The sequence below is a fragment of the Ceratotherium simum genome, chromosome 19 (assembly GCF_057802395.1).
Source record: "Ceratotherium simum simum isolate JZ-2026a chromosome 19, ASM5780239v1, whole genome shotgun sequence".
Taxonomy (NCBI): domain Eukaryota; kingdom Metazoa; phylum Chordata; class Mammalia; order Perissodactyla; family Rhinocerotidae; genus Ceratotherium; species Ceratotherium simum.
In genome coordinates, this window is record NC_141918.1 from 51,973,990 (window position 1) to 52,046,078 (window position 72,089).

Consider the following 72,089-nt stretch of genomic DNA (forward strand, 5'->3'; position numbering starts at 1 on the left):
CATGAACCATGTCTGGGCAGTTGTTAAGCAGAGACGTCACGTGTTCTGCCACAGAAGTGGTTCAGTGTAACAGTCTCAGCCTCCTGTTGGTGTAAATTTTGCTAAGTGTATTTCCTTGCCAAGAAGTCAAGCTGCTCAAATCTTACGGTGGACTGAAGAGGTCTGGGGTCACTTGTTGTAAGTGAATCATGAAAATACACAAACAACTTTTTTTTTTTCTTTCCAGGAAAGGATGCCTGATGATGTTCTTTACCATGAAATGAGGAATTTTCATCATATTTAAATGAACTAAAAATGTCATTTAACTCATAACTTATCCAAACGACTCTCTTCATCCCATTCTGAAATTTAATCTTTATTGCAGCAACCTGGTCATGTGTGAAAAACACAGCCAATTTTGCCTTTCAAAAAATAAATGCCAAATAAGTTACCCCTGTGAATCACTCTTGACTATTAAGGTGGACAAGGACTTTTTTTCTTTATACAGGTTTTGTCTTTTATTATGACATTCTTTTTTCTACAAGAAGAAACAAAAATTACACCAACTAGAAAAACTATTCTGCGCTTTCCCTGCTAAACCACAGACTAATTCTATGCAACAAGAAGCCTTCAAAAGTCATTTCTTTTTTCATTATAAATTTGTGTAAAGAACATTGGTATTTAAAACACTACTTTTTGTGTACAAAATTTTACCATTTTTAACAAAAGCGGTGAAGACTTTGCAGGACCCAGGGGCAACCTTTTCAAGGTGCAGTGTTCTCAGCCCCCGATACCGACGCTGCTGCTGGGCATCCAGTGTGTTCAGTGGGCCTGACTCCAGGGCTGTGTCCACGGTCTCCTGTCCCAGACCAAGTTCCACCTGTGCCCACATCTATATTTTTTCAGAGTTGATCCTGCCTACTAAAAGGCAAACCGTATTATGTTGAAACGGCACCAGTTCTTCTTTTACCATCAACCACTGTGCAAAATGAAAACATTTTCATAATATTTAATGAGCAGAACAACAGCCAAACACCCTCATGCCACGATGTCATTCAATTTAAGCAAAGAGTCTGGTTAATCTCAATTGGTGTCATTCAAGCATGTCTTTGGAGCACACACTGAAATGAACAATATAGAATAAGAAGATAAGGAACAATAAGATAAGGAATCTTCTTCAGTTTACGACTCTGTGTGACTCAAACAGGTTCAGATATGTTGTCAGTCATGAAAACAACTCTAATTTTATTTTTCATGGTGTGAACGTCATCTTTCAAAGCAAGATTCTAAAACTAACCTAAAGGAAAACTTAGAATTTTTAAAATTTGGCTATTATACTGTTTTCCATTTTATTTTTTCTAATAAAAACTACTCTGTGTTTCAAATATTTTGTGTAAATTTTTCCCTCAAAATTAATGTTTCTTAAAAGAATGCAAGCCACAAGCCACTAAAGTTCCTGGTTTTTTTTAACCATTCTTTTTTTTTTTTTTTTGGCTGGGAAAGAATCACCCTGAGCTAACATCTGTTGCCGATCTTCCTTTCTCTTTTTTTTTCCTTCTTGAAAGCCCCAGTACATAGTTGTGTATTCTAGTTGTAAGTCCTTCTAATTCTTCTACGTGAGCCACCACCACAGCATGGCTACTAACAGACAAGTGGTGTGCTTTTGTACCCGGGAACCGAACCCGGGCCACTGAAGCAGAGCGTGCCAAACTTTAACTGCTAGGCCATCAGGGCTGGCTCTAAAGTTCCTGTTTTTAATCATTAACCTATGTCCCAGTTAAAATAATTTATACAATATTACATTTTAAATCAAGTTGCTAAAATCATGCCCCCAAAATTAAGTGCCTTTACTGTTATTGGGAACTTACCGTGAAATAAATCGAAGTAAATGCATTTGCCTGTATGAAAATAAACATTTTATCAAGTACAACTGTGGTGAAAAATTGAACTGATTTGTGGAAGTGACTGGGACTTTTATATAGCCATATGCCACTGTTTATCACATGAAACAGCACGCTTCTCTGTACACCTACAAAGAAAGAACATGTCCGAGCAGGCCTGATGGGCTCCCACTGACTTCGGGACGGCTAGTATCTGTGTGAATTCTCCTCTCTGCATCACTCATCGTGTTCACTAAAGCAAGCCAATTCTGGTCACGCACAGTCTCTAATCACTCACTCTCAAAAAAGTTTTCCAGTCCCTTTTGCGGAAAAAACTGAGTTTTGCTGACATGCAAAGCAGCTTCTGCGTATTAGTGGCAATGCCTTTTAAGACCTCCAGAAGAAAAACTCGGAGTCAACTGGTACTCCGGAAAGATGCAGAATGGCTGCCTGGGGTTACATCTCCTCTCCTGAGAGTTCCGGTGGCACAGCAGCCAAAGGGCGAGGTGTCAAGCGTCGGTCTCACGGAAGCAGAGTCCTCACGAAACAGAACTATCCAGACACTTTTGAAATCATCTTTATTTTGGTTGCAAAGACACAATTTACTTAGTTACTTAATATTTTATTTGTTCCCATTTGAAGACTCACAGCTTGCCATGTAAAACATTGCCTTTACTATCAAACAGCTATATAAGAACATTATAAAATACAAACTATAAACTAAGATAGTCCTCTTTACAGTTTTCAGATTAGTGCGTTAAAACAACAGTGATTTAAAAAGGCAAGTGAGTTAATTGGCAAACATCCAATTCCTTTTCCAATGAAGGATGCTACAAAATGGTATGCAAGGTAAAACGCTAAATTTTAAGGGTTAGGTGCTCAAAAACAACAATTGTGGGAAAGTTACTTGTCAAAAGTAATTTTGACCCAAGGATACAAAAGTAACCATGATTCTACAGGACATAAAGGAAGGTAATTAATTTTCCATGATAATACTGTGGAAATACACAGCGAATAACAAGTCGGGATCTTTAGAATTCTAAGACAGTAAGTATTGATTTGTCACACTCTTCCCCCAAGTTACTTTTGACATTTATAGTGACTACACATTCCCCAGCAAATGTCAGACTTACATAGAGCCTATGTAGAAACAATCTACCCTTAGTATTCTACTAGGCAATCTACAGTAAATGCTTCATATATACACATTGGGAGTATGAGATACACTAGGAAATGATTCATTGATTTCATGCAGAGTAAACAAAGGTCTTAAGACAAAACCAACCATAAAAGTTAAATAGACAATTTGTGCTGCTATGAACCAGAAAAAAAAGCACCACAAACAGATATGTTAATTTTTTCAAAATATTGAGACTATTTCCTCTGCTGGCCCAAATCAAAATTAAATTTGAGATTTTTAATTGAGGTTAATACAAATCTGGGTGCATGTTACACTGTGAGAGAAAGATGCACACAGAACGCACACACCTTGAGATTTACTAATTCCAAAAACTAAGTCAACTGGATAAATAAATTATACATGAAAGGCATATACAATGTGGGCAACGGCCTAACAGTTACGAGATTGAAAAGTATGGAAGTTATGCCAGCAGTGATATTTAGAAAAACTTTCTATATTAGAAAATATCAGATTTAATCCAGAGGAAACTTCCCCCCAAATAAAAATAACAAAATATGGGAACCATCCTTTATGCAATACCTTTTAAAAAAACAAACAAAAACAAACACAACATGATTACAGGAATCTTCCTACATAATTTAGATAATGTAGTGCGATAGTGTGCTCCTTCATAATTTTAGCGGCTCGCTCCCCATATGATGAGACTGATAATTACAACTCCGATGACAAGGACAAAAATGATGATGCACAGGGTTTTTCTGGATTTGCGCTGTAGATGCAAAAACCAAAAACATGTTTACAGATGGAGAGGAGCATCTCCATAGCAGCTAAAAATCATTCGGTTCAATCAACGGTAATTTATTGCCCTCAAAATTTTGGCTGTATTTTTTTGCTTCTCAAAAATCTCTTCAACGTACATATGACACTATTCTTTCAAAAAATATTCTTGAATTAATAGTATAATTCAGGGAGTAATTATTCAACTTTTGTTGGTAATTTTTCTGGGTGTGTGTTTGGGCTTCAAAAAGAAGACACAGAGAAATAAAAGTTACCGACTTAAGCAATAAACCGAGGTTATCTATGTATGAAAACAAAGAACAGCTTAAAAGTGTACATATTTTAAAACTTTTATCAAAAAGCTGCTCTTTAAAATGAGTTATGTGAAAGTATCAGCAAGTGTAAATGTTCGGCACTTTTTCCTAAATTTATTAGTTTCCAAAATCATTCCCATTCTTTAATATTAATGGAAATTGCATTCAAAATCTCAATACACAAATGAAAAAGTGCTAAAAAATTATAATACAGTCATTTAAAATACTAAGGCTAAGAGTTCTGTTCCATTCTTCATTCCGAGCCCAGTTGCAGATTTCTCTATTTCTTTAATGGCTTGTGTATCTCACAGCAACAGGCAGGAATCCTTTTTCTTACAAAGTAGAAAAATTTGTCAATTTACTTTGTGTCAACTGGCAGTACCACAAAATTTACAAAAAGATGTTTCTGACTCTGAAAACCACGAACACTTTCAGTATTCCACGTATTCATCTAATACTCCTTATATATTAAACGCGACTTCTCTAGAGTTTCCACATGTCATGCCTACAGGTTTTCCCCAGACCCTGCCTGGCTACCACTTGTTCCCACGTGCAGTGTACTTTTATGAACATCGTGGCTCTTCCACAGTTCCCCTGTTGACCAGGGCACCCTCCCTCGCGGCGGGCAGTGAGGTCCCGGGGTGCCACAGTGAAAGGCACCCATGACCTTCCTTTATGCTCAGGGTTCACCCATCCTATTTAGAAGCACCGTATTTTGCAGAGGCATGAGTTTAACATCAAGGCTTCCAAGGAGGACAACTGGAAAGCCTCTCTCTTCCCAACACTAGCGTGGCCTGGCCCTCTCCTCACCCCTCAGGGCCTGTGGAATCAAGAATGGGCGCAGCTCCAGCTCTGGAGGGGCAGCTTGGGAAGATGTGTCCCTTTCCCCAGGGTGGCCGTAGGCTTGCCCTTCCACAAGGAGGAGGAAAAGTAAAACTTGGGGATATGTCTACATCCCTCCAAAATCCAAAACCAAGACGAAATAACATGTAAGCCACTCACTGATGAATCCTGCTACACACTAAGCTTGAGCAGTTATAACTGGTGGCCTTTACCGATTACTGTGTGCGCGTGTGCGTGTACGTGTGCAACTATTCGTGAATGAAACCCACAGTGCCTCACACAGTGACGTTTACTCTGCTGAGGTGCGTATCAGAACCTCACGCACAAAGAAGGTACACACGAGTCACTCCATCGGTGAAGACAAGCGGCTGTAACGCAGCACTCTACACAGCTTCACTGTTCTCTCTGCATCACAGGATACGCCGTGACTCGTCCAGTGAAAAAAACGGCATTGAAACAAACTACAGGGAACTTCCAAGGTTAGTTGGAAGTTCTACCATCTACCATCGCTTCCTTGCATTCATCGTCAGCTCCCCTGCCCCTCTACATTACTCATACTCACACAACAAAATCCTAACCTGTAACCATGTAGCTGAACGTGGATGTAAAAACGTGAAAAGCAACTGAAAACATCTAAGATGATGACAATATCTTAGATATTTTATAAGAAGGTGACAAGGTCTGAGAAAATAATTATGAACAACAACAACAAAAATGGAGTTTTAAAAGGGAAATTAAATCAAAGACTAGGGTGGTATTTAGGGGCTCCCAAAGAGCTCGGCCTTATCCTTGTTGAGTATCAAAGCACATGTCATAAGACACATTAATAGTTCGTGGTCCTATTGCTCGTAGCGTACTTAACACACACTTTACACCTGACACACACATGTGAACTCCCTCTATTAACCTGATTCACTTAAGAAATCAATTCACTCCTGGTGAAGGGCCTGCTGAACCCAGACACGAGAGCTCCTCAAGGACCCTGCAAGCTAACACCATCTCCACAGGACCTAAAGACACCTCTCTAGGACGAGGACCTCTGCCTCTTCAGTCCAGAGTGTCACTGGCAAAAATAAAGAAAAGAGAGAAGGGAACAGCGAGAAACGGGGGGAGAGGCTGCCCCAGAGGTTTCTGGGTTGGGATGTCACAGAGACAGCAGGGGCTGCAGGGAAGCCTGGAGTTCTCCACCGCTCCGCTCCTGACTCTGAACACGCAACTTCCCATCCCTGGGGACACGATTCTGGTTCAACCCCGAGAAGAAACAGGCTACACCCAGTTGTAAACTGACTGGCATACTTTCGACCTGGCTTCCACGCGATTTTAAAATTCAACATCTCCAGCCACCTTAAAGCTGGTTACACACACAGACACACAGTTAAAAGTCTAAGTTATAGGACAATCGATTACAGTCGATATTACCTGATAGTCCGCCGCCCTGGACAGCTGCTGGTTCGCTTGTTGAACGTGCACCTCTGCGTTTTCCACGTTGGCTTCTATGCTGTCTTTAAAATAAAACACACGCACGCACACACACACACACACGGGAAACTGTTAAACTTGTGTTGATGCTCCAGCAATAGAGCTGCATGGATTACTAGGTTTCACTCAAGATAAGATTAAACATGTTCCCTCTTCAAAGGTTAATACTAGTGGTGGATGGACAAAATTGAATTTTTTTTAAGATAGCTATAATTCTTCCCTATACTATTTCTCAGGTGATCTAAACAAGACACAGAAATTCGAAAAAAAGAAATGTGATCATCTTCATTACAAAACAAGTCCAGTTCCACCTGGTAACCCCTGAACAGCAGTCACCTGGTTTGCCTTCTCTGACGGCCAACTCAGTACTAGGCATCGGAATGTTACTGAGAGTAAATATAGAGACCCGAGAACCTCACTTGCTCTGTGGCCATCGTCAACCTACTTCTGTGCTGAGACCTAGCCATCCCTGAGGACGCACGTGGCCTTCTCAAGTGACAGTTTTCCTTCCCACCCTCCTCTGGCCTGGAGGTGGAGCAGGTGCCGCTTTGCAGCCCGAGAGACCCCTGTCTCTTCCTCCTCCCTACCAACTCTCAGTTTGAAAGCTCATGCTATCGAACTCATCCAACCCTCCTTGGGGCAGACATCTACAGATCTCACCGTCTCTTCTCAGTCCTTGAATATTTTAGCCCGACTCACTGATGTTCTCTTCAGTGCTTGTATCAAACATATTGGCGATTTCAATCTCCAATTGCTGACCTTCTAATACTCTGCTCTCTAAATCCCTCAAACACACATTTTTCAAACTTTGCCTGGTACCCTTTCTCAGCTGCCTGCCTCCATGATCACACCCCCTACCCGTCATGACCAGTAACTGCAGCTTCTCCACAATCTCAGTTTCAGTCTCACCTGCTATCCTTACAGTTCACTCGTTCTAAGACCCGACTTCACCGATCCCCACTTTCCCACTGTCCCTCACACACTTCATGTTCTCTCTTCCCTCCTTCGACCGTATCCACCAACTGCACGCAACAAGACCTGTGCTCTGCCTTCTCTGCTGTTGTCAGGAAGGAACTGTCCATGCTCCCAGCAGGAGCCTACCATTCCATTTGTGTACTTTCTCCCATTCCTTGCCACTTAACTCAAGGACCTCAGCCCAGCGGTTTTCCCCTTTCTTACTTACCATTAGCATTTCTTTCCCTCATGAATCATTCCTATCCATCTATACCTCCTATCTTAAAAACAAACCAAACCCCCTCTCATTTATTCCACATCCACGGCAGCTGTGCCCTCATGCTCTGGTCCACTTTCTAGCCTGACTCCTTCCAAGAGCTGTCAGTACTTGCTACCTCCAGTCGCTCTCCTCCCATTCTCTCTGCAGTCGACTTTCTCATGCTTTCCCCTCACTATTTCACCAACACAGCTCTCATCCAAGGTCACCTATGCCCTGCACATGGTTAAATTCAGCAGGTAATTCTTGATCCTGAGTTTACAACCTACAGCAGCATTTGAACGGCTGACCAGCCGTTGCCCATGAGGCACTTTCTCCACCTCATTCCAAAACAACACCTTCACTTGGTTTTCCTCGTCGTCACTGGCTACTCTCTCTTAGTCTCTTTTGTTGGTTCCTCCACAACTCTCTGGGCTCTAAAGCAGGAAGAAGCAAACTTGTTCAACAGAGGGCCAGATGATAAATATTTTAAGTTTTGTGGTTCATATGACTTCTGCCATATATACTCAACCACACCTCTACTGTACGAAAGCTGCCAGAGTTAACACACAAACGAATGGATGTAGTTTGCTGACCACACTCTAAAATTCACAGGACCCAGGATGAAGTTCTCAGACCCCTTCCTTTCTCTGTCTACACATTTTTCCTAGGTGACTTCACCTAATCCCAGGGCTTTAAACACCATCTATGTGCAGATGATCCCCAGATGTATACCCCAGCCCAGACGTCTCCCTTGAACGCCACATTCACCTTACCAATGCCTATCAAACCTTCACTTGGGTGTCAACTGGCCCCTCAGACTTAACATAGCCAGAAGTTAACGACTTACACCTGTCCAAACCTGCTCCGGTTACAGATTTCTCTGTCTCAGAAAAGGGCAACACCACCATTTTGTGGGCCAGGCCAAAACCTCAGAGTCATCCTTGAATTACTCTCTCAGACCCACATCCAGCTACTCAGGAGATCTTTTTGGCTCCACATTTAGAAAATATCCAGAATTCCATCACTTCTCACTTCGCTGCTTCCATCCTGATCCAAGGCAACACAACTGCTCACCTGGATTCTTTCAGCAGCCTCTCAAGTGGTCTCTCTGCTTTTGGCCTTGCCCTTGACAGTCTTTTCTCAACCTAGCAGCCAGAGTGAGCCTTTTAAAACCTAAGTCAGACTATAACACTGCTCTGCTCAAATCCTCCCATGGCTTCCCATCTATTAATAATAATAGAAGTCCTTACAACGGCTCAGGATCCTACACGATGCCAGCCCCCGTGACTTCTGACACCATCTCCATCTTCCTCTCTCTCGCGTCACTGACCAACGGTGTCAGGCGTGCTTCTGCCTGAAGGCCTTGGCGCCTGCTCCTCCTCTGCCCGGAACACTTTCTCTTACTTGCTCCCTTACTTCCAAGAAGTCTTCACTCAAATGTCACCCATGAGTAAGGCCTCACTGCCTGCCCTACATAAAGCGGCAACATTCTCCACCACCAGCAGTCCCAGCCCCCTGCCCCGGCCTTATCTTCCCCATTGCTTATCACCATTTACCTACTTTTCTCTCTCTTTTTTTAAAATGTCTCTCTCCTCCAATTAGATTACAAGATCCACAAAGGCAGAGTGTCTCTTATCTGTTGTTTAATTACAGCTGAATCCCCAATGCCTAGATTTGTGCCCAGATATAGCAGGTACTCAATAAATATTTGTTGGATGAATGAATGGTTTTTGAAATTTTACCCTGTGACCTACTGGGGCTAGAGAGGAGGGTAAGAATGGACAAATTATAGTTATATTAAGCTATAGGTCCAAGTATATCAACTGAACCAAATTCAGAAAATATATTAAATGTATCTTTAGACATACCCACAGGTATCTTCATATTTCAAAATTATCAACATGATCAGGATCCTAATCAACGCTGACAATTACACCTTAAATGAACTACTATTACATTTAAAACTTAAGGAGAGTCTTAGTCACTGATTTTAAGAATTCTTTTAAGAAAGTCTTAGCATCTAAATTAATCTACTAAATTAATCTACCAAAAAGGTATTAGAATGAGTGATCAGGCAAATGGCTACCTATTCCCTCTAAACTAAAAGACAAGATAACATGCACAATTATAAATAGCACAAGTTTCCCAAAAAGTCCTGGGTGTGATGAGAATTAAATTGGGATAAGACTGAAATCAGAAGTCCTGGAAATAGCTAGAATGACGTTACATGATGCCTTCCATGATCTCAGCAGCAGTAGGCCCTGATTAAATTTGTGGCTTCTGAAATAAATGAAGCTGGTCCTTTCAACCATTAGGACCCAAAAACGAGATCTGCTTTAGACAATGCCAAGGGTGATGCTTTGTCTGTTGTAGAGACTGTGTTTCTGATTCCAGAGGGACCGAAAGAGAGAGAGGGAGCAGTTACTCTTGCTGGATAAGTTACCACAGGTGAATCGCATGCAGCTCGCTCCCACCTCATGAAATCTAATCAGTAGGTCTTACCTATCATGTCTCCTTGCTCATGAATCATCATTCCCAAATCTTTAAATATTTCATTAATATCCATAATATCAGCCTAAGAGAAAAAGGCACATATTACTATAATTAGAAATTCAGTGCCCAATCCACAAAAGGGGAAAATAAAAAAAACCCAAATCACCATTCACCCATAGGCAAGCAGGCATCTAGACTTCACACAAATGTTGGAAACACCAGGAAACTATTTTACATGAGCAATCCCCAGTAACTACACCGTGAATACAGTAACCAGTTCTCTAAAATAAGTCTGTGACATTAAAAGTATCAGGCAAGGCAGGATGGGAATGAAGGATCTATAATAGAGAAGGGTTGTGGGTCACTGAGTTTATGTCACTCAATTTGATTAGTTTGTTATCACAAGCAGTATTTCCTGATAAGAGTGTAAGATATTCTTGTTATGATATATTTCTAGTAAAAATTTATACATCAATTTGACAATTTAAAAGAATAAAATATTAGGTATAAATTTAAAGTCCCACATTAATAAATTTGAATATGCAATGGAATACTGATGAATAAAGAAGTTATAAATTTACTTTTCTTCAATATATGCTAACTATTATTTTGCCTGATTAAAAAGTAAAGTTTAAATATTTTATCCAGGAGGGGTGGGGCAATTTATATACTCATCCTGTGCCTTAGGTTCCCCATCTGTAAAATGGCAATGATTATGGCATAGTTAACCAGTTCATGGAGGTTTTATAAGTGAACGAGAATATTAACATAAAGAATTTATCACATAGTGCTTGGCACATGGAAGCCCTCAATAAATTGTAGCTGTTGTTAGCTATTATCAGTTCACCTTTGAGGGAAATAGGTAGGTTCCATAGGAAGAAAGGGTTACTAAATTGTTTAGATCTCTTTGATGTCATAAACATACTAGAGAGAAATAAGACACATTTAAAGCCCTTACAGAATAAGGCTTCTGTAAATAATACAGAAGCCTTATTCACGCAGGTGTGATGTGTATCATGTGCCATGGGAGCCATCCAGACTCTCTGACCAGTTATTTATCTATTTATCTCTAGACTGATATTTTCTCAATGCTAGGTGACCTGGGAACAAAAAAACAAAGTTGGAGTGGAAGGAAGTTTGTTCTCTCACTGTAGCACAAATTCTAAGATTATTATTATTACTTTATTTTTATTTTTATTTTTTTTTGCTGAGGAAGATTGGCCCTGAGCTAACATCTGTGCCTATCTTCCTCTACTTTATATGTGACGCTGCCACAGCATGGCTCGACAAGTGGTGCATCAGTGCACGCCTGGGATCTGAACCTACGAACCCCGGGCCACTAAAGCGGAGCACGTGCACTTAACTGCTTGCGCCACTGGGCCAGCCCCAGATTATTATTTTTTAAGGAAGGGAATTATTCTAATTTATATGAGAAATGCCACCAAATTGATATATTTATTTTGTTTTCTTTCTCGACCCCTCTCCCAGCATTATCTAAGCATCTCAAGGACAAATGCACTAAGCACAGGGCAGCAGTCCAACTTTGCAATGTAAAGCTTACTTCAAGTTGCCTGATAGACGACTCTCTCTCGTGAATAAGGCGGAGGTCATCTTCCGTAATTTCTTCGTCCTGCACCTGCACTTGGGGTTGAGTTTGGCTAATAAAAAGAAAAGAATACGGAAAAAAGAAAGACTGTTACTAAAACAATGAGACTTCCTTCTTATTTAAGAAGTACTTACTAAGCAGAATATTTTTTCTTCGAAGTCAGACAATTGCTCACTTAAATTCTCAGAATATAACAAATATTAATCAAATTGTATTCATGCTTCATTTCACTGATATTATTTTTCAGAGTTAATTAATTATTGGAAGCTATATTTGGCAGCTGACTATTTCTTTTCAGTTGACTTAAACCTCACAACATGGGGGAATAATCTATATCAAATAACAATTAAGTCAATAATATTTATTTGAATAAATAATTATCAAGTATTATTGCAATATTGGAATATTTTTGTATACTTATACATTTTATAATAAATAATTATTTTGAAAAATTTTCAAATTTATTATTTGTTTTCTATTTATAAACAACTTAGGACAGTTATGATATAATAGACTGAAAGCTTTAATTCTGTCCCAGGGACAATAATGTATAAAATGTATTCGAAAAATTCTCTTTTGATCTGTATAATGTGTTATACTTCTTACCTTTCCCAGGACACAAGGTTCTTTTCTTTTGAGCTCTCCTCAGGAAAACCACCCTGAATAATTTAGTAATAGAACGGATTGAGAAGGGGCAAAGAAAAACACACCACACTCACATTTTCCCTCATTATAATCTAACCTGATTTATATGCACTCGAGTGTATGTGTAGAGAAAGCGAGACACGTTCTTGTTGTAAGATTTTAGGTCAACTACTTCAAGTAATAACAACATTATATCCCAAGCCGACAAGGAAGGAATTCATTAAATATTCTCAAGGGCCAAATAATACATATTATTTGAGCAAACGTAACATAGTCTTGGAACTTCTACATTAAGGAACAACTTGTGATAGTTTCTAAGGGAATTTAAAATTAGATTAAGTCAAAATTCCACTCTAAACTACCCTTTTGTTGATTTTCTCCAGGTGTACCTTCATTTTCAGTATTCATACGTTACATTCACAATGTTCGTTTCCATCACTGTCATGCAAGCAGGAGTAAAGTGCTCTCTCCACTAGCATGGACACAAAGAAACAGCCTCAAGTTGAAGCAAACCTGGGAATACCACTTAGGATTTGACCCTCAATCTCTCCTGACAAAACGTTCCCATATTTTTATATAATCTATAATCTTTTGTCCCAGGACATGGACAAAATCATCACAGTGACACATAACTATCATCCTTCTTAAAAACTGAGCGCTTGAAAATAACTATTCAAATACTGATTTCCAAGATATTCACAGGTCTTGGTGACTTAAAAAACAGGCCAATGCCGTCTTTTCAGGGATCCTTAGAGAGTATCGTGTTTTTTTACTTTTTAGTAATCTCTTTTAAATACTTACAGATACTCTGGAACTGGCTCTTACTCGAGCAACAAACTCTTTCTCTTTCTCAGCTGCTTGCCTCTGAACTTTCTGAAAGTTTGTCAGCGATGTCGTGAATTCAGCCACTAAGCGATCCTTCTGTATTTTCCTTTGACGCTAGAGGAAAAGGGGGGAAAACCTACTAGAATCAAGCTGTGAAGTTCTATAGAATTTGCAAAAGCTGTTTCACCACTAGCTAGCTCTTTATTTAACTTTGAAATTTTCACTCACTCTCCAATTACAGGGCCTTACTGATTAACTCTCAATAACATTTCGACAATATGTTCAAATACTGTGTATATTTACCTTGAGGCAAGAGGCCCATAAGGCTGGATTTCTCACCTCAAATTTTCATCCTAAAAAGTGGGCCATGATTTTGAGGTTATTTTAAAGTAGCTCTTATTTTTTTTTTTTTAGTAAAATAAAACCTTATGCTCTTACCTAAGTAATAACTTCCGCTAAGTAAGCACAGAAAGAAATATGTGCCCCTAGGGACCCTCACATCTTGAATGGGTGTGCCCATTGCATGAAGTCAGCACTAGAAAGCCAGGAAACAATTACTCAGGAAGTACTTTCTCAGCACTGACTTAATTACGGGTCGGGGCATTTGTATGGAAATAATTTTTGCTTTACTGAACCACAGGATACTACCTGGGCAATTAAGTACAGTTCTGTGTTCTGTGAACTAATCTGAAATACAGTTTTTCCCCCTAAGCTCCTTTCTAGCATAACAGTTCAAAGATCCTACAGTGCATTTGCTTTCTCTCTCATTCAGTACATCCGCAATGAGTCTTAAAGCTTGATACCTGTTCACTGGGGGTGGTGGGCAGGGATCCGAATTCTTTAATGTACTTGTCTGTTTCTTTGGCAAGCTGGTTAGTATACTGCTGCTTCTGTTGCCTGAAGTGAGAAAATATGCATTAAGCCGAAGAACTAAGATATTTCTTTAAGCTATGACTCTGTCACTTGACTCAACCCTGATAAATAGTTTTATAAAAATCACTGTTTTACAGACTGGCTCCAAATTTTCTCTATGAAAATAAAATTTTCATGTTCTATTTTTTGATAAATTTTGAGCAAATATTATATGGAAGGTCCTTTACTCACACAAGGGGGTAACCAAGCTTGGAGAAATAAATATCAGCAGCCATTTAGACAGGAAGATGACTCAAACCAACGCGAGCTTGTCAGATGTCTGATGTCTGGCATATTGGGGGCGTGGGAGCCTTTTACCTGCATCCCACAACTGGGGGGTCAGCTGTGTAAGTAAAGAAGATTTGCTGCCTTAAACTGTGCCCAGTTCCCAGGTCTTTAGGGTACATCCAGCCTCTCATATTTCTCTACCTGCGCATTTATAGCCTATAGATACTTAAAAAAAAAAAAAAAAAAAGAGGGGAAAAGATAATAAGTGATAGTACAAATTTACTATTATTTAACTTTGCTGTGGAAAAAATAATAGCATTTCTCTGTAAAGGGAACAGAACACAATAAAAGAGGTCAGTTATATAAGTATCTACATCTATCTTGCTAGCTGGCTCATAAAGTAAAAAGTAAGATTTCTAACTAAAAAATTTGCCACTAAAAAGAGGCTTGTATTGGTGTGATGTTTTACAAGTTACAATATCAGTACCTCTCATATATACTATCTCTCATTTTAAACATGTATTGGTCACACTAGGATCCTTTAAAATAATGAGATACTATATAAGAGCATGTTTAAGTATAGATATGTGTTTCACTGAAAAGAATTATAACCTACTTAAATCTATTTACCAAGTCCTCTATCTTTAACATGCCTCTTTAAATCTTTAGAAAAAGTAATATAATTAAAATTCTAAAAAGAAGACTTTAATGATGTCTATATATTCAGAATCTCCACTATTAACCTTAGTAAAATATTGTAACTATTAAGAATTATGTGTTTCTATTCCATTTTAATTTATTTTAATAAATCATGGTTTATTATTTAGATTTGGGGCATTTTTACCACCCTGACATCTATCCACTGCAGAAAAATACAATATAAATTAGAGATAATGGTAAATTCTTCAAATGGTACTTCATAAAACATATGAATTACCATTACCTATCTTTTAATTTCTTCCTCTTTGCAATTTTTCCTTCTATAGCTAATGCTGTTTGGCACATCACTTATTCCATACACATTACTTGGAATTTATGGCTGTAACTGAGATTTCAGAGTCAGGTTCAGATGATGTTGGGCAAATCATCAAGCCCCCAGCAGACATGTTTTTCTTATGAGCAAAATGGAAACAGTTCTTTGGATCTATCTATCTCACTCCAATGTTGTCAGGTTCAGATGAGAAAATGTGTAAAAACACTCTGTAAAATCTAACACCACAAAGTATTATTGCTGTTCTTCTAGCAATTTACTAATTTACTGAAACACGTATTACATAACTTCATTATAACGTTTTTTTTAAACAGAGGCTAATGCTTCTGAAATTCAAGGATGTAGGTAGGAGCTTTGCGGGGGACAGTTCACCCTGGATATGTATTGAATCTCAACCAAATAAAAATCTGGTCACTATAGGGCTTGTTGGCTATGGGAAGTAAATCACACAAATAGAGAAGGTTAGCGAACCATCTTTCAGAAGCCATCAAAAACAACCTATTTAAGAAGTATAAGAAAGCAACTAAAGAAGCTCTGCTTTGATGGAGTAAGCCAGATCTATTTTATTTTAAAATAAAGAAAAACCTCTGCCTTAGACTCTGGATGGGGAAAAACCCACACAAAAGCTTGGTACAAATAAGGCAGCAGAAACATAACATTAATTTTCCATTGTTTTCTCTGGTAAACATAACACTGCACACCATCAAAGGAACATAACAATAGGTGTTTTTTCTCTTTCTGTCTTTCTTCTTTTTAACTAAATACTTACAGCTGTTGCCTCAATTCAGGTGAATCCTGAGGTGTCCCAAGCTGATTCAGAGTCCTCTGTATTTCCGCAGCTATTAGGATGGAAAATAAATATACAATTGTTACAAATATTAGGGCAACAGAAATAAGTTAGAAATTAATACAAGCAATTGGGCAGTTACAAAAAGACAGATAAACAAAGAGAGAGAGAGGAAACATTACTTGAGAAAAAAGAAATTGTTTATTTAAATCTAATTAGTGACAATGGATTAATTTTCAAGAGGAAATTGTGTGGGGACGTTAAATGAGAAACTGCACCTACGATCCAGAAATACTCTCTTCTTCTGTTTCCCATGAGAACACTTGGTACATTGGCACATGGACTTTCACTTAATTCTACTGGCATAAGAACTGTGAGGAAAATAATTGTAACAATGGCATAATTCACAGGAATATAAAGTGAATAAATTACAGTTAATAAATGAGGGAGGAACAACAGAATTAGAAAAAAATCGTTTTTCAATTATCTATGTAATAAGTGATTCTAGCAAGGATCATCAAAGGATGGTAAAACCACAGGACATTCACATGACCTCAGATGATCACCCTACACGTGACAACTGTAAAAGAGCGAACTTTATCACAGATAAATGTGTTGCTTAAAACAAATGACCAGATTGAGCTCTACCTGTGGTACAGACCAGCATCGTGAGCCTCCTGACGTGATTCGATAAGAAAGGCACAAGGTGAGCCAGGTGTTCTTCTGGCCAAATTATCTAACCTGAACCCGATCCTGAGAAAGAAGTCTGACCAACCTAGATTGTGGGATAATACAAAACAACTGGCATGGACTTTTAAAATGTCAATGTAACAAAAGGAAAAAGAAACAAAGGCATGGGAGCCTTCTGAATTAAAGAACTAAAAAACTCCCAAAACCAAACAAAACACCCAAAAGGCAATGCATGATTTTTTTGACTAGATTCTGAATCAGAAAAAAGAAAACGCTATAAAAAAAAAATTGTGGGGACAACTGGAGAAACTTGAATCTGAATTTGGAGAGAGAGATATTAAACAAAAGTTGAAAAATGTCAACAATTGGTGAACCCTGGTGCAGGATATAAAAAGTTCACTGTACTATACTTTCACTTTTCTGTAGGTTTAAAACATTTAAAATGAAAAGCCAGGGGTTTGAAATTCATGCTAAGCTCATGATCCAGAAGTCAATGACCACTGCAATAAAAAGGCTCTTCACAATAGGGGAGGTCCTATAGGTGTATGCATGTGTGTACACAAATAAAACGTCCAGTAGAAATAAGCTGAAGATCCATCTCAAAGTAAAGAAGCTTCACATTTCTACGAACTAGAGAAAAATGATCCAACCCACCCCTTCTTTTCATTTAAAATAAGTCGTTTATTTATATAGCTTAAATGCTTTTAAATAGTCATTATTTATTCATGGGATCAAGAGGATGATTGTATTCCAAAACACAGGATAACTTCTGTTCACGGAGGATGATATAACGAACACTGCTTTCAAGTAAAAGCTGAAAAATATAAACACTGGAGAAGAATCGTACAGCATATAGCAACTGTTAACCATTCTGTTGGTTTGAAAGAATTTCTTTTTGCTTTTTTTTTGGTAGTAGATTTTTCTTTAGGAGGGCATAGAAATTTTGTTTGCTGTTTTCAACTTATGGCTGCTTGCAATTAGTTATATATTTCCTTCTCAACCTCAGCAGATTTTCTTGGACTACCTTATAGGGGTTTAGAGCTTTTATTTTCAAAAAACGTATACTGATAAGACAAACTGTAGTGTAGCCCTCTACAGGACAGAGGCAGGCATTTATCTCATCTCAGGAGGGTTCTTGTCATAAGAAGTCATATTAAGAGAGGAAAAAATAGACTGTTCAATAAATGACACCAGGAAAACTAACCCTTTGGGGGTTAAAGTAGAGAATCTATCTTACCTCATATAGCAAAATCAATCCATAATAAATTATTAATTTAAATATTAAAAATTGAAATCATTAAACTGCTACATAAAACTATACAAATGTATTTATTACATGATATTTATGATCTTGGAGTGAGGTATAAAATATTATCTAAGTATGATACAAAACTCAAAACCATGGAGAAAAATATGACAACTGACAAAACAAAAAATTTTTAATGTTGTATGAAAAATATGTATCTATGTTACAAATACATATAAATAACGTGTGTGGGAGAAGATATCTGCAGCGTATGATGAGCAAGGGGGTTAATATCCCTAATATAGAAAAAAACTCCTACAAATTGGTAATAGAAAAATAGTCCAATGAAAAATGGACAAAAGATATCTTGAAATTTACAACAAGCAAATAAACATATGAGAAATGCAACTTCATTGATAATCAACTTTTCACATATCAGATTGGTAAAAATCACGAAAAACAAGCAGGTAAGAATACAAGTACATCAAAAATTTTAAAAAAACAAAAAGTGGAGACATATATAAGAAAGAAGGAGCAATATCCACATGGATAAAGGACTAGAAATAACTGAGACAAGGTCAGACAAGCCAGTACAAAAATAGACCAAGAAGAGAAACTTTAACAACATTCACTGAAAAAATTAATAGTAAAAAAAGATTGGAAAGTATATATCAATCCCGGAAAGGATAAATAATGTATGAACGCTATATAAAATTGCTCAGCTATTAAAAAGAATTCAGTGGAACTGCTTCTGAGAAGCCCAGTGGGAGCCTAAATCCACCAACTAGTTATTTCCCTATTTTTTTTTAACAGACACACTCAGCAACCCCAGTTTTCATCCTTTCTCCCTGAGAAAGGGCTCTTATCGGAAGGAAGAGACAACTGGAAGCCCCTGGGGGCTCTGCACACTAACAGAGCAATAAACCAAGAGCGACAGCTATTCCCGTTGCATTGCTCAGAAATGCCACCAAAGACCTGGTAAGCTGAGAGTGGGGATGCCTCTCCCATTCCCAGTTAAGTGGCCTGGCTGGAGGCTGCAGAAGGCAAATAGTCAGGATGGCCGGCAGAGGCTTATTCAGACGGTGACGCCAACCGCAATGCTCCTCAGAACGTGATCTGTTCACTAGAACAGATCATCGCAATCTCTGGCAGCTTGTACAAACCTGCTGACATGTAAATACTTTTTGCTCTCTCCTAAAAAACAGAGAACATGAGGAGGAGTTTGCTTTCAATTGGATGGGACAGCGGCGAGCCTTCATAGTCTTCTCCCAGGGTTATATACACTCTTCATCTCTGTACTACAAGTTAGTTTTCAATGATACTGATCATCTCCTCCTTTAGGACACTACCCTAGTCCAACACACTGCTTACATCTTTGTTTAGGATCTGAAGAGTAAGAAGCAATATGTACTCTTAGGTGTCTTGCAAGGATTAAGTATGCCAGCAGGTAGAAGATGAATTCCATGAAAATACAGGGCCCTACTTCCTCAGTGAAGAATCATGTTCCATTAATCTGTATGGATTGTTGACACACTCCCGCAAAGGAAATGACAAATTGCCTTTCTTTGCCATCTCGAACACAAATGGGGTACAGTGCCTGGTGAAACTTTTATGCTGCTCCAACCCATTTTACTGAATGCCCCAAAAGGTTGCCAGCTCTGGCTTCAATTCCCCAAAAGAAAAGGCTATCCAGCTACTTCAAGCAGCTCTACAACTTGGCTTTTATGACCTGGTTGATCTAATGGTAACTCAAGTGCCTGTGTAATATCAGGACGCTGGATGAAACTAGTGGCGAGTCCCAACAGGAAAAACTCATAGGAGTCCCTTAGAATCTTGGAACAAAATCATGCTCTCTTTAGCAAACCAATGTTATCCTTTTGGGGAATAGTTCTGGTCTTGCTACTGAGCCCTGGATAAAAAGTAAATAATGGCATACTAGGTAACCAGGTGACCTGAGCTGCCCACTGTGAATTAGGCATCATGTTATCTTGTTGGTGTATCTCTTTCTACATTTTGTTCTATGTATGTCAGTCAGCCTGCCCCTCAGCCTAACTCCTCCAGCACTTGTTCAATGGGATAATAAACCAGCAATTGTTGTAGGAATAAAAGCTATACATAGGGTCACCAACATAGACCTAACCTTTCTCAGACTAACATGTTTACCGGCAATGCCACGTAGCAATCAAAAGTGAATACAGTCACGTGTTGCATAATGACATTTCAGTCAATGATGGGCCACATATACAATGGTGGTCCCATCAGATTAGTACCACATAGCCTACTTGTGTAGGCTACACCACCTAGGTTTGTGTAAATACACTCTATGATGTTCGCACAAGGACAAAATTGCCTAACAAAGCATTTCTCAGAACGTATCCCCTTCGTTAAGCAATTCATGACTATGTGATATGGCACCATCCTTGGGGGTATCAGCCAGCCACCCAGTGGCAAGCTAACTGTACTCCCTCCATCTTGGTGGAGGCAGAATTTCATGTTCACTGAAACAGCAGGACTATTGATTTTGTTATGCTTCCTCTCCTCCCCTCCCTGCTTGGTTCTACCAGCTTCCTAACCCATGTATTAGTCACAATCACGGTATTCCACACACCAGTGCTTCTGATCAAGATATTCACTTTACAGAGAAAAAAATTAATAGGTCTTCCAAGGACAACGTGATTCACTGGTCTGCCAGAACTCCATTATCTAGAAGCTGCTGCACTGGTAGAATGTTTAATGGCCTCCTGAAGACCCAATTATGGTCACCTGGGAGACAATATCTTGGGAAGCGGAAGTGCTGGGTCTTTATGCTCTCAAAGAACAACCACTCCAGGGTGCCATTTCACCCACAGCCAGAAAGAAAACTCAGATTTGCGAACTAAGGGGTGAAAGTGAAGAGAAATATTTCACATTTACACCTAATCACCCATCTGCAAATTTTCTTCCATCCCTTGAGGTGATTTAGAGACAATATCCAAGTTAGCACTACAACCGTGTCTCCACCTGAGCAGAAGCTGAGGCTACCTCTGGCCATCTGGGGCCAGGACAGGATCATGTCGACAGAGGTGAGTCTTGGGGGGAAGTAAGGGTATGCCCACACACAGAGAGAGGGCGCATGTGAACAAAGCTCAGCAGATTAGCCGGAGGGCACTAGCTGATACTGCCATCTTCAGTCATAACACTGAGCAACATACAGCATGTGGCAGGAGCAACAAGGCCCCAGGTTTGAAAGTTGGGGTGACTCCAAACAGCCGAGGTGTTGAGAGAAGGCAGAAGGAACAAGGAGCGGCTACTAAAGGAGAAGAGTATTAACACAGACTCAGCCTTGTTTCCAGCCGCAGAGCGGCGAGGAGGGCACCGGTGGAGATTTTCCTCCTTGCTTCGGGATGTATGTATTTAGACATTTTAGCTCTTGTCTCCTTCCCTATCCACACTCTCCACTGCTTTAGACAGGGTGTGTTGTTCGTGGTTACACTTACACGTTGGTCCACAGGCTAAGCACACTGTGATTCAGCCTTGTAGACACAGAGGAGGGCTGGGCTGGAAGTCACCCGAGAGCCCCGGCACTGCGTGCAGGAACTGAACCAGCCTTGGTTTCGCCCCTTCTGTGGAAATGGGAGAGGAGCTCAGGTCGTGTGGGCGACAGCAGCACTGTTAGACGGGGGCTTTATTTCTTTTCTAAGCTTAAGTATGAAAAAAAGGTAAATATGTTCATTATAGGAAACAAAGGGATGAACTATAATGGATGTTTATGTTTGGCCACCTGATACCCAAAATTCTGATTACATCGGGATCTTTTGGGTTATAATATCACGACCACTGGGAAGTATCATCACAGAACCAGTCTTAGGAGAAAAAGCTGGTTGTTAAAGTAACAAAACTATTCTAAGAGTCTTTGAGCTTTGCTTACTCCGACTATGAGTAACACAGGTGATTAATAATGAGTCCCAGCAACAATCACATCAAGAAAGGCCAGACTCTTCAACAAGCTGGTTGCAATCAAAAGCTAGATTTACTTAGTGCTCTTTAGGTTTTATAAATACTTAATTTCCTTATAAGTCAAATGCTTTAGCTGACAACCTTTTCACTCTGAAAACAATTATTTTAATAATACCGTATTTCATAACATGAAGTTTCTTAGGAATGCAACCACTATGTTATCAGCTAATAGACTGCATTTAATTAATGAGTGCTAGATGGGGCTTTTCATGAGTATGAATGTCAGTAAGACAAGGCCCCCTTTACGGAAGCAGCATATAATCTAGAAAACAAACAAAAAAAAAGTACATCATATAAACCCAAAGAGGAAGCAGTAGCAATAAATGCTATGAAAATGCTTCAAACAAGGACCTGTAACAAAGGTATTCTATTGGAAGACAACACAAAAAGCTTTAGTGGAGGTGGCATTTGTATTGGTTTCAAAGCGTAAGAAACAGGACACTTTACTTTGGAGATTCAAACCTCTACTACCATACTCAGACATAAACGGAAATGATCAGATCACCTACTGGTTTCCTCGACCAGAAGGTAAACTCTGTAAAGGCGAGGACGAGGTCTTAGGCATTCTTGTTTCTCTAGAACCAATCATAATGTTGACACTCAATGAATATTTTTAAAACTGAACCACAAAAGAGCATTAGAAAGATCAAATCTTATATAAGAAGTGGTATGTACTTCTTTTTTTTTTTCTTGTGAGGAAGATCGGCCCTGAGCTAACATCTGCCAATCCTCCTCTTTTTGCCAAGGAAGACTGGCCCTGGGCTAACATCTGTGAGCATCTTCCTCCACTTTATATGGCACGCCGCCACAGCATGGCTTGCCAAGCGGTGCGTCAGTGCGCGCCTGGGATCCAAACTGGTGAACCCCGGGCCGCTGCAGCGGAGCGCGCGCACTTAAGGTATGTACTTCTAAGACATAAGGTATATATCAGAGGAGGGTCAAGAAAGACAGGTATGCTCATTTACTATTCATTCATCCACAAACATTTACAGGGCATCCACTATGGACCAGGCACAGCGGAGCGGTTTTGGACATCAATGCTGATTGGTTTGTGTTCCTTTAATTTGTATAGCTCTAAACTTGAGGATCAATTAAAGGTATCATCTGATCAGGTGATAAAGGGCCTATGGAAACATACATTTGAAATTACCGAACCAAATTTAGGAGAAATATTAAATGGCATTAGTTCAATCCTATTTTATAAATGAAATTGAGAACTAGGCAGAATAACTGACTTGTCTAAGAAACTGTAACTATTTACTAGACAAGCTGGGATTAGAATGTAGATTTCTTGGTTTTCAAACAGTATTTTTCAGTGTGCTAAAAGGGCTGAAAGCAAAAGACCTTTGAAAAGATTATTTCATAATTCAGGTGCACAATAGCTGCCAAAGCAAACAAAGGAAAAATAAGTGTGTGCTAATTTGACCCAGGAATTCAAAGAAGCTGAGCTGGGACACTTAGGTGCTTCAAGCCGTGCTCACAGTAAGTTTCATGGCCCACCAGTGATCACAAGGATCCTTCTTTCTGGCTTAAATTGATCAGGAAATAAATGCCTGTCTTGTCATCAGGTCTCATGAACTGGCAAGACTCCAGAGACATCATTTTACACATGACTAGCTTTAACCTCTTACATCAGAGGTCAGCAGATAGTGGCCGGCCGCCGACACCCTGGTTTTGCACAGCCCTCCAGCTAAGAATGGTTGTTACATTTATAAAGAATTAACAAAAAACAAAACAACATCATCAAAAAAGAAGGATATGCAAGAGACCATATGTGGCCTGCAAAACCTAAAATATTTACTATTTGGCCCTTTACAGAACAAGTTGACCGATTCCTCTCCTAAATTAGTAAAAACTACCAAAACTTTGTATTTACAAACTCAATTCAGCCTGTTACTTGAGTTACTAAGTACTCATTATGTTACTAAGTCTATCTTGTACAAAACTTAACAATGTTGCAAATCTTCCACTGAATGTGCAGGTGTACTGAGTTGAATTTCTGTAATTTTCAGAAAGAATACGTTATCACTACATCAGAGGTGCTGGCTTGTGTACGTTATTATTTTCAACTGCTCCTTTTCTCACATTAATTTAAAAACAGAACTGCAGTTACTTGTTCATTGTATTGGATGAACATCTTTGTAGAGTAAATGCCGTATTGTTGGTGGTCTAGCGGTTAAGATCCGGTGCTCTCACCGCTGTGGCCCAGGTTCGTTTTCCGGTCAGGGAACCACACCACCCATCTATCGGTTGTCATACTGTGGCGGCTGCTTGTTGCTGTGATGCTGAGAGCTCTGCCACCAGGATTTCAAATACCAGCAGGGTCACCCATGGTGGACAGGTTTCAGCAGAGCTTCCAGACTAACACAGACTAGGAAGAAGGACCTGGCCACCCAGCACTGTCTGATACAGCAACGGAAGGGGAGAGGATGGCGCAGAAAGACCGGGCCAGGTTCCCTCTGCTGTCCACAGGGTTGCTGGGAATCGGAATCCACTCAACAGCACTACCGACAAACTGCTGCATTGTCACTACTCTGCTATTTTATTACTCTCCAGTTTGGGGCTATGTTCTAGTCCTTTTTCTTCTGGAAGATATGAATACTAGGATAGTGGTTTCATAAGATCTTTTGGCATACCCAAGTTGACCATGTTCAAAAATGTTTAAGAAAAATTGGTTTAGAGAGAGGGAGACAAAAAAAACGTTTTTAGACAGATGACAAACAGGATGGTGATATGGAAAAACTGATAATCATTCCTAGTTTCTCCCAAGTCAGTTTTATAGAGTTTCATTTCATTATCTGGCCTAGGGTATTGTGAATTTATAGGACAGTCATATCCAATTTTAATTGGCATATGTCCAGCTTTAAAGAAAAAAAAAAACCTCATGAAACATGAAAATTAAGGAATGAATTCTTTACATAACCATAAACAGTTTCCTGAAGAAAAATTCACCTCATACACGGAAGTATGCACCTTTACAAGAATATAATGAACAAATTACTTTTTATCTACATTTGGAACTATCTGTACCATTACTTCTAGAGAGGTGACTTTAAAGAATATATGACATTTTCCATAACATAAAGAGAACGTTATTTCCTACACATCCAAAAAAGGTGCGTTATTATTTCTTCAAAACCAGCACCGTCCCCTTTCTGGCTCTTCATGATCAAAAATCCATTCTGTTCCACGTGGGTCTGCTGCCATCTAGTGGATTACTTACAAAACAATGCTTCACAGCAAGGAATATTTTTTCATCCTAAACTGTAGGCAGCAGCCGGTATCTATCAGGGGCGATGCAATGTTACAACCTGTTAGAGCTCACTGAGGACAGAGAGGATGCTGTCTGACCAGTGAGGGTGGCTGGGCTGTGGGGGGCACCCTGGACCACGAAGCACCTTCAAAGAAGTGTCTCCAAATAACAGAGAACAGAATACAGCTACCTTCTCTTTTAGCACAAAACATGTCTGTTGTTCAACCCAAAATAACTCAGAGTTGTAACAGCCAATCATAGGGAAAAAAATCAGTTAGAAAATCCCTGGACAAGGGATTCTGAGGTTCTGACTCAGTCTCACCCACACCACACTGAGGAAGAAGCAGAGTCTACTGCTGACCAGCGAGCAGCCCTGGAGCCAGACGGCCTGAATGGAAGCCTGACCTCATTTCTTCCTGGCGGCTGACCTTGGGCAAGTCACCTCATCTCTCCAGGCAGTAACCGCCTCAACAGTCAAATGGTGAGGGAATCCCCTCCTTCCCCTCATCATGAACTTCAACTGAAAACAGCGCATGTAGGCACCTTGTAGTGGACACAGGAAGAGCTCAATAAACGAGAGCTAACAGTACAAAGTGGTTCACGGTTTTCTCCTGCAAGTCAGAAAGGAACAATGAGAATATTCTTATTCTTATACCTTAACTGACCAATGTGAACCGTGCCTTAGGGGAGTACTAAAACTTAATAATCTTGATAAGTTACGAGAGTTGCAGAGATAATGATAAATATCAATTGACACAGGACAGTGATATCCCACAATTAAGAGGGAAGAGTCACCCGGGGGGCACACCAACGTACCGCTTCTCCGCCCATGCTGGGTCCGTGTCCCACATACAGCAACTAGAAGGATGTGCAACTATGACACACAACTATCTACTGGGGGGGTTTGGGGAAAAAAAAAGGAGGAGGATTGGCAATAGATGTTAGCTCAGAGCTGGTCTTCCTCAGCAAAAAAAAAAGAGGAGGATTAGCACGGATGTTAGCTCAGGGCTGATCTCTCTCACAAAAAAAGAGGGAAGAGTCAGTTACGACCTGACAGTGACGAACACAAGGGACAGAACTGAAACTGAACTGGAAAAAAACACAACTAAAAATTAAAAGAAACAAACTCTGTTTTAGACTCAACCCTCTCCTCATCTATCAAACCCTCTGTCTGTTTCAAATGGTGGTTTGGAGGACTACATACACGAAAACATTTTGGAAATGGCAGAGATCTCTACAGAACACAAGATGCTGTCTCTGGTAAGCTGACTAGAATTAGAGTTAGGATCATTAGGTCCATTACAGAGTACAAGCTGCACGGGATAACATATCACGAGAAAATATCTGTATCAGCCACAACACAAAAAGGGTCTAAGAAAAAAATCAAGTGAATTGGTCTATTTCATATATCGAGAAAAACCAACAAAAGCGTATTATAATTCTGAAAAGCACAACACAAGCAGAAAAACTCCCGAGAGAATCTGAAAGAAAGCTACTAAAATAATTGTGGGCTTTTTTCCAATACGCCGTCTATCTCATGCTCTGTCTTGTGACGCGAAGAGGGAGCTTATCTTCTTTGTGGGTAAAAGGACCGCTGTGAACCGTGGCGAGGAGAATGGCTGGGAGAAGGCGAAAGACCTTCTAAAGCAGGAGTCCCGAGCAGCTTGCTGCGGGGCCTGTGCCTCCCGGGCCCCGCCCACGGTTGGCGGCCCTCTCCTTCCCAGCACTGATCACCTGCAGGGACATCCCGCCTCCATGAAGCAACCTCAAGTGTGGAACACATTTAATCTCAAATTTCTCACTGGTTTTCTTCCCAGACACTTCAAAGGTAGAAAGGCATACAGGTTAACAAAGTGGAAATTCAGGGCATTTTAAAGCTACTGTAGATTAATAGAGGCTTAAATCTGAAGGCGTGGTTCTTAAAAATAAAGAAAGTACAAAAACAAGTCATTTGAAAACTGCACGTAAACAATACTTTGGATTTGTAAGACAGCCAGAACATGGCAAGCTTTCTCTTAGCAAAGATATTCAGTCCTAACATTTATCAACAGGACCTGCTGTTTACCTGCTCTGAGAGTCTAGAATCAGAAGGAACAAACGCCCAGGAGGACGTGGCCCCTTGAGGAGGTGAAGCAAACAGCAAAGACAGGTGAGGACCTGCCTGCGGGGAAGGCTTCCTCCTTCCAGGCCTCTACCCTTCCTGATCCCTCCTTGGCCCAATTCCTTGCAGAGCTTCTTTCCTGTCAGCCACTGGATGGCCCAATAATCCTCCTTCTGCTCCAGAGGCAGCTGAGTTGGAGCCATCAGGAAGCTCACCTTCAGTTTACATGGCAGGGGTTCCCATAGCTCAGTCCTAATTCCTGATCAGTTCTATCTGCCAAGACATTGCGACTCAGATGTTGCTAAAACCCTGAAAATGGAGTTCTGCTTCCTACGGGAACCTGCTAGAAGTTTGTTTCTGAATCTTCCCTCTTCTTCCTGCCTCAAGCCATAGAGAACAAAGAGGGAAGAGAAAAGAAAACCCAGAAAAAAGTTATATTTTCAGAGAAATTAAGACCAAAAACACTCAAAAATATGTACATGTGGCCAAAAGCGACAGAAAAGAGCAGCTCCCGAGTGGAAAGCCACATGGGTGGGGTGGGGAATAAGAGGGATGGCAGGGGGGAACAGGGAGGAAGAGCTCCAAGATGTCACCAGCCAATACCCACTTCCAGAAGATGACTGCACCCTGAGTGGGACCAGGAGCAGGGCTGAGAAGGAATTGGGCACTCTGCTGGGGGAGGCTGGGACCACACTCAGGGGCCCAGAGGCTGCTGATCTCTGAAAGTACCACCTTCCTCTAAGAGGAGATGGACGCCTTAGACAGAGGTGGCTGTGCATCTGGGGGCCAGTGGAGTGACAGGCGGACATCAGGATGGAGGGAGAAGCCCTTCTATACCAGGCGAGGTTCTCAGAGGCAGATGGAGAAAGAAACAGTGCCTCCTCAGGGCAGGACAGAGAGAAAGGAGCCCTCTCTCCTCACAGCAATCTCCTGCCAGGAAAATCAAACTCATTCCACTGAATAGCAAAAAAGGAACAGATACAGCAACCACACAAAAGACTATAAAGAATTGTGGAAAAGAACAGCAAACTCCCTACAAAGAAAACGCAGCAGGAAAAAAATGTTGACACAAAGCAGATAAGGTGAAAATTATAACCCAAAAGAGAGCCACAAAATTTTTTTAAAACTCCATGAGGCAACTGCAGTTTTAAAGGAAGATCACAAAAGAACTCATTGATGAGACGGTCAGACAATAGGCACTGGTGACGCAGAAACGGGAGGAGCTCAGGAAGGAAAGAGCAAGACAAACTCAGAAACGAAGACTGAACGACAAGGAGCACAAGAGAGATGAGACACACAGAAGGCAGGAGCCCCACCATCAGGACCACAGCTGCAGTCACTTGGGGTTGCTCAGGCTACACCCCTCACTTTCCAATGGCTTTAGCTCCCGGCTCACTGTCGCTTCCGACTCCTGCCTCAATTCTTGGTGATTTCAATACACATCGATGATCCTTCCACCATCCTGGCCTCAGCTCTTTGCACACCTCTCCCCAGATGATCTTGTCTTCTATCCTACCTTAGTCACGAACTCCAAGATCATACTAAATGCCTTCTCATCACCAGTAACTGTAACTCCTCCATAATCCCAGTTTCATATACACCACTTACAAATTCCCACCCCCTGTAGGTCCAGCTTGCCCTCACCCTGACTCCAGCAGCCTCTGCCCCACCAGGACCTACCACCTGTGGTCCCACCACTTTGCCACTCCTCTCACATCACCACCCCTTCCCCCATGTCTTCACTTGCCTCCTGACCCAGCGTGAACATCAGAGGTAGTTATGTTGTTCACTCTCCTGCATGTACCATCCCTTCCTTTAAATACTTGATTAACTATCACCTCCTCAGTAAGGCCCATCCTGGCTCCCCGGGTACCCCATTTATAAATGCAATCCCCTCTCCAGGATACCAGATCCCCACTGGTATGTTGTCATTGTTGCTTTCCATAACATTTAACATCTTCCAATACCCCATATAATGTACTTATTTATATTATGTTTGTCTTCTCTCACTAAAGGTTTACTCCATAAAGGCAGGTGTTTTGTTTATTTTATTCACTGACATATCTCCAGCAGCCAGACAGTGCCTAGCACATCACACGTGCTTAATAAATACTCATGGAATGAACACATGCACAGAGATGCACAAGTAATGCCCTGATATAATACAAACCATGACTCAAATGCACAGCATTATGTGAATCTGATTGTCCTGGGTTCAGATACCAGCCTCCCCATTTAGCTTAATAACTGCTTTAAGAAAAAAACCCCATCTGGAATAAGTATAAAAGGAAATCAAAATATTATCAAAAATATTAATCAAATATATTGCTCAGTAATTGGTAAAAAACAAAAAAAAAGAGTCAAAGAGATGAGGACAAGAATTGTCAAAACCATGACAGGAAACCAAAACTAAACAGCCCAGCTGTTTAGTTTTGGTTTCCTTATATATAAGTTCTGCTGTCCAGCTCGCACATCAGCACCGAGCAACTAAAATGTGCAGACAGGCAGCATCACGGGGAGGCTGAGTGGCCGTTACACAGCTAACCATGAACTTTACTTTAATGAAAGAGAAGCTACTCTGTAATTCAGTTACTAAGTGTATTAAATATATTTATAGTGGAAAAAATCTAGTAATAATTATAATAATTTTTAAATAAATAGAGTGTGGAAACAGATATGAGAATTTTATCACATAGTCAGCATCACAAATGTAGAACTCAGAAGGATTCATTTGTGGAAGCAGCATAAATGTAAGTTCTCCAACTTTTAAACAAGTAATCTTAGGATAAAATGTCCACTAACAGAGGCCTGGTTAAATGACGTACGGCACATTCATGTAAGGGAAAACTATGCAGCCAATATAGAAGAGAGAAAAAGCAAGCAGCAAAAAAATATGTAGAGTATGATCTCATTTTCATAAAAAAAAAGAAAGAATATAATTAATGTGTAAATACTTCTGTAGCTGTTTAGATTTATTATTAAACAAGAGTATGCAAATTGACTTCAAAGCTGTTTTCCTTCGGTTGCCAGTGAGGAGAAACACTCTAACAGGCAAGCAATTTTGGTAGAAAAGCACTGAAATTCAACTGATGTCACATTATCAGTCTTGGCTTACCTTTATAACGATTATCAGTAATGGCTTCAAATAGAAGCAAATGTTATAGCGAATGCATGTTTAATACAGGTATTTCTATATTCAACTATTCTGATTAATGTGTTATTTAGCAAATGGAAACATCCTTTGGAATGCTGAGTTTTTCATTAAAGTCCCAAAAGTTAGTATCTCTTCTCATTCTATATCATGTGATCAATAACAACTTCCAAAGCACAGTGATGCACATTACTTTTTGAAATACACTAAGTTACAACAAAGTGTAGAATCTCGGGGTTTAAAAGCAAACTTCAGCGTTATCTGGGTTTCCCATAACTTTAAATCCCAGGACAACACGCCAGGGAATGCGGACTGTACTGGTCCATTAGGGCTGCCATAACCAAACACCACAGATGGCGTGGCTTAACAATAGAATTTTATTTTCTCACAGTTGTGGATGGAGGCTGCAAGTCTCAGGTCGAGCTGCCAGCAGGGCTGGTTTCTCCTGAGGCCTCTCTCCTTGGCTTGGCCTCCTTCTCGCTGTGTCCCCACATGGCCTTTTCTCTGTGCCTGTGTCTCCTGGTGTCTCCTCCTTTTCTTATATAGACACCAGTCATAGAGGATTAGGACCCCACCCTTACAGCCTCTTTTAACCTTAATTACCTCTATAAAGGGCCCATCCCCAAATACAGTCACATTGAGAGTTAGGGCTTCAACATATGAATTTCGCAGGGGGTAGGGCACAATTCAGTCCATAACAAGCACCTTCACAGAGTTTACGTGAGGGGAAAGTGAAAAAAAGTATTCATGAATGAATTACCATACCTGTTGAGTATGTTCAATCTAAGCTCAAACATCTCTATAAATGAGTAACTTGTACCAGTCCACAGCATCCTCAGAGAGCCACGCTGGAAGGACCACTCATGACCATTCTAACTTCCTTCTACTGTCGCTTATTGTACTCCTTAACTCCACACAGAATGAAGGGAGACCTTCTTCCAACTGACAACCCTTCAACTAGAGGAAGCAGCAATCCTAGCTCCCCGCTAGGTGAAGTGTCCCCAGTAGTTTCAAAATGCCGAATGCATCAATGTATCGTAGTTTGATTTCTTTACCCTTCTCACTCCATCATTCACATTTAATAACTGTTTCTTTTTAAGGACCAAGCTTACAGGAAGGTAATGCGCCTTTCCTTTAAGACTTCTCTGTACCCTTGTTTCTTCTTCATTAAGGTAATTTTACATGCCAGTCAGGATATCTGAGGGCTTCCCACCTTATTAAACTGTCTTCCTTCCTTCCAGTGTCACATCTTGGAATCACAAAATTCCCTTTTCTGAAATTTTCTGTTCTAACCTTTGTCAAAAAACAAATCCTTAACAGCTTCTGTATGCAAAGCCCTTGAGGAACATAATTATGCATAAAGACTGATCCCCTGCCGTAGAAGAGATTATAGAGCGGGTAAGGGAAAAAAATGTTGGCACTTAGAAAAAAACAGAAAGACTAAAAGATGAAATACAAAAAAACCCCACAAGCCAGCATCTTATTACCAAGTGAGTGAGAGGAGATCGCGGCCATGAGGTCAAAGGAGAGGAAAGAAATGAACATTTACCCAACGGCTCCTACATTCGAGGCACACTTATCCCTACCTTTTGAAAATAGTGAAATGTAGTTTAGACACACTGAGTAACCTGCTTGAGGTCATTCATTTCAATTTTACTGACGGCTGACTCATTAGTACAGACAGAGCTGTGAACAAGACATATTAAGCCCTTTCTCTCAGGGAGCCGACATTTTAGTAGGGAATGAAAAAAATAAGTAATTTTAGTAGTTTAACTTACTGATAAAAGGCATTATAAAAACAAAACAGGTTAACGAGAAAAAGAATGACTGGAGGAAGCAAAGTGATGGGTCAGAGAAGACATCTCTAAGGAAATGACCTTTGGGCTGAGACTTGAACACCCACAAGGAGTCAATCATGTGAAGATCTGGAAGCTCTCTGAAGCAGAGGAAGAGAAAGTGCAAAGGCCCTGAGGTAAGAATGAACTCAACTGTTCAAGAAGCAGAAAGAAGGCCAATGTGGCTGGAATGCTGCAGCTACAAGGGGGAGAGTGGCAGGAGATGGCAAATGGGGGCAGGGATCAGATCCTAGAGGATGCTGTGGGGCATGGTAGGGATCTGCATTGGACTCTAAGTGCCACCAGAAGTCACTGTAGAGTTTCAAGCTGTGGGATGACGTGATCTGATTTATAGTTTTCAAAGTTCACTTGGCTACTGTGTGGAGAACAGGCTGTGGATAGGCAGGGATGGAAGCAGGGGGAACAATGTGGAGGCTGCAGCCAGGCAAAGACGAAATATGGTGGCTGGACCTGGGTGGTGAAAGCAGAGATGGAGAGAAATGGACAAATACGGCAGGTAGAACCAAGAGGACTTGGACTTAGACTGACTATGGGGGTGAAGACTCATAGTGCTAGGGCTTGGGGTTGGAACCAAAGGTAAGAAAGTCCATGTTCAGGGCAGAGGCAGGGGGATGGTTCACACACAGGAGGAGCATGTGATAAAGCTCCCTGAGGCACCCTGGAGCCTATCTTCTGGTTTTAGTTCATAAAACAAACAAAAAGAGTTCACTCACACTCAGTGATAAACAGCACTCATGGTTGGTCATGCAGGAAAAGTCACCAGAGAGGAGAAAAAGCTGTCGCTCTCTGCTCAAGCCCCCCCAGATAAGACATTCACTTCCACACCCCTCTCCATCCTATGTCAATACCTCAGGCAGGAAGAAAATCGCAACAGTGAAACCGAAGCTCCTGAAGTCTTTCTCTTCAAGGGGAAAAAACCCAACCAAATATTCTCAGACAGGTGATGTCACAAGTAGATACATGAAACGGCATTTTAGAAGAGAGAAAACACATTTGCAACTCCTTTTTCTCTATAAACTGCCTTCCCATCCACCAATGCCCATCCAAAGACCACCTCAGAAAAAAGAGAAACATCCCCAATTCCTGGGTTAATACACAGTTCCAGTAACTTCATTACCTTCTCAGCACTGCAGCTGTTTTCAAGACAAGCGTGCCCTGGCACCAAAAAAGAGACCTGGGCGAAATGAGCTTCCCTTTAGTGCAGTCATCCGTTCAGATGCAAAAACAAGCGTCCCCTCCATCAAACTCGCAGTAAAGGAACCGTATTCGTTTTCAGAAGTCACAAAGGGGCTCACCCTTTCACACAGACTTCACTTCATCTCAAAGTCCCAGGAACCTCATGGGGACAGGAGCCAAGCACTGCTCCTTCTTAATGAACGAGAAGTACACACACAAAATGAGAAGCTAATTACAACACGGAGAAACCAATAATATTTTTTTCAACTCTAAACGAGCCTGTGTTGAATTAACAGCTTTAATCTACAGGAGATAAATGATAAAAAATGAAACACTGAAGATTCAACATAAACACTTTCAGTTACCTTCTCTTAACCTTTATAACGTGGGCTTAAAAGTTCACACGTTTTGTGCCTCCTTAGAAAGTTCTGCCTTCCCAAATCTTCTGGGAAACACACACACATAAGCCCACGTGATAAATTACGCATATTTTAGCAGATACCTTCTGCACTCATAAATCCAGATGAGTATATCTTATGTTACCAATGGATCTATTTTGTTCATTTTCCAAAGGCTAACTTTTAGCCTCTATCTTCCTCTTTCAGATAATCCTTTAAAAAAAATTCAAATGCCAGAATTCTCATTAGCACTGGTGGTAAGACTCACTATAATATGTCCATATGGGAAAATTTTACCTCAAGGACTATGTTTCATGGTCAGGTGTTGTCACTTCTATTTATCAATTTTCTTCAATTCATAACTTAGTTTTTAGTTAATTCTGACATGATTCACACCACAATCCCTTGTGACTGCAACTCGCCCATCTCCTGATGATTAGGAATAATGCATGTCTCAGTGGAACCCTAGCTGGTCTTGTGAATGACTGTTTCTACTACGAGATTTTAAAGTACGCATTGCGGGTCCAGATATGGCAATTGGTCTCTTAACAAAGAGAATAACCCTGTGTATGTTAGAAGATCTTTCAGGATTCTTTAAAATTTGGGTTAGAATTATATAGCCTGTTAAAGTTAGAAAAGACTATAATCCAGCCCACAGGAAATATATATAAGAAAATCATATCCTGGAAAGTGAAATAGCTTACTCAAGGTCACACTGCCATTTGGATCTGATTTTGGGAAATGTGCATGCACACATATACAGCTTGCCTAACTAGAAACTTTTCCTATTGTCTCACTGATTTTCCCAACTTAGCGACATTCTGAAAAGTCTGATTCTAATCAGGGAATTACAATAGAAATCTCAACGAGATACAACTCTGGCTAAAATGGGTAAAATTTAAAAGACTGTAAATGCCAAATATTGGCAAGGATTTGGAGCAATAAACTGACAGACTGGCTGGTGGAAGGACAACCCAGTACAACTACTTTAGGTAACTGTTTGGCTGTATTTACACCACAGCTGGGCATACACATATCCTGTGACGCAGGAACCCAATTCCCAGGTGCACACGTGCAACAAAAGAATGTATAAGAATGTTCAGAGAAGTGTTGTTCATAATAAAAAAAAAAAGCAAAAAAATGGAAACACTCCAAGTGTCTACCAACAGGAGAAAAAATAGACTGTGGTATGTTTGAATATGGAATAGTATTCAGTAATGAAAATAAATGACCTGAGCTAATGCACCAACATGGATGAATTGCACAAACATAATGGGAGAAAGAAGTTCAACATAACACATATTCCTTAATCTTATTAAAGGTAAAAAAACTAGAAAAATTAACCAGGACACTGGTTATCTTTGGAGAGCATGGAGGGGATATAAGCATGAGAAGGTCTTCAGGGGACTGGTGATGTTCTTCTCCTTGACATGTGTCGTGTTGTAACAGATTATTCATTGAGTGATACACTAATAATTGCTGTACTACTCAAGATATATATTATACTTCTATTTTTTTTAAAGTTTAAAAAAACCTCAATCTTTAATTATGTGATGCATTTCAATATATTTATTCTGCTTCTTTCAAAAACATGAGTTGTGTGTCCCGAATACATTCTTCTATATGGTTTGTGTCCGTGCAAGGAGGAATGGCCCCTGTGAATATCCTACTCTGGTTTACCTTGCATAAAAGGTTCAGCTTTTTGAACCCACAAAGGCTTGCTTACCCTTGTGCTATACATCACAGACAGGAGTTTGTCTCAAAGAAAATACAGACAGATGATAAAAGGTAAATGGGTGGATATCTCATTTCCAGATACTGCTAATAAAAATGTTACTTTTGAACGTCTCGATCCAAAGCTTGAGAACTAAATCTGAGCATCTCTGATGCATTATGATCTTCTAGAGCTGGGATAACAAGTGGTTTTATTTGCACGCTAACTCTAGTCTACTGGGAATGACTGCCTGGAGCACTGGGTTGAGAAAGACTTGATGCCATGGTAAGGACAGCGACAGAGAATCCCGTCAGCGCCACGGGCAAAGGATGGGGCATTGGAGGCACAAATAACTTGCTGACTCTGTTACAGAGTCAACAGACACTTTCTCCCATAGCATAAAAATATGTTCTTAATCATTTTAAATGCTCCACCAAGAAATTCCTAATAAAGTCCAATTTGTTATACCTGTTTATTATTTATTCTTAAAAGGTTATATTATTTTAATATAATTCTATGTCTAAGTATTTACAACAAATATTTTATATTTAATATAAATTATATTATTGCAATATGGTTTAAATACTTCACTAGTAAAGCAAATCAATAAGACTACAGACTATTTTAAACAAAAAGGAGTTTAATGGGGAAAAAAAATACACATTTAAAAACATTTTGTTTCATCTATCCTATTTTTTGCAAAATAGAGCTACCAGAGTATACTATTTAAAAAAGCCTCAAAATTCTACCCTACTAAATGTTATTCTTAGGTTCCTCCAAGAACCAAAAGTCTTTTTGGTTGCTATTTTCTTTTTTGGTATAAACTAAACCACCCGACTCAATATTTTACAAGTTTTCACTGATCTTAATCAAACCTGATATGAAAATGAGCTTTCCCCACCGCAGTGCTCAGGAAGACTTGAGTATAGCTGAACAGATACACACCTTCTGACTACAAGGGTAATACCTTACAGCACCTTCTCTTTAGATGTCTTCTGTAAAACTAGGTCATTTGTACTGACACAAATTCAAAAGATGTAAATGTAGTGTGAAGAGAAGCACCTAAATGTGGTACCAAGTACCATATTATTCAATCACATCCAGTATTATTAGCATTACCGGATGGGAAAAAAAGTGAACTGAAATTTCACACTTCTGTCTTTCACATCCACGTGATTTCTGCACAGCCCTCATCAGTAACATACACCGGATGGTGCCTTACCATAAGTTACTCTATCTAAATCATTTAGGTATTGAATCTCAGAATCAGAAAAAACACACAGTGATGACTGGTTTCACTAAATTCATGCCCTCGAATCTCAAATGAGTACTCAACCTGCCACACAACCCTTCTCTACTTCCCTGGTACATCCACTCTCTAGATTGTCAAAACTACAGGTAGTCCATTTTCTCTTTCTACAGGAGTCCATTCTCTATCCGATGCCTTTGTCTCCTATTTTGTTTAAAAGTAGACCCACTCCAACAAGAACTCTCCCCGCTTCGCCCATCACACTTACTGTCCACACCACACTCTGCCTCGACCCTGTACAGTGGACGAAAGGTGAACCAGTTGTTAGTGATCCATTCCCCTTCTCCTCTCGCCTCCAAACACATTTCTTTTGCAATTATACGCTCACTAGACTCTCCCATTTGTAGTGGAAAAATGCAAGCCTTTCTTTGACACTCTTTCTACTTCCATGGTAGAATCTGCTAGTTGCCTAATAAATATTGATTCTCTCCTTCTCTCTCAAATGGAGCAGTGCCCAATTTTAGTGACCACATTGCAACACAGCTCAAGGATGTTTTCAGCCTTCCAAGCAGCTAAGTGTAGACAGATGATTCTGTCTAAGTTCTGGTCAATAACATAAGCAGAGGTGAGTGGGATTTGGGAAGTCTCTTCAAATGCAAGAGGCAGGTCTTCTCTCTCTCTTCCTCCATCTATATTTGGAACATGGACATGAGACCGCTCTTTTCAAAGTCATCATATTGCCAGATCCAATTCTCTGCTTTTATGTTACTCAGCCTCTCGGCAGCATTAGACACAGAAGATGACTCACTCATTCTTGAAACACTCTTTTTTTGATTTCTGGAACCTACCATATTCTGATTTTCCTCTTACCCCACTGGCAGTTCTTCTCTGATTCTTTATGCTGCTTTTTCCTTGCCTCCCTGACATCTTTTTTTTTTTTTTTGAGGAAGATTGGCCTGAGCTAACATCTGTTGCCAATCTTCCTCCTTTTTTTCCTTTTTTCTCCCCAAAGCCCCAGTAGATAGTAGTATGTCATAGCTGTACATCCTTCTAGTTGCTCTATGTGGGACACCACCTCAGCATGGCTTGATGAACAGTGCATAGGTCCGTGACCAGGATCTGAACCGGCAAACCCCAGGCTGCCAAAGAGGAGCACGCGAACTTAACTACTACGCCACCAGGCTGGCCCCGACTTCTACATTTTTTAATGCTCCAGCCCTCTTCCCTTTACTCACTCCTTTGTGACTATTTTAGACCTACGGTTTTAAATACCATTTATACTCTGATGACACTCTGACCTCCAAATTCATATATCTAAACTAGATGTTTGACATTGCCACTTAGGTGTTTAAAAGACATCTTGAAATTTACCTAGCCAAAACAAAAACTCTCCCCACTTCTTCCGAACTCTAGTCCTTTCCACCTCAGTTCATACTCACCACCATCCACTTGGCTGCTCAACGCAAAAACCAGGCACTCATCCTGGACTCCTCTCTTTCCCTCTCACCCCACCCACACTCATCAGCAAGTCCTGCTGGCTCTGCCTCCCCAGTACATCCATCACTTCTCTCTGTCCCCACTGCTACCACCCTGGGGAAGCCAGTATCTTTCTCATCAGACTCCTGTGATGGCCATTGTGTCCCCCTTCGATTTCCCAAAGTCTATTTTCTAAGCAGCAGCCAAGTGATCTTGTCAAAGCACAGATCTGACTGTGTCTTCTTTGTCTCTTAGAATGAAATCTAAACTCCCTACGTGGCCTCCAAGGTTCTAGGTGACCTGCCCAGCTCCTCTCTGATTTCATTCCTGACACTCTTGCCTCAACTGTTTTTAATATCAGCTGTGGCCTCCACCTAAATGCTCTTGCCCAGTATTTCCTCACTACCAACCCCTTTTCATCCTCACTCAGGGACCATCAAGGCTAAGGCAGTGTCCCCCTAGTCACCTGCTCTCACATAACTCTTATTTTTTCATTGGAAATTATGTTGTTCATTAATTTAAGGTCTTTTTTTCACTCTGTTTCTCCTTACACTATAAACTACATGAGAGCAGTGCCTTGTCAATCTTGTTCACTGCTAGACCCCCAGGATCTGGAACAGTGACTAGCAAGGAGCAGGTGTTCAACAAATTATTTGATGAATGAATAAAGTCAGAATACCAAAATTAAAAGTCACTTTGTCTGAACCATTATTCCAGTGTTTAAAACTCTTAATAACAGACCTGAGAAACAGCTGACCACCGTATGCTGGTCACTAAGGAGCAAGGATCGCACTCCTCCTGAGGTACCCAACCCCATCCTGAACAACTTGGATTATTCAAAAGCCCTTGTTCCCCCTCAAGTTTACGTCTGACTACTGCAGCTTCTGTTCATTTATGGAAGCATTTATGATCATGCAGAATACTTGTCTTGTTTTACACAAGACAGTGCTTCAAGTATCTGAAGGTGGTGACTATACCGTCCATCTCCTGGCTGAACAGTCCTCAACAGTTCCAATCTTCTCAACAGTCCCGGTCTTCTCAACAACTCTCCCCAAGGCACAGTCGTGAGTCTCATCGCCACCTTCCCACACACTTCAAGACTGTCCCAAAATGCAATGTAGTCGCATACTTAGCTATCAACTACGCCACGAATATGCAACTCCGGCCGGATTTATCACTTCTCATCTGGTTGGACCCACTAATCTCTTTCTCAGGGAGCACGACCTGCTGTAAGTGAACTCCTACCTCCTTCCACTTTAAGCTCACACTCAATCTCCAATCCATGTGTCTTTCATACCACCAAGTGCTTACTGCCTCCATCATCCGAGTACATTACAGTCACTCCTCATCTTCTTCCCAGAATTCCTGACCCCATTTACCTTTCCCAACTCAGGATACCTGCCCTATTCTTTGGAGGAAGGCCTCTTGGCCTCCTTTTTTTGCATAAAGGTCTTGATTTTCCACACATGTATATTAAAATTATAAACTCTCTTCATTTTCACACAGGTAGCCTGAGGCAGACCAGGACTTCTTAATCAGCAGCAAGGGAGCCATAAAAAGAAGAGGCTCTTCTACGGCTACTATTAGAATAGATCTGAAGCCAGAAGGGCAAGGCAGAGCCTATGCTGGTACCCCGGGACAAACTGGAACATCCCTGATGTCCCATCCTTGACGTACCACTCCTGTAGTCCCTGCTGTGGACAACACTAGACCTCCAGGTCATTCACTTCCTTGCTCCTCTAAGCATAGCTGAAGAAAACAAGAACTATCCCATATCAGAATAAGTGGTGTTTTACATAGCTGTTCACAGGGGCACTTTTTTAGAACCATCTATTATCTAATTTTACTCCCTTTTCCTCCAAAACACACTGACATTTCATTTAAATCATTCAGGTAGAGTAACAACTGTTGGGAAGTTAATGATTAGATAAGGTAACAGAGTTTGGTCATCTGAAAACATTCTTTATTTCAGCAGCGTGTGAACACATTCTAGTGAAGGCATAGCCTTAACAAAGCAGGCTGGCAAATAAAACTGTATTACCACGCTTTGAAAGAGTTTAGGTAAAGCCAGAGGGCCAAAATACTGACAGCAAGATGACCAGAATGATCTAGGTACGTGATTAGCTGTGATTGAGGAACAAAACAAAATCTATAGGCCAAATCTGCTAGTGATTTTTTCTTATATATATTCCGAGGAGTAATAATTTCTAATAAAATGCCACACTGGATCAGTCTACTAGTATTCTGTCTTCCACAGGTGTAGCAAAGGATAATTTGTGGGGAATCCAGGTAGTTATCTTCTGTACCTGCCTCAGCAGATTAAAAGCCCTCCTCCTTAGTTCTGCCTTGCTCCTGAATAATGTATCACGTATTTACCCTTTACAAAACTAACCTAAACCATATCCAGTCAGATTTTATTTTTAATAAACATATGTCCCTTAAGCTCTTGCTTAAGTGCTTAGTGTTCCCCAGTTCCAAACCTATGAGATCTTGTCAAGTCTCATTAATCTCATCTAGAACCAGATCATTTGAAAGCAAATTTAAGTATCTATCCTTTTAAATCTTTATTTCATTAATGAAATTACGCATATTATTTACTCTACAGAAAAATGCAATGTGTTATCTCCTCTAATATAATTATTTCTTATATTAATTCTAAAGAGTTCTAACCTTCTAAAATCTCTTCTTAGAGGAATATCCTCCCTCTCTTAATCACTAGAGTTGTCCTTTTAGGAAGTCCCGCCAAGTTCAGTTAAAAATTGAAAACAACCAGTGAAGTCAATTTAAAACTCAACTCACAACATTGTGTGATCTTCTGGATGTTGGATGAGATTCTCTGGGCCAGCTGGGCAGGGTCACCACCTATTCCTGGAGTGTAAGACATGGTCAATGTGCTTGTTCACGAATTTCATCAGCTGTTGGTGGCTGTGCAGTTTTCTAAGCAGTCACCTAAATAATATAAAAGAAAAGTCACAGAATTGTATTTTTAAAGTTATTGGCTTACATTTTCCAAATTTTCAAGCTGGGAGGTTACAAGTACAATTCTGATTAACCTAACAGGGTTGAAATCTAGCAAAGGAACACATCAAACAGTAGAACTCTCATGTCTATACAAAAAAACTGGACTTTAAAGGACAGAGTCATGTTAAACTTCTTAAAAAATTAAAATAAGATTCAGGGCCGGCCCCGTGGCTTAGCGGTTAAGTGTGCACGCTCTGCTGCTGGCGGCCCGGGGTTCAGATCCCAGGCGCGCACCGACGCACCGCTTCTCCAGCCATGCTGAGGCCGCGTCCTACATACAGGAACTAGAAGGATATGCAGCTATGACATACAACTATCTACTGGGGCTGTGGGAAAAAATAAATAAAATTATAAAGAAAAATAAAATAAGATTCAAATTGTACATTCCCTTTGAGAACTTCTTTGATCTAAGGATGAGTTATTAAGTCCCTTTTCTGTGCATAATGTTAATTGTTTATACACTTTCTCCTTAACTAAACTGCAAGCAAATATAAGGCAGGGCCCACATGCTATTTATCTTTCTTTCTCCAACATTTAAAACAACTTCTGGCACAGAACAGGTATTTATTTATTTACTTACTTATGGTGAGGAAGATTAGCCCTGAGCTAACATCTGTTGCCAATCCTCCTCTTTTTGCTTGAGGAAGACTAGCCTTGGGCTAATATCCCTGCCCACCTTCCTCTACTTTACATGTGGGACACCTGCCACAGCATGGCTTGATAAGTGGTGCAGAGGTCTGCACCCGGCATCCAAACCTGCGAACCCTGGGTGGCCGAAGCAGAGGGCGTGAACTTAACCACTATGCCACTGGGCTGGCACCAGAACAGGTATTTAAATATTTACTAAACGGAACAGAGACATCAAACTATCCTCAGAAATTTCATTATATCTAATTTAACACACACAGGAGGAGCTCAGGAACATACAACTAATGGGTCTCTAAGTTTAATGGGAAAGAAGGTCAAATTTGAGAGAGTAGAGCCGACAAGTGAGAAAAAAAGGAATGGCCTGTAAAATGCTCATCACACACAATCCCGACAGAGCAAGAACAGCTCCCCTCTCCCAGAAGCCAGCGTCTTAAGATAGGAAGCAAAGCTGGGGTAACGCTCCAGGAAGGAGGTAAGATGAAGTTCTTTTCTTCTTCACTCCACACCACACCACTCAGCGTTTGGAAAGAAGAATGAGAAGGGGTGTTCCTGAGCCCAGGACTGTGCACAGCAAAGATTTCAACACTCCTACACTCCTCACTGCGCGTGCACTGAATGTCGCAAAGTTGCAGGCAGTCGATTTGTAAACTGACTCTCCACTAAGAGTCTGTGACACGCCTAGCACAAAACTGAGCACTTGGGAGTTGCAAGGAAACAAACAAAACAGCAGAGATAAAGTATCTGCTCAAATCAAGTTTGTCATTTAGGAGAAAGGATAGTTAAAAATGTAAAACAACAACAGCAGTACAAATGAATAAAAGGTCATGTGCTAGACAAAGGTGATGGGAACTACAAAAAGGAAACATCACTGCTGCCCTTTTCTAGAAAGAATTTATGAAACAGAAATGCAAGATCTGGCTACCTGGGTATGACTGGTCTAGGAAACAACAGAGGCAAAGATGTGAAGCCTGGGGCAGACAGACGCAGAACACGTGGATGGGGCAACCGCAGTGTGTCATTTACCACAGGAAGGGGAGGTTCCTGGCCAGCACGGGGTCAGATGACCCACGGCTTGGACAAGACGGAGACAACTTAGAAAGGGAGAGAGAGGAATGAGCTAATATTTATTATACATCTGTGAAATGAAGAGCACTTCACATACAATGTCTAATTTCCCCCCTTAAAGTAGGTAGTAGCAAACAAACCTTGTTTTAACGAGGAGCAAACTGTGGCTTTTTAAGATTAAGTAACTGGAAAGTAACCCAACTCACCCACCAGGTGCAGGAAGGATTCAGTCCCAGGGTCCTGGTTCCAAAGCTACCCATGCTTGCTACCAAACTCATATCACAGAAGAGGGCCGGCCCTGGATGCTGGGTTTAGTTTGGCTATGTTGCAATAAGAAACTACTGGAGATTTCTGGTAGAGGAGAAGAGGCAACAAGGAAATAGGTGTCTTTGTTCTAAGGGTCAGTACTGGCAGGAGGTACAAAGGCTGAACTGTTGAGGCGGGTAGAAAAGAACTGGCTCCATGCCTGAAACTCTGGTGCACTGTGGAACATGTGTGGCCACCCTGGAATTCCTGGGGGCTTTTAGATGCTCTCCATTCTCTTTCGTTGATCTACAGGTCCCATTTATCTACTCTGGGCCCTTCGGATCTCACCAAGTCCTAGAGATAGACCCAAAACCAATTTCATAAAAGGGTAAATTCAGACCTCAACTCAGACAGCTGAACCACTGCAGCAGGGCGGCAGGAATAAACTCTCTTCTGGGTCACCCTGGACTTGGGCCTGCAGCCACCTGAAGAGCTGGGGCCTTGAGAGAACAAGACTGGATCTGGGGATTCAATGAGACCAAAACTATCCCAAGCATCCTGTAAACCACCAACTGGATCTTTAAATTCTGCATCCTTTTTTTTTTTTCATTAAGAGCTTTATTGAGATATAATTCACATACCATACAATTCACTCATTTGAAGTGTACAATCCAATGGTGTTTTAAAATATTCACGAAGTTGTGCAACCATCACCACATCACTTTTAGAACATTTCATTATCCCCAAAATAAAGCCCATACCCATTAGCAGTCACTCCAACCTCCCCAGCTGTAGGCAACCACTAATCTACTTTCTGTCTTTATAGGTTTGCCTATTCTGTACATGTCATACAAACGGAATCATACAGTATGTGTTCTTTTGTGACTGACTTCTTTCTCTTAGCATGTTTTCAAGGTCCATCCACGTTGTAGCATGTATCAATACTTCATTCCTTTTCACTACCAAATAATACCCCACGGCATGGATATAGCCTATTTTCTCCCGGCTCAACAACATTTTTCTTTCTCCTTTCCCTTTATCAACCAGATCTCTAGAAAAACTGGCTCACAGCCAACACAAACACACTGAATGAGGAAATGTTCCTTTTTCTTACTTATGTACCCTCTTAGGGGGACTTCCCCATCCATATACACAAATACGCCTAATAGACAAATGAGTCTTACATCCAAGTCTCCAAGTCACACTCAACTCCCTTTAGTGTCTTCGAAACTACAGGAACCCGCCAACTGCCTTTTCAGCTGCCAGTGGAACAGGCAACAGGAAATGTCTACAGTGGGCAAGACACTTAGCATTTGGGCCTGCTTCCAGGATCAAAATGAGATAATGCACATCCAGGGACCAAGAGCTTTTCCACTGTGCACAGAGGAAAGGTAGCATCTGCTCTTGCATCTGCAGGGCCAGCACCAACAGAATATGACAACCTCGCCTGCATCAGAGCCACACAACCACCTTATCAGTCGAGGCCTACCCCCTCCCTCTATAATAGAATCACGGAGTCCTGACACTTCAAGCTCAGTATTTCGGCATCTCCCTTAACACTCAAAACTCACGCAAGCCTAGTCTAAGCCTTCTCACCATTTCCTTTCCAGATCCCCTTTTTTCCTCTTCAGAGAATCAACCAATCAGCTACAAACACTACCAGTTTTTCTCATCCCTTTACTCAAGCAACTAAATTTGAGAAAGTTCCTGCTGGTGACATAATTGGGCTCCATTCATTCAAAGAGCTACCACTGTTGGATTTTCGGCTGGAATTTCCTTAGAGAAAGGGCACAGCCATGGTCACCTCAGCTCAGTGCTGAATGAAGAACAAAAAGAAATACGCAAATGATGGAAAAGAAAGATACACACAAGTTCAACAAGATTAACAACGGCTACCTTACTATTTCCTAAGCACTGGGCTTAGGACTTTTACATTTATTTTCTCAGTTGATTCTTACAACAAGCCTATGAGGTAGGTACAATTATTATTCTGATTTTTCACATGAAGACACTGAGACATAATGAGAACAAGTAACTTGCTTAATGTAAGAAAAGAGCTAAAATTTGAAACTAAACCTTAGAGCCCATATTTTTAAAACACTAAACCACATTGCTTCCCTGTACAACAAAATTAAGGACAGGTGAGCCCACTCAATTAAGAAAAACCAAATTTACCATCTTTCTGCAGACTCTGTATCAAGTTTTGCTAAACACATTCTAAAGATGAGGAAACAGGCCTGGGATAAGTACCCACATGGATCAAGGTAACACAGCTGAAGAGTTCACTCCTTTCTCTCTCATTCTGCTAGCAGTGATATCTAAGTACAACAGTGGCTGGCTCTTCTCATGATGAGATATGAGAAATAAAGGAGCCAAATGACTAACTTTACTGTAAAAAAATATACACATGGACAGACAGCTACCTACAAATTGACTTAAAAGTTTATCTTTGCATAGAGACTTATGCAACCAAGTTATTTTGGCGCCTGCTTCCCACATCAGTCTCCAGCACCCAGGCCAGAGCTAATACACACCACAGTTCTCTTGCTGAGTACTTCCGAAAGCCCATTCAGAATCCCTCGTTTTACTGCTCAGAATAACAATAACTCATTATCTATACCTGCACTATCAAGTGTTCAAATATCACATGTGTGGCCAGTGGCTTGGCCAGCTCACGTATAGAACATTCCCATCATAGCAGAAAGTTCTATTAAACAGTGCTCATCTAGACATCTCAATAATTACCTTTCTATGAAGATATATAAACACTATGAAGAGAAAGAAGCAAAAAGAGAATCAAAGTGCAATACAGTCCTCTGTTGGTATCCTTGGGAGACTGGTTCCAGAAAGCCCACAGATACCAAAATCTGGGGATGCTCAAGTCCCTTATACAAAATGGTGTAGTATTTGCACATCCTCCCATATACTTTAAATCATCTCTAAATTACCTATAATACCTAACACAATGTAAATGCTATGTAAATAGTTGTTATACTATATTTTTTAGGGAATAATGACAAGAAAAAGAAGTCTGTACACATTCACACAAACGCAACCATGTAGGCCTTTCGATTCGCGGTTGGTTGAACTTGCAAATGCAGAACGCTCGGATACAGAGGATCGACTGTATTCACGAGCGTCCTCTCAAGACTTTCTAAAGAGCACAAATGAAAGAACAAAGGGAATTTTAACATGGAATCATGACTGTCAAACACCACCCCCAGTTACTACTGGACACATGCAGAATCCTTAAGATTCCCATGAATCTTCCCATGAAGATTTCCCTTAAGAAATCTCACTCTCTTAGGGCAATAGAAACAGTTTCACTTTCTTAATGGTGAGCACCAGTGTAAAGCAACAGACTTCCATCCACCCCGTGCCCCAAAATGTTAAGTTCCCAGAGGGGTAGGGTTTGTTTGTTTTTTTTTTTTTTGAGGAAGATCAGCCCTGAGCTAACATCCGTGCCAATCCTCTTTTTTTTTGCTGAGGAAGATCGGCTCTGAGCTAACATCTGTTGCCAATCCTCTTCCTTTTTTTTTTCTCCCCAAAGCCCCAGTACATAGTTGCATATCCTAGTTGTATGTCCTTCTAGTTCTTCTATACGGTACGCTGCCTCAGCGTGGCTTGATGAGCAGTGAGTAGGTCCATACCCAGGATCCGAACCGGTGAACCCCGGGCTACAGAAGCAGAGCATGTGAACTTAACTGCTCCGCCACCAGGCTAGCCCCTAAATATGACCATTTCTAAGACACTGAATTCCAGGGCCTTCTTTCAGATCCTGATGTCCCAGGCCAATTGCTGCCTGGGGACTTTGCTGGGTGCTATTTCCTATCCCTAGAAGGCTCTTCCCACGATCCCGGTGACTGGCTCTTTTCCCCAGCAAGCTCTCATCACATGCTAGAGAAGCCTCCGTGACCACTGCCATGTGAAGTGAGAGATCACCACCCTGCCACTCTCTGTTGATCTCTCTAACTTACTGCACCATAGCACTGATCACCATTTAAAACGATCTAGTTAGTATACAGTTTGTTATCTACCCCACCTCTGGAATACAGACACGAGAGAGACAACCCTGTCATCTTGTGGAATCCACAGTGCAGGGTGCACAGATGTTCCGTGAATGTGATGGCGATCCCTCTCCGGACACCAGCATTCTCTATAACTACACTAACTGCATTCTTGAGCTCAGCTCCTCCATCCGTTATCCTATTTACTACTTGGGTTTAGGTCACAACACTAAGGATTATTTTTCACCCTTTCACACACTAATCTTTCAAATTAAATGGAATCAGAGGCAAACTTTACTCAGACTTACTGCAGGTGTTTTATAGAATTTACTTTTCACCCACAGCACTTGGCTAAAGTTTGGGATCATAACCAAAATTAGGACTGACTGTGTTATGGGGAGCAGAAGTAAAATATCTGAGGAAAAATGACACAGATGTTGAGTTAATACGGTATTATATTATCTTCTTTGAAACTAAACCGTAATTCTTAACTAGTCACAAGTCAGACGCACTTCTCCAAGTGGCCTGCAAAGCAGAGGCTTGTCCACATCACAAGACACAGTTTACCACATCAGTTATCGCTCAGGCCACCCCCAGAAGACACGTCCACCTCCAACATTACTGAACCGCAGAGCATTTCAGAAGCATTTTCTTTTCTTCCAGATTCTGCCAGGTTTAAATTATATATATTTATAGTCAGAATACCTTGATCTGAATTAAACAAAAATTACTGTATGTATATAAGAGCCAAGCAAATCTAAGACACTCGAGAGAGAAAAATACAGCAATTGACCAGAAAGGCAATGTTTTGTTGTTGTTGTTGTTGTTTGAATTTAAAGAAACTAACAACCTAAAAAACAAGGGGGGAGGGGGCAGCTGGAAATATTTTATATATCTGTCAAGGTCTTTATGTAAACCAATTAATGACAGGCACCGAAAGGATCAAAGCAAGTCAGCGTGTCCCAGTCATCACGCCAAATAGAAAAAAGGCGACAACGAGGCTCGGAACGAGCGCGCAGGGCGCCCTCGCCGCCGCATTTTCAGTTCCCCTCCAGCGGGAGAACTTTTCTCCCGGGCGAGCGAGAAAGAGGAAGAGGGCAGCCCGCGCCCCGCCCGCGGCGCAGGCTGGATTCCCGAGCTGCCCGGGCGGGCTGGGCGCCGCCCCACCCGGCGCGGGCGCGGCCGCGGGGCCCGGGGCGCGGGGAGGCGGGGGCCGGCCGGGCCCGGGGCACGCCGCGCCGGCCCGGGCCGAGGGGAGCGGGCGCCCCGGGGCCGGGCAGCGCCCGCCGCACCGCGCAGGGCGGCGGCCCCTGACCACGCGCGCCCACCAGGAGGCGCGGCAGCCCCGGGCCGGCGCGCCCCCGGGGCGCAGGGACCCCCGCCCCCGCCCGCTTACCCCGACCTCCTCGGCTGCCTCCTCCGCCTCCGGCCGCTGGACCCCGGACCCACAGTCCGCAGCCACAGCTCTCAGCTGATGGGCGGTGGCTTCCAGACGCCCACTGCGCATGCCCGCGATACGCCTGGGAAGGAGGCGGCTCCTCCCCTCCCATTGGCCCGCGGAGCTGAGTGACAGCCCTGTCCCGCCCCCTCTGATTCTAAGCTGAGTGATGGGGGGACCAGCAAAATTGCAGAGCAGGTGTTCTTTGAGGCCTGACGTGCCGAGGGGGAACGCCTCACCCTGCGTGCAAAAAACAAGAGGAGGGAATGCAGGGGAGCTGTCTTCTTTACAGGGTGATGCCAGCCTCCTTAGCCTCGCGTCTTCTGCCCGCCCCGTCAGCTCATGCCTGCTTTGTTGGCTAACCCTCAACTGCGGTAGACTGTATTCACAGCGCCATAGAGAGTGCGGGCGCAAATAGGCAACCCCAGCAGGAACAATGAAGGAAAAGGGAAATCATCACCGTGTGCTCGCTTGGTAGACAGGTGTTCGTAGCACATACAAGTCATCCTTGAAGGGCAGGGCGCAGTTTTCACAGTGTTTGAAGAGAGCAGAGAATGTTCTCGTAATAAATGCAGTATTCAAACAGAATGTAAGTGTTAGATAAACAGCATCAAATGCTTCAGGTGAAAGAAATACCTCAGCAAATTGGTTAGAAGATAGATTGGCTTGGCTTTTGCCTGTATTAAGGCAACACTATTTTCTGAAAGGATCATCAGGACGTCAAAACTCCAGATGCACTTAATGGAAAAAAAAAAAAAAAGAGCATTTTGAGTTGAGCAAATTCTAGGTTGTTTGGAATTATACATACATATATATTCATAAGTAAGGTCAGCCTGGGATAAGAAATACAAGGGTCTCGCAGTTTGTTTTTCATTTTTCTACTTTTAACAGAGAAGTGGGAAAAAGGAATATTTCTTTCTCCTCTTGACTGAAGAAAACTACACTGCAAGTGTGACAATGAGCAGAGACTTACACTCTGCCTCGGTGGGGAGGGGGCGATGGACGGAGGTGCGCACACTGGCCAAGTGGAAGGCACACACCCCATCTTCAGGGACAGCAGGATTCAGCTAAAGCTGATTGCAGACTTTTAGGAATACTGGCCCGATACACAGTAGTCACGTTTTCTGCCTTGTCAAAATACAGTGGAAATTCAGATTTTTATGTGAAATCTCTCCTTTCTTCAATATTCTTAAATTTGTATAATATATTCTGTGATCAGACAAAATATGTGTTTCAACCTCTATAAAAGGGAATAGTGTCAACCACAGAGTGTGAAAGCTGGGGAGGCCCTTACAGAAAATCCAGGTACACTCCCTCACTTCACAGATTAGAGAAACTAAAACCCGAGGAAACGCCATCAAAATCACACAGAGAAGTATATAAGCAGCACAGGTCCAGATGACCTAGTTCGGAATCTTGAGTTCTTCCTACCATATCACTCATTCAGCAACTACTCCCTGAGAACCTGTCATCTGTCAGGTACTGTGCCAGGCACTGCAGGTATGAAGATGGGTAGGGTACAGTGTTTTCTCTCAAGGAGTGAGATCCTTCCCAGGACACTGTAAAAGGAGCTATGATAAAGATTTGTACATAGCACAGTGAGAGTCCAGAGACGAGGATGCCTTACTGTGGGGTCAGGCACCATTCCAAAGGGAAAGTGTTAACAGAAGCTTGAAAGATGTGCAAGAGTTCACTGAGAAGACAAGATGGGAAAGGACATTTCAGGCAAAAAAAGAAGCACATAAAAATTTATAAAATCATAGGCAAATGCAAACTCTTAGGGATCTCTATATGTTTATTTAGATAAACTGTAGTCAGTGGATTGGAGGGATACGAGACTGGAAAGGCAAATAGAGTTTATATAGTGAAAAGCCTCTATACCATGTTACATGGGTATCTAATAGGAGATAAACCTAAAGGATTTTCAGCAATGGTGTGATGTCCTCATAATTCTATGTTATGATGAAAACTCTGGAGAAGTGGGGGAAATTAAAGGGAAATAGAACTGAGACTGGAGGGAGGGAGAGAGAGAGGAAGGGAGAGAGACAGAAACTGCAATCACTTAGAACACTGTTGCCATAGTAGCATCCCTCAATGAAGAATCTCCCCAATATCAGAGCTGTTGAAGGACTGCAGTAAGGCAAATACACTGGAGAAAAAGGAGTGAGGACGGCTTTAAGAAATATTTAGGAAGACTCAGAAATCAATTAGTGGGGCCGGCCCCGTGGCTTAGCGGTTAAGTGCACGCATTCTGCTACTAGCGGCCCGGGTTCCATCCCGGGCGCGCACCGACATACCGCTTCTCCGGCCATGCTGAGGCCACATCCCACATACAGCAACTAGAAGGATGGGCAACTATGACATACAACTATCTACTGGGGCTTTGGGGGAGAAAAAAGGAGGAGGATTGGCAATAGATGTTAGCTCAGAGCCAGTCTTCCTCAGCAAAAAGAGGAGGATTGGCATGGATGTTAGCTCAGGGCTGATGTTCCTCACAAAAAATAAAATAAAAAATAAATAAATAAATAAATAAATTAGATATGGAGAATGAAAGAGATGACTCCTACTCTTAGGACACGCAAAACTGAGCTGAGCATGATATAGCTTACTGAGATCCAAGACTACTAACAAAGCAAGCAATTGTGGTTTGAGGAAGGAGCTGGTGAAATGAGGGAGTGAAGTGACAATAAGTTGAGCTTTGGGTGTGTTGTGTTTAAGTTTCTGGGGAAGGGACATCCAGTTTGAGATGTCCAGTGTCCTACAGGTACTTGAAGGTGTGAGCTGGTGTTCAGGATAGAGCTCTGGTTGGCATCGTGGGAACAGATGAGCTCACTAACTCTAAGGAAGGAATGTTATGGACTTTCTGTTTTTAAGGGAGGGTAGAGAAAGAGAAACCCTGAAAAGGAGTAATCAGAGACATAGGAAGTAAACCAGGAAAAGGTGAACTAGAGAATGAAGAGGGAATGTTCCATGATAGCACGTGTCACAGAAAGTTCAAGTAAATTAAGAACTGAAAGTTGTGTATTGGACATGAGAAGTAAGAAGTGGTTGGTGAACTTAGGAAGAGGCATTTCAATCAATCAAGGAACTATCATGCAAAGAACTTACATCTACATAAGGTCTGGTACACTTTCCAAACATGCTTTCAAGTTACCTTTGCTAGAACCCTGGGCTGTGGGAGGGGAAGGCATGGTGCCCTGTAGAAGAAGACCCTGAGGCTACGTGGCCTCTCAGGTTACCCTGCTGGTTACTGCCTGAACTGGAACCACAGCTCAGAGCCTCCTCCTGGGCTCCTTCCAATTTCTCATGTCTTAAAACATGTTATGAGTGGATTCCTCCAGGTCTTTTGAAAATCTGAGAATAAGACTTCACCCCTTTGTAATCAAATGGAAAAAAATATAGTTTAGGTAAGCCTGCAAAATTTAGAGGCATAGAAGATAAATAAATTCCAAAAGAGTTCCTAACATTTATAGTATCCCTTCTTTGCATCTGCCTGCTACTTCGTGAAATTCAGCCAGGGGCCTTGAACCCAGGCAGGGCTCAAAAATTCTGCTCATTTAACAAGTAATCATTTCACTTCTCCCCGAACAAATCCTTTACTCTCGCAGGAATGACCTGTGTCTGAAGACTTGTAATTTGGCTTTTCAGACCCAGTAATTTTGGGAATTTGGGTCTTCTTGAAAAGATTTTGAAGTGCAATCAGAAGTCAGTCAAGTGGTAATTGTTAATAATTAAATAAATAATAAAATTAATTAATGATTACTTATTTGTACAATGTAAAGTAGTTTCAGAATTGCTAACTCATATTCCTATGAGAGAAAAAAGCAAAAAACCTTGAGTACAGTGTTGATGGAAAATTCTTTTTGTTTTTAGCCTTACATTATTGAGTTGAGACAATGTTTTCCAAAATTAACCAGATCAGTTCTTTTCCCTACCCCATTCAGTGAAGTTATGTTTTATGTTTGTATTGCATTTAGATTTGTTTGTCATGTGTCTGCATTTCATCTGGGGTTCCTCAAACGTACTAGTTGATTTTTTTTTTAATTTGCATAAAGTTCACACTTTGTGGCACATAGTGCTATGGATTTTTGACAAATGCATGCAGTCATATATCCATCACCCCAATACCTTTGTGGGAGATCAAAATTTGGCCACCCTGCAATATATCTCTTTACCTTGATTGTTTTCTCTGAGGGACATTTGACCTCTCCCACTAACTGCCTAAAGAATTTGACTTGGTGGCTCCTTCCTGGAACAGATCTTCTATCATCATGGCTGTAATGATAATGTAAAATAGATGTTACAATGGGAGGGGCACCAAGCCCCTTTTATCAAAAAACTCTCTCTCTTCCTGACCACATTATCTATAGATGAACCTGAAAAGAATTGTCTTCTTGCCCTCGGAAGTCCCAGGCCACTACCCACCCCCAACACCTTCCTCACCTTTAGCTACAATACTTAAGCTAAGCAGCTTAGACAGAGGGATGAGTTGCTCATTTCTGAGTTTCTCCCATGTATACATGTTATTAAACTTGGTATTATTTTCCCCTGCTAACCTGTCTTGCTAATTATATGGCCAGCCATAAGAACCTTAAGGGAAAGGGCAGAGGGGGATTCTCCCTCTTCTCCCACACCTTACAGGACAGTTTCATCATCCTAAAGATTCTCTTTTGCAGTAACTTTTAGCTAACCACCTCTCCTTCCCCAACTCCTGACAACCATTCATGTTTTCTGTCTCTATATAGTTTTGCCTTTTCCAGAATGTCATACAAAGTGGATCATACAATATGTAGCCTTTTAGGTCTGACTTCGTTCACTTAGCAGAACTTAAGATATTTAAGATACTTCCACATTGTTGCATGAATCAATACTTTGTGGCTATTTTTTTATGGCTGAGTAGTGTTCCATTGTTTGGATGTACAATTTATTTATCCATTCACCTATTAGTTGTTTCCAATTTTTGGCAACTATGAATAAAGCTTCTATAAATATTTACATAGAGATTTAGATAAAAAATATAATTTTTCACTTCACTTGGGTAAAGATCTAGATGGGGGATTATTGGGTTGTATAAGTACATGTTTAATTTTATAAGCAAGTGCCAAATTGTTTTCCAAAGTGGCTGTATCATTTTGCATTCCCATCAGCAATGAATGAGGATTTCTGTTGCTCTAAATCCTCATCACCATTTAATATTGTTAGATTTTATTTTTTAATTTTGGTCCATTCTAATAGGTACATAGTGACATCTCATTGTGGTTTTAATTTCATTTCCATAATAATGTTGAGCATTTTTCATATGCTTATTTGAAATCCGTATATCTTCTTTAGCGAAGTGTCTGTTCAGATCTATTGCTCATTTTTTATTGAGTTGTCTTCCTATCGTTGAGTTTTAACAGTTCTTTATATATTCTGGTGCTTTTCAAATATGCCATTTGTAAATATTTTCTCCTATTTTGTAGCTTGTCTCTTCATTTTCCTTACAGTGTCTTCCATAGAGCAAAAATTTTTAATTTTGAAAAAGTCCAATTTGCCAAATTTTTCTTTTATGGATCATGCTCTTGGTGCTGAATCTCATCACCAGACTCATCACCAAACCCAGAATTACAGAGATTTTCCCCTATAATTTCTTCTTAAACTTTTATAGTTTTACATTTTAACATTTAGGTCTACAGTCCATTTTGAGTTAATTTTTGTGTAATGTATGAGGTATGTACCAGGGTTCTTTTTTTTTTTTTTTTTTGCCATATGAATGTCTAATTAGTTCAACACCATTTGTAGAAAAGGCTATCCTTTCTCCATTGAATTGCCTTTGCAATCTTTTCAAAAATTAGTTTACTATATTTGTGTGGGTCTATTTCTGCTCTCTTTATTCCATTTCATTGATCTGTGTGTCTATGTTTTCACCATTATCCTGCTGTCTTGATTATGGAAGCTCTAGAATAAGTTTTGAAATCAGGTAACTTTTTTTCCCCAGAATTCTTTTTCCAGAATTGTTTTGGCTATTTCAGTTTCTTGGGCTTTCTACATAAATTTTAGAAGCATCTAGTCAAGATCTACAAAATCTTACTAAGATTTTGATGGGAATTGCATTGAATCTATAGAACACATTGGAAAGAATTGACACTTTCATAATATTGAGACTTGTAATTCATGATCACAGTATATTTCTACATTTATTTAGATTTTCCTTTATTTTTCTCATCAGTGTTTTATAATTTTCAGTGTATAGATACTGCATATATTTTGTGAGTGATATATAATATCTTCATTTGTTTTGGTGCTCTAATAAATGTATTTTTTATATTTCAAATTCCATTTGTTTATTGCTGCTATATAGGAATGTGATTTACTTTTCTATGTTGACTTTGTATCCTGTGATCTTAACTAAACTAATATTAGTTCTAGGAACTTTTTTGTGTACCCTTTGGGATTTTTCTACAAGGACAATAGTTTAATCTGTGAATGGAGGCAGTTTTATTTTTTCCTTTCCAATAATTCTGCATTTTGTTTCTTTTTCTTGTCCTATCAAACTCATTAGGACTTCCAATACGATGCTGAATAATAATAGGGAGAGAGGACATCTGTGCTTTGTTTCTGATCTAAGGGGGAAAACATGCAGTTTCTCACCATTAAGCAGGATGTTAGTCCTGGGTTTTTGTAGACTCCCTTTATTAGGTTAATCACACATCAGGGGTTTTCTTATTTCTGTGCTTTGCCCATGTACTTTCCTTTAACTAGAGTATATCCTCTCTTCCTCCTCATTTTTTGCGTAAACTCTTATAGACTTGCTGAAGAGTCACAAAGATAGTACAGAGTTCCCATTCTACTTATAGTTTGCTGAGAAATTTTATCATTAATTGATATTGAATTTTGTCAGATGCTTTTTCACCATCTTTTGAGATGATTGTGTGCTTTACTTATTTAGTCTGTTAATATAGTGAATCATATTAATTGATTTTCAAATATTGAACCAGACTTGCATTCCTGGGATGAAACTCATTTGGTTGTGATATGTTATTCTTTTTATATATTGCTGGATTTGATTTGCTAATATTTTGCTGAGAATTCTTGTGTTTGTACTCTTGAGGGCTCTTGTCTACAGTTTTTGTTTGTTTGTTTTTATAATGTTTTTGTCTGGTTTTAGCTTGAGGATTAGGCTGGTCTCATACAATGAGTTGGGATGTGTTTCTTCCTCTTCTATGTTCTGAAAAAAGATTTTGTAGAATTGGTATTATTTCCCCTGGAAAAGTTCTATAGAATTCACCAGTGAAAGAATATGGGCCTGGAGTTTGGTTTTGTTGGTTTACTTGTTTGTTTTTGAAGGTTTTTAACTATGAATTCAATTTCCTAAATAGATATAGGATGATTCAGATTATCTGTTTCTTCTTGAGTGAGTTTTAATAGTTTGTTTCTTTTGAGATTGGTCCATTTCATTTAAGTTGTTGAATTTGTGTGTATAGTATTTGTAGTATTTCCTCATTCTCCCTTTAATGTCTCATAGATCAATAATGATGTTTTTCTTTTATTCTTGATAGTGTTACTTTGCATCTTCTCTCTCTTTTTTTTCTTGATCTATATTGCTAGAGGTTTATCAATACCAATGATCTTTTTAAAAAACAGATTTTGGCTTTTGGTTTCATTACTTTTTAAATTACTTTTCTGTTTTCAATTTCATTGGTTTCCGTGCTAATCTTTATTATTTCCTTCTTTATACATGTTTTGAGTTAATTTGCCTTTTTTCTCTAGTTTCTTAAGTTTTAAACTGAATTTTCTGATCTGAGATCTTACTTTTCTAACATAAGCATTTACTGCTATAAATTCCCCTCTAAGAATGCTTTGGCTAGATCACATGTATTTTGGTATGTTGTATTTTCATTTTCATTTAGTTCAAAATCTTTCTAAAATATCCCTTGAGAAATCCTCTTTGACCCACGGATTTTTTTAGAAATGTGTGATTTCAAAATATTTATGATGTTTCCAGGTATTTTATTAATTTTTAGTTCAATTTCCTCATGGTCACAGAACATACTTGGTATGATTTCTATTCTTTTAAATGTGTTAAGGTTTGTTTGATGGCCCAGAATATGATCTATGAATATTTCATGAGCACCAGAAAAGAAAGTGTGCTGCTGCTATTTGGTAGAACTATAAATGTTAATTTGTTCAAGTTGGTTGATAGAGTTTTGGGATTTAACTGATTTTCTCTCCTACTTGTTTCATCAATAACTGAGAGAGGAGGGTTGAAATCTCCTATTGTAACTGTGAATTTGTCTACTTTTCCTTCCAGATCTATCAGGATTTGCCTGATACCTTTTGAAGCACTGTTGTTGTGTGTATACATATTTAGGATTGTCATGTCTTCTGGTGAACCGAACTCTTTGTCATTATATGATGTTCCTTTTTATCCCCGATAATAATCCTTGTTCTTAGGTCTAGTTAATGTAGCCACTTCAACTTTCATTTGATAAACGTTACATAGTATATTTTTCTCCATATTTTTATGTTTACCCCATCTAGGTCTTTTCATCTAAAATGGGTTTTTGGTAGACAGCATACAGTTGTGTCTTGCTTTTTTATTCTATATTAAAATCTTTGTCTTTTAGCTGAGACGTATAGATCACTCACATTTAAAGTTACTATTGATATGTTTGAACTTAAATATACCATCTGCTAATTGTCTATTTGTTCTTTATTTATTCTTTTTCTTTTTCTTCTTCCCTGGCTTTAATTAAGAATTTTAAAATTATTCTATTTTATCTCCTCTTTTGACTTATTATATACACTTGTTTTAACAATAATTTATACCACTTTTAAAATTAATCTGAATCTATCTTCAAATAATGTACTTCTAAGGACATTATAAAAGTATATCCTCAAATCCTCCTTCTCATTCCTTGCGCTACTGTTGCAAACATTTCAATTTTATGTATGCTATCGAACACAATATATTTTTCTATTTTTGCAATAAATGGTCATCCACATTTTAGAGCAATTTAAAATGAGAGAAAAAAGTTATTTTACCTTCATATATTTTATTTCCAAATCTCTTCATTTCTTGGTGTAGATCCAAGTTTACGACCTGTATCATATTCTTTCTACCTGAATGATATTTTTCATCTTGGAGGGAAAAGGACAAGGAAAGCAGAAACCTTAAAGAGGATGATTTGTATTTATGACACAAGTAGAGGAGGAAAAAAAATTTTCCCCTACTCTCTTATATTCAGTGTCTGGGGCTTGTCAATTAAACTAACAAAAGACAGATTAACAGGAGAAGAAGGTTTATTTTGCATGCATACAGGAGCCAATAGAGGAAGTAGCTGGGTTGTCAAATGGTTAGAGTTAAAGGCTTATATATCTAACCTAGGAGAGGAAAGGAAAGGAGGAGAAAATGCTTCTTATGGGAAAAACAAATAGGTTTCTTTAGGAAAGACAAATGGGTTTTTAGGAGAACAGATGGGAGATAGGAAAGCTTGTGAGAATGTCAATACAGGTATGAGTGGTCTTAAAACTCCCCTGGAAAAGGGATTTGGGGTAGGTTTTATTTCAGTTCACCCTTCTGGGAGTAGAGCTGCTCTTAAGAGGAATTTTACAGCTGTCTAATTTCCCAGAAGTTGCTGCTTTTAGTCCTATAACAGAAGCTTTGAGGTTCTTTTGTTTGCTTGTTGTTTTATTTTGTTTGCATCTGTTGAATCTCAAATGTCTTCTGCTTAAAATAATCTTTATGCCAAAGTGATATATTTTGGGGTGACATATTCTTATCCCCTGCACACAAAAATTTGTAATTTCTTCATTAAAATCATTAACAAAGTGAAAGACAATGACAAATGAGGAGAAAATATTTGCAAGCTCTAATACAAATGGTTTATATCCTCTTATAATTACAAGAAAGACAAATCTCATGTCGTGGATGCTATTGATTCCAAACCAGATTCCCTTTATTTAAATAAAAAAAAAATTATTTATTCATTTATTTAACTGCCACTGTAACCAAACCATAGTTGCTGTATCGGCTAAGAACAAATTAGAGCTGCCTTCTCTGGAGAATTGCCCTTGGCTCAAGGGGAGCTGCCTCACCCTGCAGTCAAATTCCCGTGATCCCAAAGGCCAGCCAATAACTGATGACACCCCGGACTTGGAGTGGAAGTGATTTTATGGTGCAGCTCGTGCTCCAGAACTTCCCTGTGATTGGACCGAAGCTAATCTCCAGCAGAGAACACATTCTTAGTTGTCCACCTGCTCATCTGACATTCCTTATTCCCCTTCTCCTGAGCACTCTTGTTCCCCACTTCAGTTTCTGTTTCTAGAAAAACCAACCTAAGTCATCACACTAGAAAAATTAGCAGAAGCTCAGAATAGATAATTCACAGAAGTGTCTTAGTCCAAGTTTCCTGCAAAATAGATCCTAAGGGAAAACTTTACATACTAAAGCCTTTTTTTCCAATTGAAATACATTTGACATATAACATTGTGTAAGTTTAAGGGGTACAACATGTTGATTTGATACATTTATGTACTGCAATGGGACTGCCATTGTGCCCCGTTAACTAACACCTCTATCATGTCACATAATCATCATTTCTTTTCTGTGGTGGGAATGATTAAGATCTAGTCCCTTAGTAATGCTGAAATAACTTTGTAGACCCAAGATGGAGCCACTCCTGCCTGGGTTGCCATGCCAGCAAACCGAAACTCAGCTAACATTCCCGTCCCTGTAAATGCTCCTCTTAGCCAGAAACACAGTATATCCAGTTGGCCAATCCTCAAACGCTAAGCCAACTCTGGGTCTTCTCACCCCAAATAAGGTGGACTGTGTGGCCCCAGCCAATCAGATATTTTCTATTTTTCTCTTCCATGTTCTTTATTCTGTATCCTATAAAAGCTTCCTGCCTTCTTGCAGTTCTCCAAAAGGAGACCACTTCATGAAGGATTAAATAAAGTTTGTTTGTATCACAGAATTGCCTTCTTTAGTCTTTTATTTTATTTTTTTTTGTGAGGAAGACTGGCCCTGGGCTAACATCTGTGCCCATCTTCCACTACTTTATATGGGACACCTACCACAACATGGCTTGATAAGCAGTGCGTAGGTCCACGCCCTGGATCTGAACCTGAGAACCCCAGGCCCCTGAAGCAGAGCACAGGAACTTAACCACTACGCCACAGGGCCAGCCCCCTTTAGTCATTTTTTAACAGCAACTTTGATGTCTATAATACAGTGTTGTCTATAAGCACTATGCTGTGCATTAGATCTCCAGGACTTACTTATCTGCTGGTTGCAAGTTTGTCCTCTTAGACCACATCTGTCCTATGGTCCCATCCCCCATACTAAAGATTTATAGTGACCCTCTGGCACCAAGAGCCAGGTGAGAGGGGAAGTGAGGCTGGCCATGAGGAAGTGCAAATACAAAGTGCCACGTCACCAAGAAAACATGGCTTATCACTGAGGACCGTGACTTGGAGCATCTTCCAGGTAGGCCTAGTAGAACCACTGTGCCTTGGAGCACAATGTGAATGGGTGTGAGGTAAAGGGTAGATGGGAGAGCTGTTTCCTGTTGCCTCCTTTACTTCTCTTGGTTCTCATGGATCAAAGTTCACCCCGTGGGGCATTAAGTCCCCTACACTTTCAGGTTGTGTCACCTATGCTTCCTGGAAAGTCAGATCCCAAACTTAGAACTGTGCATTGTTTGAGGTGGAAGACATGGGGAGAAGCCATGGCCTCTGTGGATTGGATTGGTCTGCAGCTGTGTGCTGGCCCCACTGTGGCTCTCTTAGGGCGTATGATGGAGGCTTTGCAGAAACACAGACTCATGGTAGGGAGGCTGAGAGACCCAGGGGTGTTGAACAATAAGGCAACATCCCTGGTGGCTAGGATCTCCTGGGAACAAATGGCTGAAGTCCTGGAGGCACCTGGCACTGAGCAAATCTGGGGAGGTTTATAAACTGTATGAGGAGGAACCAAATAGCCGATAATCAAATTTGAAAAGCCAATGAAAGTACGTGAAGAAAAGTGAAACAAAACGAGCTGCTTTGTTGTTGTTGTTGTTTTGACCTGTCAAATAAAAAACAAATCTGGACTCAGTAAGGAGAGACTTAATTGGAAAGTTACTGCAATGAGGGGAAGGGACTGTCACAGTTGGGAGAATTCTTTGATCATAAGATCTGCAAGTCTCTAGTGAGTTAGGAAAAAAGGACTTTCGTTTCATGGAGAGGAGTAAACAAGGATGTGGGAGGAATGGGAGTGACAAAATCAAACAGCAGATCAGAAATTACTCTACCCTGAGGCCAGTCTCTTCTCAGGAGCACCGTTAAGGAGCAGCGGGCTGTTTGCTGGCTCAGGCTGAGGATGGACCAAAGTTCAGGCCATCCTCCTGGGAGAAGGAGAGAATCTGAACCAAAGTGTGGCTAACAAGCATTTTGTTCCAATTGATCTGTAGAGACTTAGAAGTTCAACTAATCATTTATGAGGGAAAAAATGGGAATTTGGCCTTGTCTTTCTGGCCTTGTTGTAGGTAAACAAGGGGCATCCCTGAGTCTTATCTATGTCATGTGAGGAAGGGTTGTTATTTGCAATAAACTGTTTCTCAGACCACAAAAGGTATAAGGATTTCTTTAACCATCACTGTTTTCCAGGATCACAGAGCTCGGTAGAATTCAGCTTTGTCAGACCTAAGACACTGGCAATATGACAAAGAATCATAGGACACAGTGTTGACGGGGCTAGGTATATGGCAGAATGGGCCCTCTTTTACAGTGTAGCAGCTCGCCAAATTGACACAGCCTTTCTGCAAACTTTTATTTTATTTTACTTTTAGATTTATTTATTCACTTATTTTTTCCCCCCAAAGCCCCAGTAGATAGTTGTATGTCATAGCTGCACATCCTTCTAGTTGCTGTATGTGGGACGCGGCCTCAGCATGGCCGGAGAAGCTGTGCGTTGGTGCGCGCCCAGGATCCGAACCCCAGGCCGCCAGCAGCGGAGCGCACGCACTTAACCGCTAAGCCACAGGGCCGGCCCTCTGGAAACTTTTAAATGCAGTTTACCAACTCTTCAGCCTATCAACCTCACCTTTAGAAATCTATACCGAGGAATTAGACAAGTGTGCTGAAATGACATATATCACAGTGTGGTTTTAAACATCAAACATTTGGGAACAATGTAAATATCTGTCAATGGGATTCATTAAGGGCGCTTACACACCAGTAACACTGTGGTGTTAACAAAGATAGTGGAGAGGCAGGAGGTAGTGTGGTGATTAAGAGTACGCTCTCTGGAGTCAGGCTGCCTGGGTTCAAATCCCACCTTCAGCACTTGCAGATGTGTAATCTCGAGCAACTCAACCTCTCTCTGTCCCCCAGTTTTCTCACCTGGGAAATAGAGGTGTGTCTACCTTATACCCTTTTTGGGAGGATTAAATAAGTTAATATATGAAAGCATGTAGTGCCCATATTATAATATAAAAATAGTATAATTAGTATTATTAGATTTATATTATTGACATCCAAGGGTATCTACCATATATTAAATATGAAAATTTGGTGACAAAATGAAATATGTTATGATACTATTTTTGAAATATATATAGAGAAAGGGAGAAAGAAACAATAATATGTGGAAGAATATATACGCAGACTTTAACTTTTATTTTATGTACTTCTAAACTCTTCAATTTTTTCTTTTAACAAAATCCATGGGAAAGAAAATAAAGCTATCTCCCATTTGAAAATCAATAAAAGGTATGTAGATAGTCAGGGAATGGGGTGGGGTGGGGTGGGGATACTATAGCTTGGGGCTATATTTGGCCACAGGGTAATAATTCTTTGGTCTTTGAAGTTGAAGAGAGAATGATTTCCATAGATTCAATTTGTGGTGAGATTAGAATGAAGTCTTTAAAAGTTTAAATGTCAAACTACATTACAAAGCTATAGTAATCAAAACAGTGTGGTATTGGCATTAAAAACAGACACACAGGGCCGGCCCGTGGCTTATCGGTTAAGTGCACGCTCTCTGCTACTGGCGGCCCGGGTTCGGATCCCAGGCGCGCACCGATGCACCACTTCTCTGGCCATGCTGAGGCCGTGTCCCACGTACAGCAACTAGAAGGATGTGCACCTATGACATACAACTATCTACTGGGGCTTTGGGGAGAAAAAAAAAAAAAGGAGGAGGATTGGCAATAGATGCTAGCTCAGAGCCGGTCTTCCTCAGCAAAAAGAGGAGGATTAGCATGGATGTTAGCTCAGGGCTGATCTTCCTCACAAAAAACAAAACAAAACAAAACAAAAACAGACACACAGATCAATGGAACAGAATAGAGAGCCCAGAAATAAACTCATGCATATTGGTCAATTAATTTACAACCAGGGAGCCAAGAATGTGCCATAGGGAAAGGATGGTCTTTTCAATAAATGATGTTGAAAAAACTGGACAGCTACATGCAAAAGACTGAATGTAAGACCTGAACCCATAAAACTCCTAGAAGAAAACGTAGGAGGTAAGCTCCTTAACATCGCCTTGGCAATGATTTTTTGGATTTGACACCAAAAGCAAAGGCAACAAAAGGAAAAATAAACAAAAGTGGGACTGCATCAAACTAAAAAGTTTCTGTACAGCAAAGGAAACCATCAATAAAATGAAAAAACAACCTACGAAATGGGAGAAAATATTTGCAAATTGTGTATTTGATAAGAGGTTAATATCCAAAATATACAAAAACTTATATAACTCAAGAGAAAAGAAATATCCAATTAAAAAAATGGACTGAAGATCTGAATAGATATTTTTCCAAAGAAGACATTCAGATGGCCAACATGTACAGGAAAAGGTACTCAATGTCACTAATCATTAGGGAAATGCCAGTCAAAACCACAATATGATATCAGCTCACACTTATTTGAATGGTTATTATAAAAAAGACAAGAAATAATAAGTTGGTGAGGATGTGAAGAAAAGTCCACCTTGTGCACTGTTGGTGGGAATGTAAGTTGGTGCAGCCACTATGGAAAACAGTATGCAGCTTCCTCAAAAAGTTAAAAATAGAACTATCACATGATCCAGCAATTCCACTTCTTGGTATTTATCCAAAGAAAACGAAAGCACTATCTCAAAAAGATAGCTGCACCCCCACGTTCACAGCAGCCTTATTTACAATAGTCAAGACATGGAAACAACCTAAGTTTCCATCAAAAAATTAATGGATACAGGGGCAGGCCCCATGGCATAGTGGTTAAGTGTGAGCACTCTGTTGCTGGCGGACCGGATTTGGATCCCAGGCGCCTGCTGATGCACCGCTTATTAAGCCATGCTGTGGTGGCGTCCCACATAAAGTGGAGAAACATGGGCACGGATGTTAGCTCAGGGCAAGTCTTCCTCAGCAAAAAAAGAGGAGGATTGGTGTGGATGCTAGCTCAGGGCTGATCTTCCTCACACACACACATACACACACACACACAAAGAATGGATACAGAAAATGTGGTATATATACACAATGGAATATTATTCAGCCATAAAAAAGAAGGAAATCCTGCCATTTGCAACAGCATTGATGGAACTTAAGGGCATTATGCTAAGTGAAATAAATCAGACAGAGAAAGACAAATACTATATGATCTTACATGTAAGTAGAATCTAAAAAAAAAAAATCTCATAGATACAGAGAACAGATTGGTGGTTGCCAGAGGTGTGGGGTTGAGGGTGGGTGAAAGGGGTGAAGGGGGTCAAAAGGTACAAACTTCCAGTTATAAGATAAATAAGTCCTAGGGATGTGATGTATACGTGGTGACTGTTGACAATACTGTATTGTATATTTGAAAGCTGATAGGAGAGATCTTAAAAGTTCTCATCACAAGAAAAAAGAATTGTAACTATGTGAGGTGATGGATGTTAACTAAACTTATTCTGGTAATCATTTTGCAATATATACATATATCAAATCATTACATTGTACACCTAAAACTAATGCAGCATTATATGTCAATTATATCTCAATTTAAAAAATCTGGTGTTAATTGGAATTAAAGATGATTAAAGATTGTAAAAAAAAAAGTTTAAATGTTAGAAATATTGAAGAGCTTCCTGTAACAGCTAATCAGCTAATCTACAATTCAGGAGATAATCAGCGAGCCTTAGCTTTGAATATTTCTAGTTATGTCCTCCAATTGATGTTCTCCTCAAAAGTCATCAATATAATTTTGGTGCCTCACTTTTCACAGGGCACTGAATTGAGGAGGATAGAGAAAAGAGAGGACTAAAAAGTCCTCGTCTTCAGATAGTGTACAGAAAGAATAGAAGACAAAGATAAATGTTCACTGGAATCTTAGTTCTGTCACTTATTCTCTGTGAATTCAGGTGAGTTGCTCAAAGCCTGTACCTCCGTTTTCACATGTCAAATAGAAATTATATTACCTCCTAGGGTTGTGACGATTAAATGAGTTAACAATGTAAACATTTGTGAGAGGACCCAGCACAGGGTAAGTGCTCAGTGAATGTCAGCTCTCACTATTACGTGAGCCATGGGCAGCATAAAAACACCGTGCATGGATGGAGAACTTGCTTCAGGAGGGACCATGGTGGAGGGAGGCGTTTGCGGTGCTGGGCTGTGAAAGAGGAACGGTTATTGAACCGTGGAGGGGTGGGGGAATCACTTCTCTTTCTCAGTTTCCCTCATCTCTTCCTTTATCTTTCTACCCTTTTCCTTTCTATCTCTGTCAGTCCCATCTGCCCTCTTCCTACGTTATCTCATCCTATCTTCCATTTGGACCTTTTTTGGGTTTAACTAAAGTTCCAAGATCAATGACAAGACCAAACAAAAATGCATTATAGATTTCTGTCTGGTCCGACTATTGTGAAATTATTAATGACATTCAATGAGCAGTTAGGATCTTACCTATTTTAGAAGGAAAGAACAGTAAACTGCTCTTCATTAGACATCTTGCATCACATATATAAATAGGACCATAAAACATTGGGTGGGAGCTATGTGGAGTCAGTGGAGGGCATCTTGGGGTCAGTTTTTTGACTTATTACAAACACCGTAACCACTGTAAATGGTAAACACACTGTCAAGTAAAAGGATGTGGGAGATCAGAATGGCCACCCCAAAATGTGTTTCTTTGGCATGGGGATTATTTTGGGCTGGTTACTTTTAAGAAACTGCAGAAGGGAAAGAAGCTCTGAAAAGTAGAACTTACGCTTTGTAAGAGACGTTTACATTTATAAGGGAAATATCCATTTGCAAAGGTATCTCCCTCTCTGTACCAGGAAGAAGGGGTGACGAACTTATCTCTAGAAACTCTTATCAGTGAGGAAGGCGAGGACTTAAATCTACATACTCTTGTTTACTCTGCTTTCTGGTAATCTCCCATAGCTGACTCCCCCCACCCCCAACATCCTCCTTTGTCTTTACCTGAATCTATTCAAAAAGAAAACCCCTGCCATTTTGTCGAGATACTCAGTTACCCAGTGGGTCTCTCCCATGTATATGTTACCGCACAAGGGGCATGATCTGCTTGCTGCAAGACAAAAGCCAATCATCAAGAGGCAAGATGGTGGAAAAGAAAGGGCAGTTTATTACAGCTTGCTAGCAAGGGGGAAGATGGTTGACTAATGTTGGAAAGAATCATTTTAAGGGGGCACAAAATCTTACAGCAGTTACATAGGCCATTGGGTTATAGGGGAGAGGGTTAGGAATGTTGACCTTCTGGTGTTTCAGACTGGGAGTCGCCACACCAGATCTTTCAGTTTTCCTTGATGATGGCTATCAGAATAGACTCTCTGTTCGGGGGTCATCACATTCCTAAGGAACTCAAAAGAGCATAGTTATCATCCTATCGCAGCTGGGAGGTACAGGTACAAGCAGGGGTCGTAAAATCTACAGAGCAGTTAGATCTCCTGGAGGGAGCACATCCAGCTGGGTTAGTTTGTCAGGGGTCATTCAAAGTCACAATAGGGCTTCTTTTCTACAGTATGGCTTCCCTCATATCAAACTTGTCTTGAGCCGGTATCATATACATGTTATAAAGCTTTGTTTGATTTTCTCCTACTGTTTGGTCTCATGTCAATTTAATTTGTAGCCCAGCCAGAAGGAACCCAGAGTGGGTAGAGGATAGTCTTCCTCCCTTTCAAGGGAAAAGCACCAGAAACAACCAGTTACAAATCCACATGGATATAACCTGTCTTTTTCTTATACAGATAACAAATTGAAGCTCAGAGAGTTTGAAGATGTGCGCAGGGTCACAGAAATTAGAAACTTGAATGCCATTTTTTCTTGGTAACTCAGTTCAGAGTCTCTTTGACTGGAGAACTTTCTACAGTAAATACCGTCAACCTGGCTCTGCTCAGGGCTTTCCCCCTCACCCCTTCCTTGTGCCCTGGAGTGTTCCTCCTCTCTCCTCCCAGTGTTCTTATCTCAGGGCACTGTAGTTGTTTACTTGGCCTCTTCCACACTAGACTCTGAACTTACTCAGGCTAGGGATCGAGGCTTTTATCTGCATTCTTAGCACCTCACATGGATGCCTAGCACTAGAAGGTGCTTAGCAAGTGTGAGTGGAATGAACGACCCGATTTTTCTGACTCCAAGTTCAGAGCTCTTTCACTTATAACAGTGCTAGTTCCCCTGGAGCAGTGTTTCTCAAAAAGTGGTCTGTGGAATGCCAGAATCATTTGGGGTGCTTGATTAAAAAAGCATATTTCATTCCTGGAGATTAGAACTTCTGGATGTAGGGCCTGCAACTCTTAAGCACCTCATGTGATTCTAATGAAGACAAAAGTTCAGAAACCTTTCTTTGAGTTGCTTCTATGGGGGGGGGGCTTGGAGGGGAGGGACTAGATAGCCACCTAACTGGCATGCTTTCAAAGTGTTTTCTGTGGAGCTCATTTTGGGGGGAGGGGGTGCTCATTTTTAAACAGAAACTCCCCTTCTGTGCATTTACCTATGTAGCTTTTGTTTGGTCAGCCCAGTATTGTTCAGAGTGACCGCTAAGGGGCAGCAGAGTAGGGGAAAAATGAGAAGGTCATGAAACAGAATGGAGACATTGTTACCTTTGAAATAGTTCCACAAGAAAGATATGCCAAGAAATGATGAGTTAATATGCCCCAATTCTCCTCACATGTTTACCTACTATTTTAGGAATCTTAGTTTCAAGCATCGTAATTTATATTATTGTTAAGTAAATGATTTCTAGATTATGAATTAAGTTCCCTCAAAACCAAGAAAATAGGATTTAGAAATACCTTTTTTTTCCTTAAAAATCAAAGAAATTATCCCAACTGAAGATATTTTCTGGCACTGATAAGTCAAGAAGTGGAAATTTTTTTAATTGTTGAAAAAAAAAACCCATTGAATCATTTGAATTATGTGATGGAGAATATTGTATCAATGAGATTTTGGTCAAGAAAGAACCTAATAATGGAAATTTCAGAACCATTATTATAACTAACTTGTTCCACGTTTTATAAAATCAATCCAGCATCTTGGACAATTTTATTCAGGCCGTAGTGTGGAATTGGAAAGTCATTAGTGGACCTGCATACGACTTGAGAAAAGCAATTTTATTGTGTTATAGTGACACTTAGTAAATGCCTGACACAGTAGATTCATAAAAAATAATCATTCCCTTAACTCGGTTAGTTCTCTGGGTGATGGATTATGACATCTCTCTGTGGAGAGATTTTGAGCTCTACTCAGATCTATCCATTTGTCCGCTGGACAGTTCCCAGTCTGCTTGTCCATGGGCATCTCAACTTCAACATGTCCCGACAGGAAGTCCTCTCCCCTCTCCGCTCCCCACAAACCTTCTCCTCCACTGGGTTATCTAGGCCCGGAAGCAAGAAATTATCCTGAAGTTCTCATTCTTTCTCCTTCATAACATTGAATCCATTACAAGGTTGCTTTGTACAGAAGTTTAACTCATTAGAAAGGTTTGGGTAGATTCCAAAATCTACAGGAAGGCGGGAGAACCAGGTTCAGAGAGGAAGCAAAGGAAGATTTTACCACTGAGCGATTTACTTAGAAACCCACCACAGGAACTTCAGCCTTAGCTAACCTCTGTCACCCTGAACATGGGACAGCATCACCCCGGCTCCTCTAACTCCACTGCAGCTGCTGTGAAGAATCTCTGACTCAAGGTCTGGGTGGGCACACGCATTCATGCTTTCGACACTGGGGAGGAACGGTGTAGGCAAAGGGTCATAACACAGGTCCTGATTTCCCCTAGCTTGGTATTCTTCACAGCAGGAAGAATATTTGAATATTGGGCACTCTGATTAATACAGGTCCCCTGCAGTCAACACGCTCTTCCCCATACTTGTATTTCAAAGTGTTTCTTTTTCCCTTCACATAATATTCCTTATAGAACTCAAAACACATTCAACTCTAACCCACGTGGCAGCTCAGTCTTCCCAATTATTGCTTCCAGCTCCAAGTTCATGATTTCTGGGTGGCGTACAATCCTCTCGCAACGTTCAATAATTCATAGACTATATTATAAAGTTAAACACCACTAATACACCCTATATAAAGTAGTGAAATAGCGAGAGATAAACGAGATAGAAAAAGAAATTATACTATACAAATTTAAAAATTAGGAAATTGGGAAAATTAGGTGAAATGAAGCAATCCCCTTTCCTACAATTGGTCATGGAGTTGTAGTGATATTTATTTTTTCCTTCTTGCTGTGTATTCCATCTTCCTTTTGCTTTCAGCCAGCACCGCAGCTGTGAGGCTTCTCTACTCACTGTGGCTGCTTCACTTCCGAGAAAATTGAACCTTTAGAAATCCTACCTTTATTGGGTTCTTAAGTTGTTCCTTTAACATTTACCTCTGGTCAAGGGGTCCAGCCATATCTTTCACTGTGCACGCCGCACAGCAACAACTCAAGATTGTTGCCGCAGCAGCAAATATCCTAACTTACCCCGTTATGCCTATTTTCTCAGTACCATTAGGAGCCCAAAATGGACAGATAACATTCTCAGCTTCAAGTTCAATGAAATTGTTGGTCAAATTTATTGAAATTAATATGGAAGCATTCTTCTATTGGACGATAAATCTAAACCATCAGAGGCCACAGTTACTACTACGGAAGACGAAATTCTCAAGTGGGTAGTTATGGGAAGTGCTTCCCACATCAGACGCTTAATAAGATAGTGACAAGAGATTTTCACATATTGAGGTATATGGGGTAACTATTCGGGTTCAAAACTGATTTGGCTTGAACTAAAAAGCCTGACTTCTGGCCTATCAAACATACATTGTACATCTGCTTAACCATTAAAGCAAAGAATACAGTCTCTTAAGATAAGAATGCACACTTCCCCTCCTAAGCCCCATTGGTAATGCTCTATTGGTAACGCCCGAGTTAGTCCCTTTCCTGTCATCGCAGTCACGTTGACCTGTTAATTTGCAATTGAATACCTTTTTGAAATTTTGATGAAAATGTATCCTGGGCGTGTTTAATGTATGTTCTTTGATCTAAAAAGATAGAAGACTGTACTGAAAACCGTGCTTCTCTGGAACGCTTTCTAAGGCCTTCCCAGGTTATAGTCCTCACTCTGGCTCAAGTAAACTCACCTTATTTCTCTTATCTCTAGAATGGTCGTTGGTTATTTTGCATTGACAATAGATTCTCAGACTCAAGTCTACCTAGTTTCTTAGGCAGAAACTAGAAAACAGTTGTGATTCTTTTCTCAACTTCATGTACCTAACCAGTTTTATTTCTGTAGTTTTCTATTCTTTTGCTAAAGGAAGATCCTGTTCATGAATGTTCCATCTAGCTCTTTACCCCTTTGAACTACATTTCTGCCTTCTTCATGTACTCTTTTCTGGTAGTGTCCCAATTTTTAAAGATATGAAAATGACATTTGATTGAATTCTGGCAGTCGCTGATGGCTTGCACTATATGGTCACTGGATAGGCCAACAATGCTTGGGCTCCTTACCTGAGATTCTGACTCTGTAGGTGTAGGATTATATTCTGGGCACCCCCAAAACCACTTCAGAATTAATTTTGGGTGGGGGCACAATCGCCATTTCCCTTTCTCTGACTTCCTAAGTTCCTCCCTGATTCATTGCTGAGCCTCTCAGGCACATGATGGCATATGAGTCTGACACAGAAGAAGATTCTCAGTGCAAACCTCTGGCTTCTGCATTGTTCTTCCACTAGCCCCTCTTCATTTCCCCCAGCTGCTCCCTCCAGTGTGTTCTACCAACCCTGTGCTTTTATTTTCACTCTCACAGTGTGGCCTTTCTGCTTTAGTTCTGTCCTTGCTTTTCAGACTTACTCTTACCTAGGTCTTGTTACTTGCCCTGCAGAGAAGGTGTTCACTACTTCAGCAGAGTCTTCTACGTTCCAAGTCAGCCCCCCAGGGCCACACTGCAGGTGGCCCATTGCACAGGCGCTGGGGCAGACAAATTCACTGTGAGGAGCTTCTTCTTGATATGACCCAAAAGTCGTTGTAATCGCTTCCCTGTGTCACCTTTTTCCAGCTAGAGTAAATGAGGAACTGGTGACAAGAAGATTGTTGGGGTTCCACAAAACCCAAGGAGAAAAAAAATAGATGGATGGTATAAAACAATAGTTTGCAGCCATATTATTCTTGAAATGTTTGCTCTTTCAACTGGTTGCTATGTTCCGTTTTAGGATATCTTTTGAATGATTTTAATTTATTTCTCTGTGTTCAAAGTTTTATCTTCTATTACATCTATATATGTAATTTCTAAATATGACTAATTGGATTAGCAGATATGTGGGTGGTAATTTGGAGAACATTCCAGATTTAGAAAGGAAGGCAGTCCAGACTAAAGAATGTGTGTGGGATAGACCTGAGTACAAATCCTGGCTGTGTGATCCCAGATAACTGAGGAAATTAATAAAAGGAAAGGCAAGGAGCAATGTGAACAAACAGGGCAACTGACCCAAGAAAGAGAACAAATAATGTAGAGAACATGAGAAATCTGTAAACAATTCTTATTAGTAGTCACGGAGAGATTCAAGTGTGAATTACAAAAATAGAACAGGCCTGGGCTGCACTAATAAAGATAAAATAGGGAATCCAAGAAAGTGCTCTGAAATGTAGCATATGACTGCCTTGCTTCTGTTAATTACCAGGTAAGAGCCAATGGATCTGACTCCTTCACACAAAACAACTACAAATTTTGGACATAATTGAAAGGCAGCCTCCTGAAGGCACTGAAGGGTGAGCACAAGCAAAGAGATTTTGGTGGGAAGAACGTGCTTGAAGGAAGGCAGGTATA

The 72,089-nt window shown here is 40.5% G+C and overlaps 1 protein-coding gene across 4 annotated transcripts; it reads right to left on the reverse strand.

Moving 5' to 3' along the window:
• Nucleotides 1-221: 221 nt before the first annotated feature.
• Nucleotides 222-48,892, reverse strand: STX7 (syntaxin 7). Of its 4 annotated transcripts, none has more exons than XM_087444127.1 (10): nt 48,803-48,892; nt 41,219-41,368; nt 16,096-16,165; nt 13,999-14,092; nt 13,172-13,309; nt 12,332-12,384; nt 11,681-11,777; nt 10,129-10,201; nt 6,354-6,436; nt 222-958 (listed from the first exon to the last, which is right to left on the reverse strand). In XM_087444127.1, the coding sequence occupies exons 2-10, from the start codon at nt 41,301-41,303 to the stop codon at nt 872-874; spliced, it is 780 nt and encodes a 259-aa protein (XP_087300253.1). In that variant the 5' UTR covers nt 41,304-41,368; nt 48,803-48,892; the 3' UTR covers nt 222-871. The 4 variants fall into 4 exon arrangements, with proteins under 4 accessions (XP_087300253.1, XP_004422384.1, XP_087300252.1 ...); XM_004422327.3 differs by lacking the exon at nt 222-958 and adding an exon at nt 2,421-3,769; XM_087444126.1 differs by lacking the exons at nt 222-958; nt 48,803-48,892 and adding exons at nt 2,421-3,769; nt 43,800-45,458.
• Between the last annotated feature and the right edge of the window lie 23,197 nt (nt 48,893-72,089).

Bases quoted from the DNA above. Each gene is read 5' to 3' on its own strand.
- STX7 (XM_004422327.3), bottom strand. From the start codon at position 41,303: ATGTCTTACACTCCAGGAATAGGTGGTGACCCTGCCCAGCTGGCCCAG. The intron at 12,385-13,171 runs GTAAGTATTTAA...TAAATTATTCAG, and splicing joins GAGCCAGTTCCAGAGTATCT to GGTGGTTTTCCTGAGGAGAG. The intron at 11,778-12,331 runs GTAAGAAGTATA...TCTTTTTATTAG, and splicing joins AACCTTGTGTCCTGGGAAAG to CCAAACTCAACCCCAAGTGC.